Source organism: Zingiber officinale, chromosome 1B, assembly GCF_018446385.1.
Source record: "Zingiber officinale cultivar Zhangliang chromosome 1B, Zo_v1.1, whole genome shotgun sequence".
Classification (NCBI taxonomy): Eukaryota; Viridiplantae; Streptophyta; class Magnoliopsida; order Zingiberales; family Zingiberaceae; genus Zingiber; species Zingiber officinale.
Window position 1 is genome coordinate 168,352,406 of NC_055986.1, and position 70,850 is coordinate 168,423,255.

Sequence of the window (70,850 nt, forward strand, 5' to 3'; positions counted from 1 at the left end):
GGTCCCTAGGAAGATATCGCCAACTGCTCCTTTTGTCTGTTACTGGGCCGAGCGGGAGAGTCGCTCGGCCAGTTTGTCGTCTGGGTAATACAATGGTCGAGCCAAGCGCCCGCTCGGTCGATGACCTGCTACTCGGCGCCACCCTACCGCAGCGGGGGAGCCCTGTCTGCCAGGTCGAGGCGGCATCCATTGCTTAACCGAGCGGGGGGATCGCTCGGCCTTCGTTCCTCCCTGCTGAGCTTTGTGAGTGTCGGAAGCTCGATGTTTGACCGAGCTGTCAAAGTGTCAGGTCGGCTACTCTTCCTATTGATCGGGAAGGCAGTTCGCCCACTCAGACATCTGCCTAGAACATTAACCATCTTGACCTCTTGCTGAAAGGGTCCATCTTATCACCTGATCAATTACAAAGGATGAATGATCTAGAGCTTTTCACGATCAACAATTCAAAGCTTCTCGTAGAAGACGACAACAAACGATTGAGCAATGCTGAAGAAGAATTGAGTGGTTCGGAGACTCGAAGCTTTTCATGAATCATGATAGACAGCAGCCACTAAGTTTCTCACATACTAAGCATTTCAGAACTTCTCGTATGCTGATCAATAGTCAAAATGAAAATTTAACTGTGATAATATATAGATATATATATAATAATTAATAATGAATTAATAATGTGGTAACGTCCATTTCCAAGTTAGCTGGCTCTCCCTTATTGAAGCAATTAGCTGTCCCTCCACTCCTATTAATACCTCTCAACTTTTTTTTTTTCTTTAAAATATTGTAATTAAATTCGGCCTTTAGAATAAGGTAGTATTTATCCTTTATATAAAGTCTCCATCAAAGTAATCTTCTTTACCGTGACAAATTCCGCTCGAACCAACAGAACCCATTAATGACACATCCATGATATCAAAAATTCACGATCATATATAATATCGGAGAAACATTCTCAAATATCATAAAAGCTTCCCCTCAGTACTTGTACAGTGCTTGAAATAAAAGAAACTGCAACACTAGCCGTGATTTTGGAAAGGGGCAATTAAGCAGACCATTAACGTACAAAAGCCACCTTTTTTAGCATCTTTTTATTGCGATCGTTTTAAACAATCAATCTGCCCAACCAAACTTACGGATGAAGGAGACTTTTTTAAAGGCAGAGATGTTGTTGATTTTAATAACTGCGCGCGAGTTGACCGTTTGTTATAGATTGATGGTTCACTTGTCGGTTGGGTGTTTACCTGCAGTTAGCTGAAATGATTGAGAAAGCATCAGCAAGTTGCTTCTTCTTCTTCTATCCGTCGGCTAGATGTGAGATTAAAGAGAGGACAAAGAAGCAATATATTGTGGTCTTTCTTCTTCTTCTTCTTCTTCTTCTTCTACTCTCAGTCATCTCTATCCTCTTTAATTTGTCGTTGCTGACTCAATTTGCTCTGTAATAAATTTGAGAAAGGAAGGAATCAGGAGCAGTTTTGGTTCTTTGGCGGCCATGGCGATGCCTTTAGAATTCGCAGCGTACGTAGTGTGCATGGTGTGGAGTGCTGTCGGAGACTGGGTGTCGTGGTGCCTCTCGGCTGCCGACGCAATCGCCGGCGCCGCCAGGTTCGGAGATTTCAACCGCTTCGTCCTTGTTTGATTCTTTCTTCTTCTAGCTATTTATTTGTGTATGTAATGTAAGAAGATCAGAGTAAACAGAGCAGTGAATTGCCTTTTTTATTCTCATTCTCGTCTGATTAGTTCTTAGATTTTGTCATGTCATCGGATTAATTCTGAAGGTCAAAAAAATTAGGAAAAAGATATTGAAGCAACTGAAATGTATAAATGAATTAATGATCAATATGTAATTTCCTGCTGTCAATTTTCTCAAACATCAAGGATTTGCAAAGAACTATCGAAGATCAAGTGGCATATTAAACACATGAAAGTATCAATTCCTGTGCCTAAAGCCTAGTGAAATTCATCTCACCTCTTTCCATCGCATCATTATATCAGGGACATGTGACAGGTTGACAGGGACACTGAAGACGAACGTATTCATTTTTTATCATCATTACACTAGGGACATGTGTTCCACTTTCAAATTAATGTGGTTGCTTACCTCATTGCCGGAGATTCAATTGGCTACTTAAAAACATCAATTTTGATTAGTTGTAATCGAACGTGGTCCTCCATTTAATATTTGTACCATGTTTTTTATTGGAATCAGAAGGACATTTTGATTACTATCGTAGATCTACACTATTGCAAAATATTTTCTCATTTACAATTCCAATTTTGATCCTTATCATTCCTCTTTATACTTTTCTACTGCAAATTCTTCATATAGTTACTTGCTAATTAGAAGCTTTGTTATATAAGATCTCTTCTAATGCCATGCTCTTTGATTTTGCAAAATAGACGAGGACAAACTATAAATAAAATTAGATGATAAAAAAATATTGTTGACCGAGTACATTTATCTTTTTCTCTCTTCCTTCAAGTGATAAAAAGGTGATTCGTTTGTCCTAGCGCCCCCGCTAATTCCTCTATAGGTCAACACGGAAGAGGTAAATCACGGATGACTACTATCCATTAGTGCAAATGGCCAAGACATGGGGAGATTATGATCGGTCACGCCGAATTTCAACTCTAAGATCTCATGTAATAATACCTTATGTCTTAATCATCACACCGTCCCGATAAAACTTTCTCCCTTCCTCCAAGACGAAATATTGGATGGGGAAAAATTATTAATTTTATTTAAATTATGTGGCCACTTGTTGATTAAGAAAATAAAATTATTTTTTAAAAAAAAACTATTCTGGTTTTTTTGGATAGAGTGGGAGACTCATAATTAATAACTATGAATTATTCACTGTCATGTTGACTGTTTCAGATAAGGCAGAAGATATGACTCACCTAATCCAATACCTTTCTTTTTTAAAAAAAAAATATTAATAATGTGGCAAAAAGAACATCATTATCACTATCGTTTCAACAGCTAATTAGTATTAATTATCACTATTAATTTTAAAAAAAAAATATTAGAGATGAGTAGTATAAAGAAATTACTGGAAAATGTTTAATTATTGTTGTTTGATCGCCACCTGGCGCTTGTTGATTTCGTTGGCGTCGTGCCCGGTGTGGCGATGATGTCGCTATTCTATTTATATCGCCAAGTGGCACTCTGTGCGTGTCTAGAACCGACACCGATGTACGAAATCTGACACGCGGCACGGAATCCACCGCCCACGACTCCTTTTCTCAGATATCAAGGAGATCTAAAACGTCCGGGCATTTTACAAAGAAGCCCTATTAATTATAAAAAGTACCTCCTGAAATTATCTTTCTTAAAACAAAAGTATCCAGCTTATTACAGTTGATTAGAAAAGGATAGCTTTCGTCTAACATAAGAACAATCTATAATATAATAGAAAAAAATAGAATATTTATAAAAAATGAAAGAATATTACTTTTCGAGAGTAATTTTAAAAATAGAGATAAGATTTTAAGTACGAAATTAAAAAAAAAAGTGGAGTATTTGTTTTGGATGAAAAATATATTAAAATAATTTTTTGATAATTTTTTAAAAAAATATTATTTTTACGGAAATAAAAATATTACAGCTAGAAGTACGCTGGAAAAAAAATACGATGAGGGCTTTTATCAAAATACCTTTCTTTTTAAGGGTTTTTTCAGATATCAGGAAATTAAAGCTCTGTAGACTCTGAGTGCTCTGACAAAAGTTCTATAAATGCGCTCCATAGTTTGATCACCCCTCATCTTCCTCCGATCAGTGGTGGGACTTTTTCTTCCCAAAGCCAAGAGAAGGTTTGACCATGGCGACGCTCACTGTTCCCGAGCCAATTCCTTCCCCGGCTGAGGACGCCGAGAGCATCCACAAGGCCGTCCATGGTATTCACTTTCTCTCAACTTGATGTGTTTGTGGCTTTGAATCCGTCTTGGTGGATTGCTATTTTGTTCTGCGGGTGAATATATAGCAGTAGCGCACAGGTATCTGCAGATCTAATGCTTGATCATTTGTCTGTGAGTTCAAGATGACTTTTTTTTTACGCCGATCAGCAATCTGTAGCAGTAGCACACAGTTGTATGCAGATCTAATGCTTAGATCATTCCCCTATGAGTTCAAGATTACTTTTTTTTTAACACCGATCAGAAATAAATCTACATATTTCCCAGAAAATAGAGAGGTTTCATCTTTCTAAGTGATATGAACTTGTTATCTCTGATAGTTTTTGTGATCATAACACAGACCAAGGAAGAAATCTTCAAGAAATGAGTTTTTTTTTATTTAATGGATCAGGCAAATAATTGTTTTGATATCTGAAATTGTTTTCTTCTTGTCCAATTGATTTACATAGATTTTTTCTTCTAATAATAATTGATAGAAGATTGATTTTTCAAACCTTTGATAATGTGATATTCCATAATGAAACTCATAAAAGAGGAGCACAGAGATTATAGTCTTCATTTCCATGTGTTATTTATGTTTCCTAGTATTGTTATGTTCTTTGGAAATCTCCTTGTAAGAGTTTGCAAAAGTGTTCTGTTTGTCCATCCCTGAAGCCTTGTCCCTTCGAAACCAAATGTCGAGCAATGGGTTCATCAAGGGCTCATATAATGTCATTGTGCATAAGAGAGATGCAAGTTCTTCTGCAGTTTATTTCGATACCTTGCTCAGATACACTAGTTTTGAATAGCGTATATAAATTCATGAAGAAATAGTGAAGCAAAATTTGTCTAAGCTAAATAGCCTTACCGCGACATCTACATGTGTTAGGATGGGGAACTAACGAGAAGACACTGATCAACATTTTAGCACATAGAAACGCCACTCAAAGAAAGCAGATTCAGTTGGCTTACGAGGAATTGCACAACGAGAGTCTCACCAAAAAGCTCGAATCAGAACTGAAAGGAAATTTTGAGGTGGTTATTTTTCTCAACCTTTATTGTCCAATGAATGTTTTTATCTGTAGGGGCAACATCATTTGCAGAAGCTAATATTAATTATTTGAAAATTTTCTAAATGTGAAGAGATCGACATGAACTTAGATATGACTTGAACAGATACTATGAATGTAAGTACATAATTAATGGTAGATTGATAGGACTTGTGGCTTGTTATGCGTGATATGCTTATGTACACTATCACATTGTAGCGGTGTATCTGATTATGTTTGATTCTTCAGAAAGCTGTATACCGCTGGAATTTTGAGCCAGTCGAGAGAGAGGCCGTGATGGCTTGTATTGCTTTGAGGAAGAGTTTTAATTCTCATGTGATTATAGAAATTGCATGTGTCAACTCGCCAAATGAGCTTCTAGCTGTGAAAAAGGCGTACCAAGTTAAATGTCGGCGCTCTCTGGAAGAAGATGTTGCTGCTCACACTGTTGGAGATTTGCGCAAGGTATGTTGCTCTGAAAACATTACTACTATCTGCTATGAAGTTGCAAGGTTTCTGAAGTTTCACTTTTCAGCTATTGTTTGGCCTCGTAAGCACGTACCGCTATGACGGAGAGGATATTGATGTGAAGTTAGCGAAATCAGAAGCCAAAATTTTGCAAGAGCATATAAAGGATAATGAACTGAACCATGACGAAATCATAAGAATCTTGGGTACTAGAAGCAAGGCACAGATTTATGCCACTTTCAATAGCTATAGAGAAGAATATGGTACTTCAATTGAAGAGGTATCAATTGAATCTTGAACTCCAACCGTTCGAGTTCTTTGTAGCTGAAATTATTCTAGGGAACTAACCCTTTTTGATACTTTGATCAGGCTTTGGCTGGTGATTCTACAGATGAATATGCACTGGCACTCCGAGCTGCGGTTGCTTGCATCATCGATCCCCACTTGTACTTTGTTGAGGTGAACAGATGAACCCTGAGTGTTCTAACTCGGCGCAATTTACATCATTTTTCTTGTGTAACAACTTAATTGTTTTTTGAGTTTTAGGCCCTTGATGCTGCTCTCGAGAAATCAGATGAAGACACACTGACTCGCATTATCGTACTGCATGCCGAGAAAGATCTTGGGGAGATCAAAGACAAGTTTCATAAGAGGAAGAATGCTCCCCTTGAACATGCAGTGGCTAAGAAGACTTCTGGAGACTACGAGGCCTTTCTTCTCGCTTTGTTGGGTGACTGATCTACTCTTTCAGCGTTCTTGTGGGTCTAGTTTTGCTTTCAGAACTTGCTTGTGCTTGAGGCAAACTTTCTTTATCAGCATCTGTCTAGTGCTTGAAGAGCTTGGCTTGGTTTGCTAAATAATTTGGCATGTTTGCTGTTTGTCAGCTATGTTGTTGAGATGTTGCATGAACTAGCTCGATATAAGAATAAATCTTCATATATAGTCGTCTTCTTTTGCTTCTTAATGAACGAAACTTTGTTGTTTTTTATTGTACACAATTAGTCAATTACAATGTCTGAATTGTTACTGGTCCATCCATTCTGTTCTCTTTTTATGGCAGCCAAGTTCATATAGAAATGGCAGGCAATGCGAATATATATTTATTCGCAATTAGTTTGTAAGACACATTTTCTTTTCCTTTTTCTTTTACAATAATAATTCATACTGAGAACATTGATCCCATTTATATTTACAACAAACGGAAATTGTAGTTTTTCACCAAGCTAAATGTTGTGCAACATGAAGAGTTTGTTCAACACCATAGGCGGCTAATGTAACATGTATTATACAATCTATAATAAGATCAAACTAGGCATTAGCTCAATAGCTCAGCCTCATCTTCCACCATCTCCCAGTCATCATCAGAATGCTCCTTTTTATCGATGCGGTAAGCCGCCTCGTCAATTGTGGTAGTTTTCTCATTTAGCACAGAATGACGTGTGCCTCCAGACAAGATATTCTTCTCAAAAGTGGAGCATTTTGAGGTGTTGTTAGGCATGCGCCCATCAACACTATCTTGCAGAAACAATACATCCTTGAAGGCATCAAATATTTCTCCACTGTGATCAGGTTAACAGTGTGTTAGATTGTGCATTTTCTATTGTAAGATGATAGAAACAGAGAACCTAGCGTACAACAGTAGAAGAATTGGTAAACCCAAAAGGTACGCAAAGATCAAAATTGCTGACTAAAAGAACTATATATGCTATCAAAGAATAATTTATTTCCGCAATTAGACAGGACTTACTATAGGTTATCGAGAGTGCGACCACGGTCCATCAAGAAATCCCACAACTGTAGCACAGTAACAAAAGAAAAGTAAGATACTTCTAAATGAATCAGTTACAAATAAATCTCAGATTCTCTACTATGAACATTCTAAGTTTTATTGAAATATTTGATAAGCACATTTTTTATATCCAGGATATCTGCTTAACCATGCTTAAAGACATTGGTATATAACAGAATAATAAGGAATGTGATAATTAAAAACCCTCTGCATTGAAGTATATTACATTGTAACCCCCAAAAAAGGAAGAATGAATGAACCTGCAGGACAAACTATGAATCTGTTCTAGCTTAAAACTATTAACAAAATCGATTCAGATTCAAATTTGTTATATGATATCATATAATTTTAATAACTTTAATAATCAAAAAGTATAATCAGATTAGCAACCTACAATAATTAATAAAAACCATGAACTATTCAAATTAAGGAATATCAGGTTAGAGATAATATTAGCAACGCTAATAATACAAATTAGAAATAATATTCATGATTCCTTTTGAGATTCATAATTCCAAGGTATTTCTTGTATACTTAAGACAAATGAATCTTGGATGGGATACTGCAAATCTGAACATCCAAATTAAATTGGCCAAACATTGTAACTAGGTACTAACCCCGTTATTCATCTCAATCATATGTTGCTATATCATGTTGGTGTTCTCTACTTCTAGTGGATATTAAATATGCAATTAATCATTATCCTTAGTTCCTAATTACCTTGGCATTCTTCTCTGCTTCCTTCTGGATCTGGCTTGCTTCTTTTGCTAAGCTATCCATGATGCCCTCTTGCTTATTTAGAATTTTGTGAGCCAAGGTTTCCTTTGCAAGCTTCTCCTTCTCGGCCTCTGCTTGTTTTTCCTTGGCAGCCACTAACTGGGCATCTAGAGTTTGATGAATCTGTTACAGTTCGAAGCTGATATTAGAAAGAAAACTTACTAATTCTAAGGAGCATTTTACATTTTCTCTTGTATATATATCTTTTAAACTGAATCCAAATGAACAAAGGACCATTTATGTCCAGTCAACGTGCTTACTGTGAAACAGAAGGTTCTAAAGGTATCAAAAAAAAAAAAGCAAGGAAACAAGTTAGGTTACATGTTAGCACATGACAAATAGCCAGCACCATATATTAACCAAAGGGAAAAAAATAGAAGAAATGAAACAACTAATGCTTCTGTACCTGATACAAGGAACAATAGTCAGACATAATAAAGCTATTATCATTCACATATTTGCAATCATGAAGTTTGAACACATTGGAAAAAAATTCTTGTACACTTATTTTTTCAACACCATAACCCATTGTAATTCAGTGCGAAGAATATGTCTCTAAGGTTTAAAATCCCTTGAGCTGTGGATTCAGTCGTTGGTTGGAATGAAACTGGTGTGTGCCGTTTCAGTCATGCCGACAAATGGTGTTGACCTCTCCAATAGGGAGGAGGAAGAAGAGGCATACTTAGAGGAGGCATCACTGACGCTGGAGAAATGTGAGTTACAACACATTTTCGTATCTCCCTCGCTAGCGCTAGAGGAGGAAGCTTAACTAGGATTTTGGCACACAGGGGAAGTTGGCACATACCTTCTCGTGGCAAGGATTAATGATTTGTGGCTTCTCATGACAAAGGATGAATGATTCAGAACTTTTCGCAATGAACAATTCAAAGCTTCTTGTAGAAGATTACAACAAAGGATTGAACAATGCCGAAGAAAAATTGAGTGGTTCGGAGGCTCGAAGCTTCTCATGATGATAGCAGCCACTAAGTTTCTCACACACTAAGGATTTCAGAGCTTCTCGCATGCTGGTCAATAATCAAAATGAAAATTTTGTCTACACAGCTCAAATCACTGCATACCTTGGTGGGAGCTAGGCATTTCTAATGTGTGCTCTTTGTAATTTCCTGTTTACATCAGTTTTATTTCAACAAGATCACATGGATTTGCAATAGATCCGATATTGTACAAGCAGTTGCTCATGTACCTGATATCTATTTCAATAACAGGTTCAGCTTGGATCATTTCACACCACAGTTTACCAGACATCAAGGAATGGATAAATTTTGCAGCTAACTAAAAAACTGCCATTAAATTGGAAGTTATGGCAATTCTGACACCAGAGAGACCACTGTGCTAGCAAAGAAATTAATGCAGTTGCGGATTTGCCAAATAAATGGAATTCACTTTTTTTCTGTACAGCAGCATAAATTAAGATGCAATCAGAAAATAAACTACAAATGAATCATAATTAGATTTCATAATTTGATTATCATGAGATTTAGTTTTTTCTTTTCCTAGGGACTCCAGTCAGTTTATCTGATCCTACTTATTTTTATCATGTTTTTCACTATCTTTAGTATAATTAATCATTGGCAATAATAAATGAAAGAGAGAGGTGGCATTGGCATGCAAAAACAGAGTGTTAGATCAAAGTTGAAGCTCCTCTAAAATTGTAAAGAATTCCAATTGTATGATAAAGACAAGGGTAACACTAAAAATATATTGGCAAGCAAATTTTTTATGCTTATCCATGGGAAGCAATAATGGTTGGAAACTAGAAATTGATGTACAGGACAAAATATGGTATAACATAAAGTGGAATAACAATTATTTCTCACCTTGTGTACAATAGAAAGGTACTTTTCTATTTCACCTGAGATGAGATTAAGCTGAGATAGAAGCTCTGAACTTTGATATGCTAGAGAAAAAGTTTCAGCTCGGATATCTTCAGCTTTCTGCTAAAAAATGGGCAAGTATGAGAGCCTACCTTATTGTCAAACTAGAGTAAGCACAGTGCACATGGAAGACAACCTTGTCATTTGTGGCCCTTGCACATGTTATCATGTGTCTTAGCTCCTCCACCTTTTCCAAAACATCTTGAGAGGCAGTGGAGGCTTCTCTTTTAGCAAGCAAAGCTCTCTCTTTATGAAGCTTTACCTCTCTCAACATCTCATTTGCCAAATTCAGAGCAGATGCCAATGTTTTCTGCAATGGTGGTTGATCAGCAAAAGGCAACTGCTTTTATGAAATTATAAATGTATGCTTTATAAGAAATCAAAATCGTTGCTTTTCCTTTTAATCTCCAAATAAAAGTTATTGTCCTTAAATGACGCATGAATATTCCCATCCGACATTTATAATACAGATATGCTGATAACTTGGGCATTTGATTAAGCAATCTTTCATTCTTTTTTGATTGATCGCCTTCAGACAGAAGAATCAATCCCAGTTGCATGTGTGCCTTCCTTTTCAAAGATTAATGTGAACATAGTAAATTTCCTTTTGTTTCACTTGCCCTATCATTACTGACTCAAGTACCCTACAAGATTTCAAATATAGCATTATCTTTTTTTTCCCCAAGAATTCAGTACATTAACCAGGACTTAGTTTATCATATTCCACAAAAATTGTGTAAGTAAACATGTTGTTAAAACAACAGTTGAACAGCTAGTCTGTGTCATGACAAGTACACTTGGAGTAAACTGAAATTAATCCCAAAAGGAGAACATCTTACAAAAGAATAACTTGGATTCAATATTCAAACAGACTAAACTGGTCGTTCTTTTGTCTGTGTTAAAAAAAAAATTACAATTGGTGATAAAAATGATCTATGGTTCAAACACAAACTAGAAACAAAGATAATACAAAATTGATTTATGACAAAACATGTTTTTAAATAAAACAGCATAACGAGACACAGATTCGAACATCAAACCAATTAAGAGTAATGACAAAAGAAACAAAATACCACTTAGAAGGACAAATTTGTATACTCTACCTACCCATATATAAATTGCATACTTCAGACTACTTCTGGCTAATATCTGAACGATCAAATGAGAAGGTGAGAAAACTATAGCTCACTCTGGTAACAAGGCTTGAACAGTCATTTAAGACTGTCAAAAAACATGATAAACACAAAATAACTATGACTGGCTGATTCATGTTAACAAACCAAACTATGAACCATCCAGAACAGGTTCACAGGGATGAAACAAATGGTCTGGAGCAAAATAGTACATCATCAAATGGGTCCATACAAGTTAGCAGAGTAACAAAGCAAGATGGGTATTATTTTGTTTTGAATATATTTACTAAATTTAGATTCTATTAACTATGCATTCTTTCTGCATCAACAACATGCAACTTAGGACATGCAAAACTGGACTAACATACTGATCAAGTGGTGATATAATATAATAATGATACCTGAATGGTCTAAGCATGGACCAAATTGGACTTAGATTCTTGAACTTTATTTTTTTTCCTTAGATATGACCAACAATGTCAACCTCAAGTCTAGATAAAAAAATATTGAGCATTGCATTAGATTTGGGAACAATACAAACACGAACAAAATCTGAGCGTGAAAATTAACCACGCGGAGTTCCATAATAGAGTTAGATTCATGTATCTATGATAAAAATAATGTCAATACCTTGTAAACATGAATCTTGGCCATATAAAACTAATGGTGGTAGCCCAAATAGTTTGAACTCTTGGCTTCTTCTTCTTCTTGTTGATTGTGTCCTTATATTAATAATCACAGTTTGGAATGTAAATAGAGATTTTCATAGCACTTTATTAAGCATAAATGTCCACCAATATGCTCAGAAGAAATAACTAAAAGATTCATGCGAGGACATCTTTATTTCATGTTACATCACTAGCAAGATTTTTTAAAGATCAAAAGAAAAATGTAATTTGGATAAATGAGAATGAAATTAGAAGAATGATAGTGAATAAATCCAAAGAGTAGCACCATACTTTGCACGTTACCTACATTTTTGTTTTGAGCTTCAAGAACACCATTAAGGAAGTCTATGTTGAAAGTATCTTCTACTGTAGCTACCTTTTCTTGGAGCTCATCAATAGCAGATAAATTCTTATTGTCACAAGGCAACACACCAACACCATTCACACTTAGGTGCTCAGATTCGTGTACTTCAAAATCATCTGGGGACAATGGACTACATTGAACTCCTGAGATTCTACATAACAGATCTTGGGAAATTTCATGAGTTGATGGGAATTTCTTAACATTGGCAAAAGCAGCAGGCAGTGAATTATTATCTTCACAGATGGATTTATCTTTGATTTTCACCTCACAATTGTATGATCCAAATGACTGTTCTTCATAATGCATACAGCAGCTGTTTAAATCATTCTTCGTTTCTGCTTCACACTCAGTTGCATCTTGGATGTGTTGAAAGGCTCCAGATGAAACTACAGATGTGCATTCTGAAGCTCCTATAGTGTCATCCACATTTGTGTTGAAATGTCCTTGAACACTAGTAGCATCTAGAAACTGACACTTGGTCCCAGAGTTCTGCAAAAAGTTTGTTTCCAACGACTTACCTATTTGATTCAGTTCTCTGTCCAGCATTTCATCCTTGTATAGAATATGAGAAGAATTTATAGAGAATAAGTCGAGTGAGTGAACCCCTGCATGAACATTACTTTTGTGCTCATCCATTTTTGCTTCCAACACTTCATCCATTGGGAGGGTGTTAACATCAGAAGAATTACCAAAGAGCATTACATCCAAGGAGAGCATATCTGGTTGACTATTACTGCTGTGCTTAGTAACAAGATCCATTTCCAATACTACAGTATTTGGTTCAGAAAGTAGTGATGAGTGCATATCTGGGACTGGTTGAGCATTATTTTTGTGCTTAGTAACAAGATCCATTTCCAACTCAGTTTTTGGTTCAGAAAGTAGAAGATTTTTGGTTTCCGCAACAGTGTCGCTATGACAATTCACCTCGTTAGCACCTTCAACGTGTGAGTGCCCACCTACTTCTTTATAATGAAAAAAAAAAAACTTTAGAAGCAAGAAAAAGAACAACAAAAATAGAACGAGGAAGAGTCACAATGACAGCACAATGAAGATGTGCCTCTTTAAGTTCCTTCTCGCTCGTGAAATGAAAAGAGCGACACCTACGATTTGGTGGCTGCAAGACATCAAAAGCGATACAAGGATCATAAGGTGGTTCCGTTGGTTCATCTATGATTGGTAAGACATCAGTCAGAACGAACTCCACTGCACCATCAACATCTTGAAAAAATTCTACTGCAACGGCCCGAAGTATCCGAAGATCAATCTGCGGTGCAGCAAAAGATCGACTGAAAACAAAATTGCCAAGAAATACACTTCAACTAGGAAATCGTCACAAAGTAAGTACACCAGATGAGTTCCTTCAGTCACACTAAGCAGACATCAATACAATATTCCCGGGAAAGCGAAAATTTTTGGTAGCCTAAAGACCAGATATAATCATAGGTTGACCGCAAACGTCTTCTCACCTGAGGGAAGACATCTTGCAGCACACGAAGCACTGATTTGAGAGTCATGGTTTCTGCATACGAACAATTGGGCGATAAATTAATTGAAATCGACGGACCCCGATCATCACTGGTCGATCGAAAGGGGAAAACTGACCAGCGGAAATCGTTAGACCCAGAAGACAGAGAAGATCATCGAGATTGGGGATAACCTGGCGTTGAGCGACTTCTGCTTTGTATTTTCCTTTTTCTTTTTGGTAATCCTCGACGACTAATGGATTCAATTTTGTTTGTTTTGTTGTGTTTATCAAAGGAGTGGAGGTAAGAGAGAAAAAGATAAATAAATAATTTTTTATATTAAAAAGACCGTCTTTATTAGTTCCATTTATATCTATAAATACTTCATAATTGTAGGGCAAATAAAATAAATAATTTTTCTAACTTGGAGGGTATTTGACTGAGCTTATAAGCTCTCTAAAATAATTTATAAGCTGTTTTAAAACTTATAAACTCTTCAAATTTGCTTGGTAATATTTTTTCCAAATAGCTTATAAGCTATCAAAATAAATTATTTTAGAGCTTATAAGATGTTTTTAAAAAAGTATGGAAGACTCTACTTTTTAAAAAAAAATCTTATTTTAATAATTTATTTCTCTAAAATATCTTTATATAATTTCATAAATTTTCATCTTATCCTCCATAAATTTTATAAGCCTAATATCTTTTTATCTCCGCCAACTTTTCTTCCAACGTTGTGTCATCTTCTCCGCCAACGCCTCTTTCTAATTTTCTCTCCCCCGGTGCAGAAATTCGCCCAAAACCCTCTATTAATAAAAATCTCAAAACCCTCTATTAATAGTATTATACCCTTTTTGATAATTTTATTAATAAAAAGATTTTATAATACCAAACACATCAATATCTTTAAGTTGATTGTAATAAGTTCACCCAAACACTTTAACAACTTATTTTTAAAATAAGATCTACAACTTATAAGCTCCTAAAACAACTTATAAGCTCTCTAAAATAACTTATAAGCTGTTTTGGAGCTTATAAGCTTTTCAAATTTGTTTGGTAAATTTTTTTTCAAATAGCTTATAAGCTGTCAAAATAAGTTGTTTTGGAGCTTATAAGCTGTTTTTAAAAAAGTATGGAAGACCCTACTTTTTAAAAAAAGATTTTATTTTAATAATTTTTTTCTCTAAAATATCCTTATATACTTTTATAAATCCTCATCTTATCTTCCATAAATTTTTATAAACCTAATATCTTTTTATCTCCGCCGACTTTTCTTCCAACGTTGTGTCATCTTCTCGGTCAATACCTCTTTTCAATTTTCTCTCCCCCGGTACAAAAATTCGTCCAAAACCCTCTATTAATAAAAATCTCAAAATCCTCTATTAATAGTATTATACCCTTTTTGGTCATTTTATTAATAAAAAGATCTTATAATACCAAATACATCAATATATTTAAGTTGATTGTAATAAGTTCACCCAAACACTTTAACAATTTATTTTTAAAATAAGATCTAACAACTTATAAGCTCCTAAAACAACTTATAAGCTGTACGAACTTATGAGCTATTTTTAATAAGTTTAGCCAAACACCCTAACGGTCTGTTTGGAAGGAGGTGAGGGAAGGGGAAGGAAGGGGAAATAAGGGGAAGAGAAACTTTGAACCTCGTTTGAGAAGGAGTGAGGAAAGGTAAGAAAGGGTAAGTTTTAACCTTCGTTACCTATGGAAAGAGAGATTTTCTTACATCCCGAATTGGGGTGTAAGGAAGGGGAAGGGAAAACAAAAGATTTTTTATTCCAATTTTATCCCTATTCTTAATAGTTTAAGAAATATTCCAATTTCTAATTTTACTATGTCGCGCGGAGTTCAATTTCCTCGTCTTCTTCACATCTCGCTTGCTGCAGGAGGGATCCGACACGTCTTCTAACTGAATTGAAAGGAGAAACTATTTTTGTCATCAAAATTTAAGAGGATATCTACTATTTTTTAATTTTTTCATCAAAATTTAATAAATTTTTAAAGAATAGGAATTCTCGTTATCAGCGTTATCTTTCAAATTTTTTTATTTAAGATTTCTAAAATCATTATTTTCATTATTTCTTATTTAATGTAATTCATTGTTTTGTTATGAATAGTATAAAAAAGATTACTTTTTTATTAAAAAATAGCTAATTTAAATGATAATATAAATAATTAATTTTATTATTAAAAATATCTAATTTATATTTATAAAATAAATATTAGTATTATGAAAAAATTTTAATTTAAAAAGTAAGGATATTTTTATAACTTTATCTATATAACCTTCATTTCTCTTCCTTTCCACTCAAACAAAGTAATATATGTTACGTTAATGAATCTTTCCTTCCTCCCAAATAAGGAGAAATTAAATACTTTACTTCGCCTCACTTCCCCTTTCTTCCCCTCTCTTCCCCTTCCGTTAATAAATCTTCCCTCACTCCATTCAAACAAAGGGTAAGTTGTACGAGTTTATAAATTATTTTTAATAAGTTTAGTCAAACACTCTTTCAAGTTGAAAAAAAATATATAAAAAATTAAAAAAAAACTATTTTATTTTTAACAAATTCAGTGGAAATCGATAATTTCATAGACATAGATAAATGATAAATATTTCTCTTAAATTTTTATTTGAATAAATGAGATAAATTAAATATATTAAAAAGTGATTATTTTAACTCGTACTAAACTGAAAAGGGAATTATATTAAATGTTAATTTAAATTTACAAGATGTTTAATTCAATCCAAAACTACCCCAAAATCTATGCGACAAGAAAAATTTATTCCCACTTCCTAAGGACGACATTCGTATTGATGGAAATTATAATATCCATTATCGTATTAAAAAAAAAAAAAAAAAAAAAAAAAAGCATGAAATCCACATACCATATATATATATATATATATATATATATTTTATCTTGTCCGAGTGCGTCCGAATGCGAGTAGACAGACGCTGAGAAGACGAAGCACACGTTGACTAGATGTCGGCTGAAGACGATGCGAACCTCCGACGAGTTAAGCCTGCAATCACAAAGTCGTTAGTGTCGAGCCAGGGAGGGGTTCCCAGCAATGGCCCTCCGACGCTCAAGTCAAGCAACGGTGAATGAAGAATGAAGTAGAAGAAGAAGTAGCAGTGTAACTGTCACGCCCCGAGAGAGTCCCTGTCCGAAGAAATTTCGGCAGCACCTCCCCTGTACGGGTGACAATCTGCAGCATTTCTACATACACAATATACATCAGCCACATGCGGCTGGAATATATACACAACCACGCAGTTAATAATCTCATCCTACACGGCTGGACAAGTATAACAACAACCACGCAGTTATATATATTTTAAACAGCCCACTCGGCTGAAATCAAAACCAATACAGCGGAAAAACATAAAATACAAGCCCATACAAAACCAAATAAAACACTGCTAGCCGGCTAGACTTACATCACACAACCAAAACAACACTCCGAACACAAAACCGGAACACAAAGCTAAGTACACAAATACTTATACCAAAAATAACAATAAACAAAGGAAGAGACAGGTCTTCTGATGTGACGTGGGGACCAGCAAGCAGGATACTCCAAGCGACACCAAAACCAACCTGGTACCTGAAAAAAAAATAGTGTCCACGGGGGTGAGTTCAACAACTCAGCAGATACCTAGTTGACATGTATAGTAAACTATAACAAATAGTAATAACTATGGAGTACAGTCTCATGAACAAAAGAAGGTAATGCATAATAGAAAAGGCTGAAGAGTATTGTACTCACCAGGGCCACCTATCAGAATAATCAGGTCGTCAGACCGGAAGTGTAATAAATCCTGTATGCATGTCAAACATATGCATCCATCCAAATGCAGCATATAAGTGTAGCAAACACAAGCAGTAAATGCATAAATGCGTATGATGCCAATGATGCGTCCTGGTCACCCCTGACGTCAGTCAGTCATCTCACGCATAATGGTGAGACCGAGTGGGTAGGGCTATGACAACCGTGCACTCTACCATCACTACATCTGATGAGTGACTGAGTGGACGGGATGCTGTCGGAGTATTCTTGTCCTCTGACCCCAAATCATAAATGGGGGAGCTCAATGCTCTCATCTCCCGATACACGATGACGGGGAGGTATCTCTGCCGGCTACCACGCTGAGTCACCTGACCAACGGAGCCAAACAGAGTCCACCGTCTGCCGGCTATCACGCTGCTACACTAAATGCCAGCGGAGCCAAACAGAGTGGAACTGTCTGCCGGCTACCACGCTGAGTCACCTGACCAACGGAGCCAAACAGCAGAACCGCCACACACCTGCCTTATATACCACTATTCCATGAGTGGTGGTGTGTGCAGTACATGTAACTGGCGATGTGCTCAACCATAGTGGAGCCGACAATCGCGCAACATGCAACCATGATGCATGACACTAAGCATAGCAATAAACTGATCAATATAACCATATCCATATATATAAAATGAGTACCGTAATATCGATGGTTAAATACGAAGATCTAAAGTACACAGGTCAGATAGGATATCAAAAACCTAGGTCCTGAACATAACAAGCATGGTATGTCACTACCTCATTGAGCATATATATAATCATATGGGTACTAGCATAAAATGCATAACAGGTGAGCAAACAAGCATGTAACGAGTATCCGGTAGTGACGTACCGAAACAAGGACGAACATAATTATTACTAAAGACTATAACCTACTAGACATATCAACAAGACATATCAAAAAGATAAGTCAAGGTACTCGCCTCAAATATCGCGCGTGCCAAAGGAAATCCCACGTAAGGCAACTCGTCGCAAATCAGAGTCCTGTAAAACATGATATCCAGATTTAGCTAATTACATATAAATAAATTAGCTAAATCAAATCCTCGAGAAGCTAACATAAACCCAAATCTAATTATAAACCCTAATTGGATCATTTAACTCCTCAATCGATTCTAACTAATACATTCGAATTAGGACTTGCCATAAGCATAATCAACCATAGCAACTTACCCAAATTGGAATAAACCACCACTGATCCAAGGCCGGAGTTACCATGATCAACCTACCTCCAAGAATCAGTCCCGATCCATATATTCCACTCATATGAACTCCAACGGCTGCTGTCCACCAAATCCATATCCCTAAATTAGCAATCCACTCCAAATTCAATTATCCCTAATTCAATACATAACCCTAATTAATTATGTATCAAAATTTACTACAATATACCTCAATTCACAGCCGCTATTGATCCACAACTAGGGATAGTGCCGCCGAAAGGAGTAGCCGCTGCTGGAGACCAAGACTCTACAACCAGAGACCACCATTCTCAATTAGCACAGCCATTCCATCCAACATAGTGCTGCTCACAGTAGGACACGAAACAAGCACAAAATCGAAAACCAAATCCTAAACTCTCACCTTCAATCCCACTGTCAAATTACTGCCGCTTGTTGTCATCTTCTCCAGCTTCTGGTTTTCCGGCGGTCTAGGGCACCGAGTCAACCAGGGCGGCGGCGCGCAGTGCAGAGGACAAGAAGAGGGGCGGCAGAGGAGAGGAAGCTAGGGCAGATGACAGATGGTACCCTGCCGGCAAGCATCAGAGATGTTGGTCGTCGGTGACCGGGTCGTGGCAGTGGGCTTCGGCTAGGGCACGGTGTCAATGATCAGCGTCGGCGTCGGCGCTGCACAGAGTAGAGAGAAGAGAAGTGGCGTCGGTTGGTGGAGCAGTTAGGGCAAGCTTGGCGTCGGGGATGGCTCGGAGAGGAATGGTTAGGGCACGCGTGAGGGGAGGAGAGGAAACCGCCTCCTTGCGGTTAGGGCAGATCAGGGAGAAGAAGAAAAGGGGGGGGGGGGGTTTTGGGGCACGGCGACGGAAGAAGAGAAAAAGAAAACAAAAAGGGAAAAATGAAACATTTCCTCGCTAAAACGGGGTAGCCTAAACAGGCTTTTCCGGGCCCCATTTTTTATCCCCGTAAACTCGTCCATACGAGCTCCGAAAAATTCCCAAAAACTTTCTAAAAATTTCAAAAAATTCCCTTATCATTATTCGCAATTTTTCTGGTATTTTACATTCTCCCCCACTAATAAAAATTTGGTCCCCAAATTTCGTCATCTACCATCAGCAACTGCTAACAACAGGTAAATAGTACAAAATGCTGACCGGTAAATTAAATCACATACCTCAAGTGAAAAGATGGGGATATCAAGCTCGGATAGTATTCTCGAGCTCACAAGTAGCCTCCTCGTCCGAATGATGTTGTCATCCGACTTTTATGTTAGAGGTTCAGGGTCGCCAGAAGTGTTATGTTGATTGGAGACGCAGACCCTTGGAGTTCTCTATAAGCGACCATATTTTACTGCGAGTTTCACCCACGAAAGGGGTGAAGAGATTCGGCCTCATCGGTGAGCTGGCTCCGCGATACATTGGACCTTTCCAGATCTCGGAAAGGACTGGAGGCTACTTGTGAGCTCGAGAATACTATCCGAGCTTGATATCCCCATCTTTTCACTTGAGGTATGTGATTTAATTTACCGGTCAGCATTTTGTACTATTTACCTGTTGTTAGCAGTTGCTGATGGTAGATGACGAAATTTGGGGACCAAATTTTTATTAGTGAGGGAGAATGTAAAATACCGGAAAAATGGCGAATAATGATAAGGGAATTTTTAGAAATTTTTCGGGAATTTTTCGGAGCTCGTATGGACGAGTTTACGGGGATAAAAAAATGGGGCCCGGAAAAGCATGTTTAGGCTACCCCGTTTTAGCGAGGAAATGTTTCATTTTTCCCTTTTTGTTTTCTTTTTCTCCTCTTCCGTCGCTGTGCCTCAAACCCCCCCCCCTCTGTAACGGCCCGGCCCGGGCGGGCCCCACCCGAACCGAACCAGGAACGACACCAGAATTACCTATCGGTTTGATGACTAGCTCCACAGACCACAGGAGGTCCTTTCAGCGTGCTTTGTCCTCACTCGCACGCATCCTGGAAAACTTCCCAGGAGGTCACCCATCCTCAGATTTCTCCAAGCCAAGCACGCTTAACTTTGGAGTTCTTAAGTTTGGGCTTCCGAAAAGGAAGGTGCACCTTGGTGATATGGATAGTACCATCTAACCTTTTAAGTCATACTTAACCAGAATCTCAGAACCGGGGTATTACAATCACCCCCACTTAAAGACACAACGTCCTCGTTGTGTAACCACAAATCACACCACAAACAAATCCCAGAATCTCCCTCGCTAGGTGGTGCCCTGGGTGCTCCTACCACAGGCGCACTCACGGTCGCAAGGTTGCTCTGATACCATCTGTAACGCCCCGGCCCGGGCGGGCCCCACCCGAACCGAACCAGGAACGACACCAGAATTACCTATCGGTTTGATGACTAGCTCCACAGACCACCGGAGGTCCTTTCAGCGTGCTTTGTCCTCACTCGCACGCACCTTGGAAAACTTCCCAGGAGGTCACCCATCCTCAGATTTCTCCAAGCCAAGCACGCTTAACTTTGGTGTTCTTAAGTTTGGGCTTCCGAAAAGGAAGGTGCACCTTGGTGATATGGATAGAACCATCTAACCTTTTAAGTCATACTTAACCAGAATCTCAGAACCAGGGTATTACAGTAACCGTAGCTACAGTAGTGAAACGCATACCTCCGTCGAAATCTGGGGGTCCTTATATAGGGTTCCTGAGAGACGCATACACGCTTCCCGAGGCATACACGCTTCTCAAAGCATACCTGGAAATGACATATCAGAAAAGTGTCTGACGTCATACCTTAATAGCTAGAGCATATCCCTGACGTGGCAGTGGAAACTTTCACCATACAATCCTCTGTCTGACCATGTCGTCTACCATGCCACCTGTCGGTGACACTGGTCCCTAGAAAGATATTGCCAACTGCTTCCTTTGTCTGTTATTGGGCCGAGCGAGAGAGTCGCTCGGCAAGTCTGCCGTCCGGGCGATGCGACGGCCGGGCCGAGCGTCCACTCAACCGATGAGCTGCTACCGGCTACACCCCATCGGGCGAGGGAGTCCTGCTTTTCGGGTCAAGGCTGCACTGTTTGGTCGAGCAGGACGGACGTTCGGCCTTCGTGCCTCCCCTGATTGAGCTTCATGAGCGTCGGAAGCTCGATGTCTGACTGAGCTGTCGAAGTGTCGGACCGGCTACTCCCCCTGTCGAGCGGGATGGTAGTTCTCCCGCTCGGGCACCTGCCTTGGGCGTTGACTATTTTGACCTCCTGCTGGTCGGATCCTACCTTACCACCGGATCACGTGCCTCCCCCTCAAGTCTAGTCGAAGGAGGCTGCAAGTCCGACTGACTGGACAGTAGTCTGGTGACCCTAATCAGCCAATGAGCTGGTTGAATTCCGGTCGGCCCATGCAGAATTGATCTCTCTATGCCGATCTGCACGTTGAGCCTTTGTACTTGGATTTTTTTTCCTTAGCGCCCCTGGGGGCGCGAGCCGGGCGGTTAATGTTGACGCTGCCCGAATCACCTCGGAATACGCGTAAATCATCCCCATTAAGGCTGAGCACGCGCCTACGTCCATTAAATGTTGTCCTATTGGAAGACGCCACGTGTCGCCGATGCAACCACCACACGCTCGAGGTGACAGCTGCTGATGTGATGTTTGGCGGTTCGAACTCAACGGCCAGATGTGCGCTCCGAGTCCCGTGCCCTAGATCGGACAGCTCCGGTCGACCGCGCCCACCTTTATAAAGTCTCAACACCACCTTCCCTTCTACGCCTTCTTCGTGCTTCTTGACGGTTCCACTGCGTCCATTGCTCCGGTGATCTTTGTTTCTACTCCGACGATTCTTCTGTGTTCAGTGCTCCAGCAATCTTCCCCCTCTTGTAAGCTCTCCTTTTCCCTCTCCATTGTTGCTTTTCCACTGTTCCCTCCGCCACTTCCATTTTCTTGCATTTTTTCGATCATTTTTCCCGTCAAACTTTCTGCCTTTTCATTTTTCGGCGATGGTGAGCTCTTCGCAGCCGTCCGACCCCGCTCCTAGTCCCTGGTACACTACCATGGAGACTAGGTTTGATGCGGGCGACATCGCGCATCTGGTAAACACTTTTGACCTCCCGTCCAACGATGAAATAATCTTAGCCTCCCTGTCCGACCGGCCCAACGACCCGCCGACCGGCACGGTTTGTTTCTTCCGAGATCAATTTGTGGTCGGTCTTCAGTTTCCCATCCACCCCTTCATAATTGAAGTTTGCAACTACTTTCGCGTCCCGCTGGCCTAGCTCGTCTCCAATTCCTTCCGCCTGTTGTGCGGCGTAATGGTGTTGTTCCGAGTGCACAACATCCCACTAACCCCCCCAGTCTTCCACTATTTTTACTACCCCAAACAGTCTGAGTTGGGCATTTACCCGTTCCAATCCTACATCAGTCTGGTATTCTTCGACAAGATGCCCTCCTCCAACAAACACTGGAAGGAGTACTTCTTCTATTTGAGACTCCCCAAGCGGCCGAGCTTCCAGACCAAATGGCAGGTCGGGCTCCCTACTCAACCTGATCTGAAGAAGTACAAGACTCAACCTGACTACCTCCAGGCTGCTAATATGATGGTCGGGCTGAAGTTCGACATTCACAAATTGTTGCCGGAGAGTGTGATGTACGCGTTCGGGCTGAGTCTGATCCGAGCGAGATTCCCGAGCAGCATAGGTATGAAATTTCTTAGTCTTCTTCCTTTGAGTCTAATTGATTCTATTCTTCTTTTGCAGCCGACGTTATGATGCGCGCTTGGGCGGTCGGCATAATGAAGGCGAAGCAAGCCGAGATTGAAGCAGCTGCTGCCAAGGAGATGGAGTGGCTCGGCTTGACTCCTGTTGGCTCGCAGGAAGGTACAGTTGGGGAAACCCCAACTGTGGGTGAAGAGATAACCGAGGGGACGCCCAGCGTAGGAGGGATGGCTGACCCATGCCCGACCCCAGAAGTGCCAACGATCGTCCCTGCTGAGGGCTCGGGTCCTCAAGCGATGATGTGTCACTCACCCGCAAGAGACGCCGGACGGACGCGCCTTCCCGTTTCGCCACCTCGAGCATCCAAGCCTTTGTAGGGGGCACCCCGTCTCCAGCTGCTCCCATAACATTGGAGGTCACTTCCTCCGAGAGGACTCCATCCTTGGCTGAACTGTCGAAGCCGCTTGTCGTTCAGCCGATCACTGTCTTGCCACCAGCTAAGTGGAAGGTGAGACGGTTCGCTATTCTACCGGTCCCTCCTGCTCAAGCTTTCGGCTCGTCAGCCTCCGCTCAATCGGCGCCGAGCGGGCGACTATCCATCACTACTACACTCCGCCTGCCGACAGAGGACTTCCTGGCGTCTGGCGACCAGCCCAGCTCCCCCCCAGTATCAAGTTTACATTCGCGGTCGGCTCGCCCGCGTCTGGGAGGAAGCAAGGGCACGAGCGGCGGTGAAACCTCCTGAAGTGCTCGCTGACAGCCATCTAGAAATGTCCACCGGGGTTAGTATTCTTAACTTTATCAATTTATGTTTCACCTCCGATCGACTCTAATGTTTGATTGCAGTTCTGGGTGGAGAATATCGCCATGTGCCAGCGGTTGACACAAGTGGAGGACGAGCTAAAGAAGCTCAAAATTTCTGGAACCTCCTCCTCCCAGGGACCGTCGGTCGCCCGTATGAAGGCCGAGCTGGAGAAGGCACAACAACTTCTCACCGAAGAGCAGCAGAAGTCGGCCGAACAGGCCAGTAGGATGGCCCAAATCGAGGCGCAATTGAAGACACATGATCATAAACTCGAGCTGGCTACTAAAAGGAAACAACAAGCTATCGCCGACCTAGAGTGGAAAAATCAGGATGCTCGGCAGCTGGCCGAGAAGCTCAAAAACACGGAGGGTCTGTTGACTGTCGAGCGAGAGATTCGCTCAGCTATAGAGGCTGAACTTAAAGACCAAGTGAAGCGCCTCGAAGAGGAGTTGGAGGCCTCCCATACTACCCTGACTACCTATCAGGAGGTCGAGCCGGGTCGCTTCGCGGTCTTGAAGCAACAATACCTCCGCTTGGATCAATTCTTGGAGAAGGCGACCAACCGGATTGTCCACTCGTTTGAGCTGGCAATCGAAGCTACGCTCCTCCAGTTTAGGACAAACAACCACATTTCTGAAACTCTATCCGACAAGGATGTCGATCACGTCCAGTATCTCGAGTCCATTCCCGACAAAGCATTTGATTATATTGAGTGAGTGGGGCTTGTAGAGAGCATACTTTTTGTAAGCTTTGATTGTACTCCTGCCGTTCGGCAGTGCTTAATTTATCATCAATGAAATCTTTTTGTGATCTTTCCCCGTATGCTATCTTTTCGATTAAGTATTCGGTTGTATAATTCCGATCAGCTATTACGATCGTATCCTCGTTATTGAAATGTTCGCTAGGATCATGCCCCCGGGGTTTATAGTTGCCGCTCGACCCTAGGTTTTAATGTCTCCGCTAGACGATCTTCAAAGGCAAGAGTTTAAGGTCGTTGCTCGACCATCAATGGAGACATGAGTTTAACGTCGTCACTCGACGATTTAGTGAAGACTAGGGTTTAAGGTCGTCGCTCGGCCGTCGATGGAGATATGGGTTTAACGTCGCCGCTTGACGATTTGGTGAAGACCGGGGTTTAAGATCGCCGCTCGACCGTCGATGGAGACATGAGTTTAACGTCGTCACTCGACGATTTGGTGAAAACCGGGGTTTAAGATCGCCGCTCGACCGTCGATGGAGACATGAGTTTAACGTCGCCACTCGACGATTTGGTGAAAACCAGGGTTTAAGATCGCCGCTCGACCGTCGATGGAGACATGGGTTTAACGTCACCGCTCGACTATTTGGTGAAGATCGGGGTTTAAGGTCGCCGCTCGACCGTCGATGGAGACATGGGTTTAACGTCGCCGCTTGACGATTTAGTGAAGACCGGGGTTTAAGGTGCCGCTCGACCGTCGATGGAGACATGGGTTTAACGTCGTCGCTCGATGATTTGATGAAGACCGGGGTTTAAGGTCGCCACTTGACCATCGATGGAGACATGGGTTTAACGTCGTCGCTCGACGATTTGATTAAGACCGGGGTTTCAGGTCGTCGCTCGACCGTCGATGGAGACATGGGTTTAACGTGGTCGCTCGACGAGAATTCTGATAACCTTTCGTTTTTCATTCAGATCCTGCACTCAAGGGAAACAGGCAAAATGGAGAGTACATCTCAATTACATTGGTACACCTTTCATCCATCTTGGTATGGCTGGAGATGGTTCGTGCTCCAAGGGCGTTCTAATCGCCGCCTGTCTTCATCTTCTAGGTAGTAAGCGCCAGAGCGGAGTTTCTCCACGACTTTGAACGGTCCGGCCCACGGAGCTTCCAGTTTAGTGACATCGCCGACCGGCTTCACTTTCTTCCATACGAGATTGCCGACCTGGAACGACCTCGAGATCACACGTCGATTGTAATTCTGTCTCATTCTTTGTCTATAAGCCATCAGCCGAACGACTGTTTTGTCGCGTGTCTCATCCACAAAGTCCAGCTCCAGAAGCCTCCGCTCGGCATTGTCTTCGCTGCAGTGTTATATTCGATTGGATTCGACTCCGACCTCGACCGGGATGACCGCTTCACCGCCGTATACAAGGTGGAATGGGGTTACACCCGTGCCTTCCTTAGGGGGCGTGCGGATGGCCCACAACACGCCGAGGAGCTCGTCCAGCCAACTCCCTCCTATATGGCCGAGCCAAACTCGTAAAATCCGTAAAATCTCCCGATTGGCGACTTCAACCTGTTCGTTGCTTTGAGGGTACGCCACGGAGGTAAAGGTCTGTTGGAGATCATACTCCTCGCACCACTCCTTAAGTTTCCGTCCGGCAAATTATCTACCATTGTCCGAGACAAGTCGATGCGGAATGCCGAATCGACAGATGATATGTTGCCAAATGAACTTTTGGACCATCTGCTCAGTTATTTTCGCCAGCGGCTCGGCTTCAACCCACTTGGAGAAGTAGTCTACTGCAATGAGCAAAAACTTTCGTTGCCCGGTCGCCATGGGGAAGGGTCCCACAATGTCCATGGCCCATTGGTCAAACGGGCATGACATAGTGGAAGCCTTTATCTCTTCGGTCGGCCGATGGGAGAGATGATGATACTTTTGGCAAGACATGCAATTAGCTACTATCCGAGCGACATCCTCTTGTTGAGTCGGCCAGAAATACCCGGCTAACAGAATCTTCCTTGCTAGCGACCAGCCGTCCGGATGCCCTCCACGGGAGCCTTGGTGTACTTCTCGCAGTATATTGTCGGCGTCTTTCGATCCGACGCATTTAAGCAATGGCTTGGAGAAGTCCTTCTTGAAGAGCTAGCCCCCGACTAAGGTGAAGCGACCAACCCTTCTTCTTAATAAGCGAGTTTCCTCCCGATCGGAAGGCATAGCTCCCGATCGTATAAACTCTATTATAGTCGTTCTCCAATCGCTGGGGAAAGTGAGCCCCTCCATCCGATTGACGTGCGCCACCAGGGATACTTGCTCGATCGGCTGAGTAATGACGATCGGCGAGAGTGAGCTCGCCAATTTGGCCAGCTCGTCCGTTGCTTGGTTCTCCGCTCGGGTGATCTTCTGGATGATTACCTCCTGAAAACTTACCTTCAGCTTTTCGAAGGCTTCGACGTACAACTTGAGCCGCGTGTTACTAATCTCGAATGCTCCAACCAGCTGCTGAACGGCTAATTGAGAATCGGAGTGGATAAGAATTCTGCCTGTGCCGACGTGCCGAGAGGCTTTCAAGACGGCTATAAGAACCTCGTACTCGGCTTCATTGTTAGTTGCCCGGTACTCTAGCCGAACGAACAACTACACCCGCTCTTCTTGTGGGGAGATAAGCAGTATGCCGATCCCGCTACCTTGCCGGGTGGACGACCCATCCATATATATTTTCCATACTGAGTCAAGCTCAGGGTTTTGCACCTCCGTGACAAAGTCAACTAAGGCTTGTGTTTTGATGGTCGTTCGGGTATGATATTGTGTAACGACCACCCTTCTTACTACTACTACTCTCTAAGGATGACCGTTACTTAACTACTAACTCTACTTAACCGGTATGATTAAAAATCACATAGAAACCCTACCGAAAAATTTCGACAGAATCTCCCCTGTACCGGTGACCTTAAACTGACATACATAACATAATATACACAGCCACAGGCGGCTGGAACACATATCAAACACACAAAAGGAATAACATCACCACGCAGTTTAATGAAATCAAATCATGCAAGTAATGAATAGCGGAAACAAAATAAAAACATACAATTAACTAACAGCGGAAGACTAAATGACTCATCTAATACATTCTTAATAAATGACAATCTTAATAAATTCTTAAACTAAGTCCCAAGGCTTCCATAGTCCTGGCATCACACACCATCCGCGCCACCTTGTCGCCTTCCTTACTAAATCTTTTCTTTTCCTTTATCTGCAGTAAGAGGAAGTGCAATCTATAAGCAAAATTTGCTTAGTAAGCGCTATCTAACTCACAAAATCATGAATGTGCATGTATACAAAAAGAACTAGAAACTATATGCTCTAAAAAGAAATAAAGCATAAACATAACTGCTCATGTCAAACTAATAGCAAAGAAAAGCTAAGGAATCTATTCATGTAATTCTAATAGCTAATCATGCTACTCATCTAATAGGTAAACATGAAAACTACTCATCCACTAGATAAACATGGTAGAATAAAGAACTAAACTTACTGCTTTTTAGAACTATATGAAACTTATTTCATTTGTTCTAACTTAATCTTTAATACTTTATGTTTATGTAAAACTTGTTTTACTTGTTCAAAAACTTATACTTATAATACTTCAAAATAATAATCAACTTCTTCTTGGGCCCGGCAACTGTGCTTTTACTTTTGTAATGACCCGACCCATTTGGCGGCCCATTTGGCGACCCTCGGGTCGTCGACCGTCGGCCGTGCCGTTACTACTAGGTTATCTAAACCTAGGGACGACTATGGGAGCCCAACCCAAGGACAACTGAGAGTCCAGCACAGTGCCACTGATAAAAGTAAAATACTTGTTATCTTTTAATACTTCTATATAATGCCTCGGCATTTTCTTTAGCACCTTGTGTGCCAAAATCCCTAAAGTCTTGACTTTGGGATCTACTTAAGGCCTTGGCCTTTTTCTTTCTTTTCTTTATCTTTCTTATACTTGTTAATGCTTCTCATAAAAGAATGTTTCTTAAAAAAAAAGACATTGAAATGTTTAAAACAATTTCTAACATTAAAGTACTAAACTGCACAACCAAGAGATCTAAACTGCACTAAAGTTCTGCATACTTCGCTACAAAATTCTACATACTATAAGCTTTAACAAAACCTGCCTTGAAGCTTAAATAGAAATCTGCATACTACTCAATAAATTTCTGCACTTAAACTCAATAAAATGCTTAATAAAATTCTACATTATAACTTAATAAAATCTACATGCCATACTAAACTGAAGTGCCTAAAAATAACATGGTACAACACTTAAAACCTCATACCAAAACCGAAAACACATATAACAGAACTTAACTAAATGCTAAAAGAAAATCTGAAACTGTACAGCAAGCTCTAACTCAAACTAAAATCTGTTGGGATCTTCACTTCAAACCTATGTAAAGCTTGTTTTGTTTCATGGTATACTAGAACAAGAACTTAATGGATCTACTCATGTTGGTTTGTTTCTAACCAAGCATAACCTATGGGAAAACTAGCATATGGGCTATTCATATGGGGTTGTGCTGCAATTCAAAGGAAACTAGATATTTGATGCAAAAAATCTGAAATGCTAGGGAAAGGAAACAGTCGACCATGCTTGCTGAAATTTTAAACCAAAACCCACTGCATGCTTACAAATTGGGCAGTAATATATGCACAATTCAGCAAGTAAAGAGTTGCTACTGAAAACCTAGAAAAAAACATATTCCTTCTTCATGCACAGTACCACGGCAAGGAAAACCAAAGGGACCGGAATGCTACTCCTAGCCATTCATTGCAGTGACCTCTAAAATCGAAACCTATATGCTCAAACAAACTAAACCCCTTTCATGTTCATCACCTAGTAGCAACAAAATTCGAATCCTGTAAAACTCCCATGAACCGAACAAGTTTATCAAGGTAACAAGGGGTTTAATTTTAAAATACTAACTTTATAGGGTTGTTCTTTTTCATTGCAGCATGGAGAAAATAGCAAGAGTAATCTAGAATGAAGATTCATGGCAGAAAACTTCAAAAACAGCATTCTTTCAAGCATACTTTGAAAAACAAGAAGTACAAGACTCCAAGAACCGCCCCTACTGCAGGTGAGAAGCAACTTACCTATCCTTGGACTCAAAACCGGGAAGAGGAGCTGCTAGGGTTCGGAGAAAACTCAAGTTCTCCGGCTCTTCTTCGTGCTCACGGGTCCTCCTCGACGAAGAATCACGACGGTGAAGGAACCTTCGGAGAACGCCTTCGCCGGCCGCCGGAAACGAAGCTAGGGCTTCGTTTTCTTCACTCGGCAGAATCGGCGCCGTCGCAGAAGGGAAGAGGAAAAAAGGAGAGAAAGGTTCGGGGAAAAAGAAAACTTAGGGGGCGTTTGGTACGCGCGTTTTCCATTTTCATTTTCTGGAAAACGCGCGTTTTCTGAAAAGCGGTGTTTGGTTTGTATTTTTCGCGCGCGTTTTCTAAAAAATTGGCTATCGTTTTCTAGAAAAACAGAGAATGACAAAAAGTCGTTTTCTGTTTTCTAGAAAACGTGCGTTTTCCAGAAAATGAAAATGAAAACGGTGCAAACCAAACGCACCCTTAAGTTCTCTTTTCTTATAACTAGGGTTTCAATCATAACATATATATATATCTCGCACCCTACCTTTTCACAAAATACTCGCGGAAGAGTTGGTTGTCTGCGGTTTTGATCAAGTCAAGGGTCGTCGTTTCGAATCCTCAACCGAATGTTTTATTCCCCTTTTATTTAAAATGCTCCTAGCTACTGCTTATATATAATTCGCTCCACATTTGATTAACAAAACACTTGCAGACCAGTTGGTTGGTTGAGTTTGGTTAAGATCTGGTTCGGGTCCGAGGTCTTGGGTTCAAAGCTCGGCTTCAACATTTTTTTTTTTAAACTTCTTCCTCTTGGTAAAAATATCAAACGAACTCCAAAATTTGCATAAAAATACTCTAAAAATCTCTAGAATTTTTCTATAGCATTTTTAAATATTTTTGAATTATTTTTGGAGCTCAAAAGGAGGAAATTTGGGTCGTTACATATTGGATATCAAACTCGTTAAGTTTAGTTGTCCATTTGATTAGTCAGTCGGACACCTCAGGGTTAAGCAGGACTCTTCCCAAAGGGTTGTTGGTCATCACAATGATAGTGTGAGCGAGGAAGTAAGGACGGAGCCTCCGAGCGGCGAGTACCAATGCAAATGCAAGCTTCTCAAGACTGGTGTAGCGAGATTCAGCGCCCTTTAATATATGACTCAAGAAGTACACTTGTTGTTTTTCGCCGTTCTGCCGAACCAACGCAGAGCCGACAGCGTGCTCGATTGAAGACAAATAGATTTGGAACGGCTCACCAGCAGTAGGCTTAGCTAGTACAGGTAGTGAGTTCAGATATGCTTTAAGCTCCTCGAAGGCTTAGTTACACTCCTCGTCCCACTGGAACTTAGTGGCTTGCACTACAACAAAAATATTAAAAGACAACGGTTAAAAACCGTTGTCATAGGCCCTTTAAACCCGTTGTAACTGACACTGTTGTTAAATGTGCGGTAAAAGACAACGGTTTGAAACCGTCGTCTTTGACCATATTAGACAACAGTCATGCAACAGATTTAAAGTGTTGTCTTTTAATACCAAAGACAACAGTTTTGCAATAGTATAAAACCGTTGTAATTGCCAGTTTTGCAAAAATTTGATCGCAGATATGCTTTTGACAACAAATACACTGTTGTCTTTCTTCAAAATTTAGTTTAAAATCATTGTCTTTGAATACTTTTCACAACGGTTAAAAAATCATTGTCTATGTTGATTAGAAAATGCATCACGAATAGATAAAACATTATAATTCTTTTGCACACAAACTGGTACAACATATATACATTCACAAAAACTGTTTTCAACATATATACATTCAGTTGTCTTTTATACATCTTGTCTCAATCAAAAATTGGTACAACATATATGTACATTCACTTAAATTTATAAACTTCTACAATTACTACAAGCTATCCAAACATGACCACAAGTAGTTTATCAGACCATAACCACAAAAGATAAGACCATAAAATTAAGTTTATCAGACCACAACAATCTTCACGTACTGGTCCGTTTTCTGCATACAGAATTTCATAGACTTAGCTTGCAAACCCAGCTTTCTCCCTTTTCTGAAAACAAAATATAATTAAAGCCATAGAAAAAAGTATAAACATGCATGTATAAACTGATAATCATTGCAAACTGATAATTAAAACGAATAAATCTAATAAACCACTACAAACTAAATTGATAATTGAAATAAACAAGCTCCAAAAGTAGAAAACTTATCAACATGTATAAATAATTATAAACTTCTTGCAGCTTTGCATCTTTTGTACAGTAGAAACCAAATTGTGAAGTACGTACATAAATCTGGACCTTCTGTAATGTTTAAGTAAAAGAATGGCCAAATAAGCACGAGAAATGTTGCCGCTTCACATTTTCATGAGTAGTCAAGCAAGTGAGCATGAAAAAAGTTGATGAATATATAAACTTGACATTATATCTTAAACCATGTATTATGTGAAAGCAGCTACATCGAATAGCTAACAGCAGCAACAGAAAGAAGGAATCATAGAGGAAGTCATGTACCTTATGTCTCAACATTACAGCAGCAACACTCTAGTAAGATCTCAAAGCTTGAGGATGTGCAGTTTGCATAAAAACCACAAAGCAGTATACTGAGCAACTACCTTTTTCATCAGTATTTAAGTCGCATGCACCCTTTCTGAACATTGCTTTAAGTTTCTGTATGCGTTCAACATTTGAAGAATTTTTTTCAATCAATATATAAGAATTGGCAACCACTGTTATAGCCTTGCATATAGCAAAATGAATAAAGCTCAATGGAGTGAATAGCTTCATGTAGCTGAAACCAAAAAATTGGGACAAGCATAGCTTAATGGAGATGATGTAAGAATTGGCAACAAGTTAATTCCAATAAACTGACCAGTCCTGCCCCAACATGATCACGAATGAAAGTTGCATCGATGTATCGCTCTTCCTCTATAGCTCTCTGTGGCAACAAGAGTGCTTAGAATATAAATTAAATACAATAAGTGTATAAGACAAGTTTCATACATTCATAATAGTCAATGTTGCTCCAACAATATCCTTTTTGTAGCACCAGTTATGGCCAACTTCAGCTTTGCAGCTTCTCCATAATCCTCTCTTAAAATAGCCTCATTCAATTGTGACTGAAATAAGGCCATCACATAGCATGAAACTATCAGCAAAACTAAAGCCACAGTAGTATGAACAAAATTGTACACTAGAACATAATAAACTTGACTCTAACAAGAGGAAATCAAGTTTGGTATATTTAGTTAAGCTTCAACTTCTAATTTAGTGGTGTTGTTTGTGCTACTCTCTTTGGGCATAACAAGCCAGAGTGACCATGGTCCAAAACTTTGAACAAGACTGATTTTACCAGCTAGTTGATGGCCTATACTATGTGAATCATTTTCATATAACCTTTACAAACCTATAATAAGATCTGAACTAACATTAGCATAAACCAAATTGTGCTAACTATACCAATTTTATGGATCAGTATAACTGTTAGAACCAGCTGATATCATTTCAACTCGTCACAAGTGAAAATATTCGTGACCTATACCATATGTTGCTTTTGTTTTTAAAAATCGTTGTTTTAAAAATGCACATGAATACTCATTTTCATTAGATTAGGAGTCTCCAATACGGAAGCTGAAAAATGCACATATGAAAATATTCACCCTTGTTTTATCTCGTATAACAAACAGTAGAGTAGTCTTACGAGGACAAAACCGTCTCAGCATCACCTGTCATGAGGTAAACGAAAGCAACTAAGCAAAACTCAAATTAAAAGTATATGTAAAAAAGTTATTGTAAGACTCAATTTGTTCAGGGGAATACTCTGCAAGCAAGTACGTGCTGAATTCAAGAGTAAAGCCAACAAGTAGGAAATTAATGGGTAATTATGAAGAATATTTTACCATTTTTTACTAGCTATTAGCTAGGCCACAATCACTACAGCTGTTCTGGTTATGGAACTTGTTGGCTGATGCCTTCATGTATTCGTCAGTTAAATTTATATCAGAGTTCATAAATTTGAACCATAATGATGAAAAAGATGCACTTAAGGAGGAGACTTAATTTTTTTGAGACTTACTCAAGTGGGGATTTGAAAACAAAGAAGCATGCACCAATTGCTAAGTAGCACAGCAAGGGAACAAGCCCCTTTAAGTAATGTGAAGTTCCATCCTGTAAAAGTACCATTAGTTGAGTCTTGCAGGAAGAATTTTGGTTGAATCCTAGCATTTCAAAATAACTGAAAAACAACAACAGAAGTTAGTGTAACTAACAAGCATACCCCAATGAGTTACCTGTAACGTGAATGCTATTACTAGTATTGTCATGATCAATGAGCCAGTTTCTAACAGATTAAGATCAAGATCCATCTTGATTCCCGTTATCCAAGCCACCATAACACATAATGGAACCTTAAAAGTGCAAATTAGTACATTGTAAGCTATTCTTTAACATATACACAACATTTCATTTCAAAGCTACATCAAATTAAATCCTTACAACAAACATGGAGATCTGGGTTGCTGAACCAAGGGAAACACCAAGAGTAATATCCTATGTGAGTTCAACAAGAAAAAATAATTATCACCATGAGAACAATCGTGTTTGACATTTGTTTTCCTTTATTCTTTGATTTGGGTGGATAAGCTAATTCATACGAGCAATGCAAATGTAAGTAATAGAAATGCATTTAGCAGCATCACAAATATGGAAACAATTTGATATGAAATATTATGTTGTAAGAAATTTATACTGACATATTTGCCTTGTGTTGCTCAACAAGTTATGCACCTTCATGCATCAATATCAGAAACAGTATGATCTCACACATAATGCCCAAATGTTCTTGTGAGTCCAGCTATGTGTATCTATTATGAGAAAATATACAAAGACCAAGTCATTTAAAGTTTAGTGTTCCAAAAGAAATAAACACGTCGAATTAGTATAATTTAACCATTAGCAAGCTCATGATAACATGCACATCAACAACAAAAGAGTCATGAATTAGAATTGCGTACAGATTACTAAAACAATTTTATAAGATAAATTGGCTACATATTGTGATTGCTAACATAAAATGCAGATCATTTGTCTGTAAGTGTTGAAGTACCAATCACAACGCAAGCAGCAGGCAATAAGATCCATCGAACCACCAAACACAAGACGGTTAAGTGGACCAAACACAAGATGGTTAAGTGGTTACCCATAAATTGGTTTGATACTCCATGGAGAATGAGCAACAGAAACTAGAAACTGTGATGAAGACGGCGATAACTTCAGTATGTCTTTCATCTGGTAAGAAATTGCAGTCCACACAAAGGATCTGAAACCCTGCCAAAGTATATAAAAATGACGATCGAAATTACGTCTTTTATAGAGAAACAAGATCAATGAAAACTACCAAAAAGGCAGGTACAAGAATGAATCGACAAAGAAGCCCTACTCTACAAGGTCGGAAATAAGAGCTAAAGGAAGGAAACCGGAGTGAAGTAGACCAAAGTGACGAACCAAAGGAAGAAAGCTCCGAAGGAGGCCCGTATCCGCGTCGCCCAGGAAATCCACATCTCGATCTTCCGTACGGTGCTCAACTAACGCAACCCTGAAAACTGGGGGGCGAACAAATCAAGAATGCACTCGACGGCGAGATGACCGGGAAGATTTGCTCCGGAGATTTGGTTTTCCCCTTGGGGATTGGCTTCGGTTCGTCCCCTCTTCGTCCCCCTCACCCAAACTCCTCCACAATGATGACTAGTTCATGTTCGGAGATCTCAACGACAACATCCTCATCAAGAAGCAGGTAAGATGAAACCCTAATGAGTAAGCAGAGGAAAGAGGTGAAGGGAGACATTAACCTGATGACACTTCCACCGGACAAAAGAGAGAGCATCGACCGTGCCCTAGACGCAGTCAAGCTAGCAAACAAGGTTCGACGAGTTCTCGTCATTGGCGCATGTTCCGGTGAACAAACTCATCACCTTCCTCCGCCTCCTCTCCACTTAAAAATTTGTGGAGAGGGGTTCGCCGGAGAGGGGTTGAATGAAGATGCTTAGGTTTTCGGTAGCAGGAGCGTGAAGAGATCGTATGGAGAGAGGGAAATAGAAATGGATAAGAGGGGTTCAGGAAGGCTAAGGCGGAAAACACGGCGCCAAAAATTTTTCACAGAGAGGGAAAAACACCGAAAGAATAAAGTAAAAGACAACGGTTTACAAAACTGTTGTCGTATCGCCTAAAAAAGTGCTTAAAGACAACGGTTTTAGATAACCGTTGTAAAATGCGTTGTTGATTTAAAAAAATATTGCTCAACGACAACGGTTTTCACAAAACCGTTGTCTTTTGTATTTTATGGGAGCTCAAAGACAACGGTTTTATCTAAAACCGTTGTCTTTTACCAAATTTACAACAGTTTCTTCTAAAACCGTTGTCTTTGTAGTGTTGTCGTTTAACATTTTTGTTGTAGTGTTGGCACAGGATTTTGAAGAAAGGAAGACTTCGATCGGAAGACTTAGAGATGAATCGCGACAATGTTGTTATCCGGCCAGTAAGGCATTATGCTTCTTTCAGGTTTCTTGGTGGTGGCATGTCTTGGAGTGCTTTCACCTTGCTGGGGTTTGTCTCAATACTCCGTTCAGTGACGATATACCCCAGGAAACACCCACTTTTAGCACCGAACAGACACTTCTGGGGATTCAACTTGATCCCGTATGCCCGTAGGGTCTAGCAGGTCTCCTCGATATCTGCACAGAGATCGGCGGCTCGGAGGGATTTAATTAATATATCATCGACATATATCTCCATGTTGCGGTCGATCTGCCATCGAAAGACTCTGTTCATTAGCCTTTGGTAGGTGGCTCCTGCGTTCTTCAAGTCGAACGGCATTACATTGTAGCAGTATGTACCGTCGGTGGTGATGAAGTTGACTTTCTCTTGATCTTCACGGGCGAGCGGCACTTGATGATACCCCTGATATGCGTCCAGCATGCATATCAGCTTGCACCCGGCCGTGGAGTCTACCATCTGATCTATCCGGGGCAAGGGATAGAAGTCCTTCAGGCATGCCTTGTTGAGATCCCGGAAGTCGATGCAAACCCTCCATTTAATGCCCGGTTTGGAGACTAGCACCACATTGGCGAGCCAGCTCGGGAACTGAACTTCTCGTATGTGGCCGACCTCCAGCAGCTTCTCAATCTCCGCCCGGATGATTAGATTGTGCTCAATGCTGAAGTCTCTCTTCCTCTGCTTTACCGGCCGAGCGTCTGGTCGGACATCCGGGCAGCTCATGTGTTGACCATGCGAAGACATCATGGTTCTGCTGAAGACAACTGATTAGCTCGGCCTTCTGCTCGGCTTCTAGGTCAGACCCTATGAAGGTTGTTGTCTCCGCTCGGCCCGGAGGTATCTGCACCTCTTCTTTCTCTTCATAAATCAAAGTAGGAAGCTTCTCGATTATGGTGCTTACCTCCATCCGGGGTGCCTTCCAAGCGGTCTTGGCCTCGGTCTTGACCATCTCGACATAACATCTCCGAGCAGCCAACTGATCCCCCTTTACTTCTCCAACTCGATCTTCTACCGGGAACTTAATCTTCTAGCAGAAGGTTGAAATGACCACTCGGAATTCATTGAGGGTCGGACAGGCCAAGATGACATTGTAGGCTGAGGGGGCATCTACTACGATGAAGTTGGTGGCCCTTGTCCTCCGGAGTGGTTCCTCCCCGAGCGAGATGACCATCTTGATTTGGTCGATCGGCAAGACTTCATTGTCGGTGAACCTGTATAGAGGGGTCGTCATTGGCAACAGTTCGCCTCTGTCAATTTAGAGTTGGTCGAACGTCTCCTTGAAAATGATATTGACCGAGTTGCCTGTGTCAACGAATATATAATAAATAGTGTAATTGGCGATTACCGCTCGAATGATGAGTGTGTCATCGTGCGACACTTCAACTCCCTCGAGATCACGGGGACCGAAGCTGATCTCGGGTCCGCTGGCCTGCTCCCGACTACAGCCCACTGCATGAATTTCTAACCGCCGGCGCGTGTGACTTCCGGGACTGGTTGGAATCCCCGCTGGTCGGCCCGCCGACTATGATGTTGATCTCGCCTCGAGCGGTGTTGCTCCGGTTTTCCTCCTCCCGAGCGGACGGCCTGCTCTGCTCGCGCCCGGCTCTCGTCGGCTCCGTGCTTCTCCGATGAGGGCGCCTTGGTGATCGCCTTGCTTCTTCTCGTCGATCGGCCCGATGCTGCTCGTGTCGTCGATCGAGAGAAGGGGATTGGCGCCGATAACTCTTAAGCGTCGGTTGGACGACCGGAATGAACTCGTGGCATCCCCACATTTATTTTTTGGGTACTTGCTAAGGCAAAATAAAAAAAAATTGAAAAAAGACACTAATTTAAATATAGAATTTAAATTTCATAATTTATTCTAAAGTCACACCACTCAACTAAATAAAAAAAACACAGACAAATAGATTTGTAAAACCCCAAGCATTCTCATAACTAGGGGTGTAATCGAGCCGAGTCGAGCCGAACTCTTGAATGTTTAAGCTTGGTTCGTTTATAATCGAGCCGAGCTCGAGCTTTATTTAACGAATATACTCATGGCTCACGAGTTTATTCGAACTTTTATCGAGCCTAAACGAACTTAATAAATATAAATCATAAATTTAAATATTCATTAAAAACTAAATTATATATTTAGAGAAAATTATAATAATATTATTAAAATTTATAATTTTATTCTAATAAATAAATTTAATATATTTGTGTATATTTTCCATAAGTAGAGTGTAAAATCTATAAATTCAATATAAAAACTATTATTAGTTTTATTTAAAAGTTCCTTAATGAGCTTAACAAACGTGTTCACGAGCTAACGAGCCGAATATTGCGAAGCTTGAGCTTGGTTTGTTTATCTTAACGAGCCTCATTAAACAAGCTCAAACGAGCTTTTATCGAATCGAGCTTCGAATGGCTCGCGTGCGGCTTGGTTCATTTACATCCCTACTCATAATATGGATTTGGCCTTAACTCATAAAAATTATAATCACCTTCTTGTGGCTTAGAATTGGCAATAGAGAGTGTTCAAGAAAAGCTGACTATGTTAAGCCACTAGCACCACGATGAATTGATAATATATAATGATAAACCACACATTATGAGCGTTGAACTCGCGAAACCCTAGCAGAGTCATTGTCGTCCGGTGAAACCTACTTCCACATTCAAAGGCATTCGAAGGCTTCGCGAAGAACCCTAGTGGTGTTTCACTCGCGAAGGCGTAGCTTTCCCGACTCGCGATTGGGAAGAACCCTAGCGGCATTCTTCACACGTATATATTTGATTAACAGCAAGATTTTGGGATTCTTTTTGTCTGGTTGGTCGTCATGGAAACTGGCCTTGACCTGCTTTTTTTTCCATGAAATTAAGACCGTGTTTTTAAGCTGAGTATTTCTCTTTGTTTTCTTCATTGGATATCTCCGATGAATTTGCATCAAGAGATTGTTTGTTTTAGCATTGTCTTGATTCGCTTTTGCCCTTTTGTTTTAGGTTATGTTTAGTTCTTGCTGTTTTAGTTCTTGCTAATTTGGCATTTTCCTACCAACTATCTCTTAATTCAGGGATACTGCCAAATCTTGCAACTTGTAATTCAGTTCCAAGTTCAGAAAGTGCTAATTCTATTCATGTGTTTTCTTATTTCAGCAACCCTTGGTTAGATGCCTTTATACTAGCCTCCTTAGCAGTAATATGGATTTCTACACCAAGAATTCAATAGATAAAAGATCAAACTGAATCCTACAGAAACCAGAAAATCCTTCTTTAAGTTTCTCTTAGTTTTTTTTATTGTTAACTAATCACTCTGATCTTCTTCTTTTTTTTTCAATCTAGAGATTTATGAACCAACTCTCTTGTTTGCAGATACTATTTTTTTCCAACAACCATGGATTTTAATCATTTTGTTGTACTCAGTTTCAGTTTGAGAGATCTGGAGTGCAATGGATTTTAATCGTTTTGTTAATGCATCATTACAAATTTACCCGAATCGCATGTGAACTTGTGTAAATTCATCACACGGTGACTGCCTGTGAAGAATATATGAAGTTTTGTGAAACAATTATAATAGTATACCTTAGTTTATGTAAATTTAATGTTTCCTGATAATATAAGATAATAAGAATTATATGAAGTTTTCAAATCTAAAAATGCTACATGTCTTCATTTACTTTGGTTGGTATGCAGACACGAAATGCATTAGCTAGCACTTATTCAGCGCCTCAGAGATCTGCCAGCTCAGCTGCTCTTTTAATTGGAGATCCTACAGTTTTTCGGGGCAAAGCTGGAAACTTTGTTCTTCCACGAGCGAATGTAATGAAGCTGAGAGATCGTCTCAGAAATGAAGAAGTTGCTGCAAGTTTATTCCTTTGTGGAACCAAAAATGGCCTAACATACTGCACATAACTAGCAAATGTCTTACAAAGCGTATAAAGAGTATTGTCGTATGAATCATATTTTGGATTTTTTTGCCAACCATTTTGACTTACTGTTGGGAAATTCTTGTTGCTAGTTCTGAGCAAGGTATTGAGGCTGGACAAGTTGGTCTCAGATTGGTTAGCAAGGGCGATAGGTTGACAACTGTTGCCAGAGAATGGAATATAGGTTCTGTCTGCTTCACGGATGGACAACACGGTTTGGAATCTCAAATTTAATATTAATATAAAATAACGATAAATTAGAGAAAAATCTTCAATCATAATGTTAATTTTGCATGCAATCTCCATGTCCAAAAAACTTTATTTCCACTCCCTACATGTAAAGTATTTCTTGTTTAATTCCTTCATGCAAATATTGTTACCTAAATTATCCCTCAAATTTTTTAGGTACAAAAAATCCAAAATTGAATACAAAAAGTCCAAAAACGAGTATAATTCTTCTTAAAGTCGGAATTTTATATTAGAATCGAGTATATTTTCTATCAAAATTGTCCCTCTTATTTTTTAGGTATAAAAAGTCTAAAAACAAGTATAAATCCGGTTAAATTCAACACTTTACACTAGAATTCAGCACTCTATACTAGGATCGAGTATATTTTCTATCGAAATTAACCCTCATATTTTTCGATATAAATAGTCTAAAAATGAGTATAGTTCATATTAAATTCAGCACATTAAACTAAAATCGAGTATATTTTGAGATGAAAAAAAAATCATATTCAATTGATAGAAAATATACTATATTCTAATTTAATATACTGAATTTAAGAGGATTTATACTGATTTTTAGATTTTTTGTACTTAAAAATATCATGAATAATTAGATAAATATATTTAATTAGGAAGTGAAAATAAAGATTTTCATAAATTAAAACTACATATAAAAATTTATTTACCAATAGAGACTACATCCTTCAATACTGGTTGTAATTTTAGTTGTTGGTTATTTGTTTTATTAGCCTACAGTCAAATACATGGTCATGATGCAAACTTGTAATTTTATACAGGTGGCATATTGTGAGTGTTACTTTAGATGCTGAGTTAGGTGAGGCTACCTCCTATGTTGATGGAGATTATGATGGATGTTAAAATGGCTTACCACTCCATGGGACTAATTGCATAGGGGAGGAAGGAACCGGGTGTTTGGGCCGGCTGAAATTAGGCCACCGGTAGCTTTGGATGCTTACCAAGTGCCAATTCAAATACTGGATGCCTACCAGTTGGACAGGGGATCTATATATTTTTATACGTTTTCTTATTCCTTCATTATTCAGAAATATAAAAGTTCACATCTTTTGACTGATGGAAAAAGGATGGAGTTAGATTGTCGATGTGAGCTTGGTCTCTCATTTTTACATCATGTATTCTAGGCATTATGTTACTGTTATTGGTTTTTTAAAAAATATTAATCATCAACCAATGGAAAAGATTTTTTTTAATAAATTATTGTTGTCTCTAGTGAAGGAAAGATGTTGATTGTGTGACGTTTAATAAGAGGGCGTTTGGTTGGAGGGTCTAGGAATGGAGGAATGGAATAATAGAAATACATGGTGTTTGGTTAATGGGTATGAGAATAAAAATTTAGGAATCATTCCTAAATAATTAGGAATGAACAAAACCCAATTAAGTAGGCGGATTTAGAATTCATTCCCGTTTGGATGACTTTTTGTTCTCGAGAAAATAATTTTTGTTTTTTTTCCCTTTCGTTATTTTTTTTTTACCCTAACCTGACTTCGTGCGCCATCCTCGCGACCTCGTGCGACAACAGAACCCCGCAACAACAGCGCCCCCTACTCCGTGCGACAACATCGTCCTCTCCGGCGTAACTCATCGTAGGCTCTTCGAGTGCCTCCGCCGCCACCTCCTCTTCGACTCCAACTTCATCTTCCTCCCTTGCCTCCGCACGCCACAGCAAGCAGGTAATCTTTAACCCTAATCGCTTGCTGTTTGTTTCGCTAGTTTTTTCCTTTCAGTTTTTTTTGCCCTAACCTGAGTTCTGCGACAACTCCATCCCCGACCTCGTGCGACAACTGAACCCCGCGACAACAGCGCCCCTGACTTCGTGCGACAAGAGCGTCCTCTCCGGCGTAACTCATTGTAGGCTCTTCGACTGTGTCCGCCGCCACCTCCTCTTCGACTCAAACATCATCTTCCTCCCTTGCCGCCGCACTCCACAGCAAGCAGGTAACCATTGGAACCCTAAACCCTCTGATGAATCGCTTGCTGCTTGTTTTGCTATATTTTTAATTCTTGATTCTTTATACCTATCTACTGTAGGTTGATAGCAGTAAGTTCTTGTTATCTAACAAGAAAGAAACGTTGTAATAATAAATGCAATGGAATAATACTTCCGCTTAGGCATGTGTTTCTTCTCACTTCTCACAATAGATGTGATCATGACAAAATAAAACTATATCATTCTTCTTGGCTATATGATTTTGAGATTTTCTTCGCACAATGATTTTATAATGCATGGTGATTGGCCATTTGCATGGGCATCCAAAGTCCAAACCAGACTAATTGGTTCATTTTGAAAGTCTATATTCTTAGAAGGCTGCATTATCTGACTCTTTGGCCTACTGGTCTAGCATATCCTCTTCAACTGTGGGTATGTGTGCATGAGTCAGCTTTTAAGAAATGAGAAGTCAACTTGGGTAAAAAGGGTTGGGATCCTTGTGTTATTTCTCATGCATCTCTTGGTCCCATCATGACAACATTTGTATTGTTTATCAAGAATTTTGTTGGATCCTTCTATTTGAACAAAAATAGAGAAGTAACAAAGAAATTGGATTGGATTGGATTTGGTTAATTATGGCCCTAGGAATGATATTGCATTTGATTGATATCACTAATTTTGCAAAAACATATCTTCATGTGGTCTGAAGAAGTCTGTTTGCCATTGACTTGATTTGTGACAGATGCACATTTTGAATGAACCAACACCTTGGGTTCTATCAATTGTAACTGTATTGTTATCATAAGTGTCATCATAGGCAAGGCCATGAAGGAGGTCTGTTATCTACTTATCCTTCTTTTTTTTTTGGAAAAATATCCATAAGTTTCTTTCTAGAGGATGGGAATCAATGGATTTTTCTGTCCTTGGATTAGATCATGTCCTTGGATTTAAGCATTGGTTTTAACCAACCTTGATCATGGATTTAAGCATTGGTTTTAACCAACCTTGATCTGTCCTTGCATAAGTGGATTAGATCATGTCCTTGGATTTAAGCATTAGTTTTTCTTAGGGCTTAAATCTTCCCAAAAAGTGTCCTTGGATTTTTTTTTGAATTCTTGATTGATTACCTATGATTCGTTACTCAAGATGAGTGAGATTAGAATTAAGTAAGTTTTCTTATTTTGTATGTAACTATTAATTTCTCTTTATTGCTATGTAGAAGATAATGACTCGTATTCCTACTGCTAGTAGAAGACGCAAAATCATTCGAAATATTCGGATTATAGCATCAATGGTGAACGTGTTCAGTGTTGTGTATGTTATGTGGTACCGATTGTTGTTGCTACATTTGTATATTATGAGGCCTCCACTTAAAACCAAAAAAGAGAAAACACTTGAGAGAATGAATTGGGTGTTTAGACTCATTCAAGACTCTGATACTGCTTGTATTAGCGAGCTTCGAATGGATAGACGCACTTTTGGAATATTATGTGACATGGTAAGAGATATTGGAGATTTAAAAGACACCAAAAATATGTCTCTACAAGAAGTAGTTGCTATTTTTGTGTATGTTTTGGCTCACCACAAAAAAAATAGGACAATGAGTCTATTATTTTTACGAAGTGGAGAAACTATCAGTCGTCATTTTAATAGTTACCTTCTAGCAATCTTGAAATTGCATTCCATTTTGCTTAAAAAACCAGTTCCTATTACTGAAGATTGTCAAGAGGATCGTTGGCGGTGTTTCAAGGTACTTTGTATTTGTATTTATTAAAATTATAACTTATTGGAAATAAAAAACCATCTTATTTATTACTTTTTCTAAATATTTAAATGACAGGGTTGTTTAGGTGCTTTGGATGGTACATTAATCAAAGTTACACCTCCTTCTGATCAAAAACCTCGATATCGCACTAGAAAAGCAAATATAGCTTCAAATGTATTGGGTGTTTGCTGTCCAAACATGCAATTTATATATGTTTTACCTGGATGGGAGGGTTCTGCACATGATGGTCGTATGCTTAGAGATGATATGATTAGGTCTAACGGTCTTAAAGTTCCTCAAGGTACAATTGGTATTGCACTAGTTAGTTAGCTTTTCAATATAAAACTTCATTCAAACTCATAATTAATGTGAAATATTTTTTTATGTCCTTGAAGGTTGTTATTATTTGGTGGATTCTGGATATTGTAATGCAGATGGATTTTTAGCTCCTTTTCGAGGGCAACGATACCATCTAAATGAGTTTCATGGTCACCGACCACATACAGCCGAAGAGTATTTTAATATGAAACATTCAAAGGCCAGAAATATGATTGAGAGATGTTTTGGGTTGCTTAAAGGGCGATGGAAAATATTAGCTTCCCCATCATTTTTTCCAATTGAAACTCAAGTGCGCATTATTTTAGCGTGTTGCCTTTTACACAATCTGATTCGAAAGTACATGAGTTTTGATCCACAAGAGTTGGAACCATTTGAAGAAGATGACATGGAAGATTAACACTTCGAAGATGATGAATATGTGACAAGTATCACCCCAACTGAAGAATGGACCAACTTTAGAAATTCATTGGCACTTGAAATGTTTAATCATTGGAGTGAAAGATTGCATCCTTGACCTTTTATGGGCAAGGGGATATGTTAAAGATTTTGTTATTGTATTTTCATGAATGTTTCAACATGATTGTCATGTTTAAGAAGGTGTCTGTTCTGTAGACGTAACTGTTATTTATTTAATCCAGTAATTATTTTATTTTGGTTTATATATTATTTATCATCGAATACATTTGGTTTCCTGATAAATTTTGTATAACATGTTTTAGTTTCTTATAACCATTATCTTTTTTACTCATGACTTTTAATGATTTTACTTGCAAATTTGGTATAACATTATTATATGTTAGGATGGAGCAAGATCAAATAGTTCGAGGACGTGGGAGAAATAAATGTTTCTGGACAGAAAATGAGGTCCAAGTATTAATTGCAACTCTTCAAGATATGGCTTGTGATCCTTCATGGAAGACAGATGGTGGTTTTAAAAGTAATTACATGACTGAAGTGCATAAGAGAATGCTAAGCAAGATCCCTACTTTTACAAAACAAGTTACACCTCATCTTGAATCCAAAATCAAGTGGTTAAAAACAAGATTTCATATTATTAATGACATGTGTAGGCAAAGTGGATGTCAATGGAATGATGTGGAGAGAAAAATAGCATGTGAAAAGCAATGGTTTGATAGCTACTGTCAGGTAATTTTATATATTAGTGTCCGAAATTTTTTACTCTCTCAAATCTTTCATTTCATATTTCCTTAAACTTTTTTTAATCATATGTATTTTATATTTTGCAGACTCACAAAGAGGCAAAAGGAATGTGGGATTTCAAATTTCCATATTTGAATCAACTTGAATTAGTTTATGGAAGAGATAGAGCTATTGGTGCTGTTGTTCAAGGATATGTAGATGCTATTTACAATTTGGAAGTTGATCAAAATGATGAAAGTGGAGGTGAAAATCTGGGTGCATTCTATCCTTTTTCAAATGAGTATGAAGAAGACAATAATGCGTATTTTGAATCAGAATCAACCCCCACTGATATACAAAACACTGATGTGACAAAGTCAGCGACAAAACGAAAACAACCATTAACAACTCAAGATAAAGTTGCAAGAAAAAAAAAACCAACATCACACTTGGATATTGCGACACAACTACAAGATATGAACAATGAATTTCGCACTTTTGTGGATGGTTTTAATGCAAATTTTGCGACCATTGCAAATGTCATGGTAGAAGAAAATTTGCGAGAAAAAATGGCTTCAGAAAGAATGAAAGATGTGATTGCTGAGCTAATGAACCTTAGTCTTCCTAGTGGTGATATATTCAAAGCAGCTAATATATTCACTGCAGATAAGGACAAGATTGATGTGTTATTCAATCTCCCTTCAGAGTTGCGAAGGAATTATGTAGTTAGCCTGCTCATTCCCTCCCCAAGTATGTAGATAATGATGCTGAATTTTGTGGCAACTACTTGAGTTCCATGACTGTTATGCTGAGTTTTGTGATAACATTGCTGAATTTTGTGGAAACTACTTGGGTTCCATGACTGATATGTTGAGTTTTATGATAACATTGCTCAGTTTTGTGATAACATTGCTGGATTTTGTGGAAACAAATTTTTTTTTGAGTGTTTTGGAGACAATTGATCATTTTTGTTCCCTACTAAATATATGAATATCAAATTGTGTGGGATTAAACAAGTGGATGCTACTGTAAGACAATTATTTTTCTTGATTGTTCAGTTAAAGTTATTCTATTTCTTGATATGGGTGAGTTGTAGTAGCAAGATTGGAAAGTTTATATGTGAGTTATGGTAGAATTCTTCCATAAATTCTGTGATAACATTTGTAAACATAATTGCTCCTCATTCTTTTATTTAGTTGTTAATATAATTTCATTTCATTACTTATTTCTCACATTATTTTTTTCCTTCGTTTACTTGCCAATGCGACATGGAATACAAAGACAACTTGAAATGGATAGCAAGTAGTAAATGACGATACCGACTGGTTATGATCCTGATCGTCCTGTGTTGTTCCCTGCTCAATGGGTTAACTTCACATCACAATTATCTTTTTGTATCACAATTATCTTTTTGTATGCCTTGTATAGCCGATTGAGATTGTTGTTGGTTGTGACAAAAAATATAATGGATCTATCGCTGCCACAGTCAATGACTTCACCTCAAGACAATCATAGCAAATTTTGCAATCATTGAAAAAATAAAAAATTCCACAATTGGCCCAATCTGTTTGATCAAAATTCCCAACAACGCAAGCTTCTGGGAATACAGTTGTAAAAGATAAAGCATGTCTAAAAACAAATCGAAGTCCTTCATACTCTGCGTGCACAATAAACATTTGTGCACAAACGTTATATCCGCCAGTGCGCACACAAGAAAGTAGGGACTAAGCCAAATCACTACCGATCAAAGTGAAATCTAGCACCTGAGAAACTCAAACTGATGAATTCAAAGTAAATTTTTTTTTAAAAAAAGGTTCGTTGAATCCGTAAATGATCAACAAAAAAAAACTAGGAAATTTCCACCATGAATACCAAAACACGCACAACGGAAGTCTAGTATTTGCTTCCAAATTATCTCGTTTATATATAGTTCCTATTTATTTTTTTTTTTCTAATTCTATTTTAATAATATTTTCCATGGCATGATGACAACTAATGACCCTATAATTAATATTTTAAAATTTTATTAGGAATACTATATTTATTTTAAAGGTAAATATTATATTTATTATATTTGCATTCCCAAACCTTTGACAAACCAAACAGCAGTATTGGTAATCATACCTAATCAAAATTTATAAACCAAACAGCAGTATTGGAATGGCTAAACTCATTCTCATTCCAGTCTACTATCATACCCATTCCCATTCCTATTCCTACGTTTAAACCAAACGCCCCCTAAGTTCCATATTCCATTGTGTGATTTTAAAATTTATAAATCAATTATATTTATTTATTAAATATATCAGCAACCTATTATTAATATTAATATTAATATTTTATTTAAAAAATAATAATCAAATATTAAATTAATTTAGTTGTTAAAATGCCAAATGGATAATAAAATAAATGTTAAATTAGATTATACACTAAAATATTTAAATAAATAAATTTTTATTATATTACCTAGAATTGAATCAAACGATAAAAATTATATTTTATTTTTCATAATCTTGATTTATAGAGATCTTAAAATCAAGATAATAAGTTGACATTACTGTTAAAAAATAGCATATTCATCTATTTTATATCTTCTTTGATTATCCCAGGATGACGATCTTCCCATTCATTAAGGTGATACATATGTCTACAATAAGTTGTCAGAAATTCATATGAGTTGCAATATTAAGCATCGACTAGATAATAACAGCCTAAACCCAGGACAATAGTTAAATTAATAAACCAAGGGCAATAGTTAAATTAACAAATGCAAGTATTCTAGAAATTTAAAACTTTGTCATAATTCCAACTTCAAAGTAAAAAGTATTTGTTATTTACCTTAAGGAACTTTAAGACCAAATTGTCTACTCATGGCATCATGGAGTACTCGATCATTATGGGTAGAACCTTTCTACCCAGGAAATACATATATAAATTGTACTTGTGGGCAATACACTCCCAACACATTTGTTGCAATATCCTCTTTTCTTGTGCGATAATGTTGTTTTTCTTCATTAGGGGATGTCACTTGGATAAAAGTATCATCTAAAGCACCTAAACAACCTAATAATAATTTTTATGATGTTAAAAAAATACAATTAAACTAAATAATTATATATTGAAATAAAAATGTAATTAAACTAAATAATTATAGGTGATATTAAAATTTTTATAACGGTTTCCATCTATCTTCTTCACATTCATTACGGACCGGTTTGGGTTTTTTAAGCAATATATTGTGTAGTTGTAAAATTACTCAAAGACAGATTTAAATGACGACTCATTGTCTCACGACTTCATTTAAAAAGGAGGCTCATCGTTTGATTTTTTTATGATGTGTCAACATGTAGATAAATAAAGCCATAATTTCATCAATAGTGATATTTTTGTGACTTTTAAAACCCCACGTCTTGTATTATATTATACAATATCTTGAATGTTCTCCTATTTATTCAAAGTTCACTAATCCTTATTTCATCACTCTCTTTTATAAGGTTGAACATCCATTCCACACGCTCAATCAGTTTGTCCTCCCTACTTTTTATTTGATGAATCATACTTCAACGATATAAAAGTATTGCAATTTGATAAAGTACGACAACTAAACAAACCATGAGCATTCCATACATATTCCATAAAGTGCACATTAAGTTATGTCTTTTATGGCTAAATGGTGATCATGTCATGTTTATCTACGCCACATAACAACTGATGATAAATTAAACACAATTTCGAAATAAGAAGTCATTCACTTAGGAAAAATTATAATTCCAAAAAACCATTTGGATAAAAAGATTTACTTACATATTGTAGTTTCTTTCAATGGCAGCAACTTCGATTGGGAGGAGGAAGAGAACGAGAAGGGGGAGAAGAAAGGGAGGAGGAGGAGGAGGAAGGGGGAGAAGCAACTTCAATGGCAGCAACTTCGATTGGGAGGAGGAAGCTTCGATGGAAGCAGCTTTGATTAGGAGGAGGAAGCTTCGATTTGGAGCAACTTCGGTTAGGAGGAAAAAGAGAAGGGGAAGGGGGGAGAAGAAAGGGAGGAGGAGGAAGGGAGAGAAATAGCTTTGATGGTAGCAGCTCGGATGACCAAGCAGGGAGGAGGAGGAGAAATATGTGCTAAGAAGAAGGGGGGAGAAGAAAAGGGGTGTGGTTGAGAGGAAGAGGAGGAGAAGAATGGAGTGGATAGGGAAGAAGATGGGGGGTGGAGAAGAGGCTCGAATGGCTTGAGGCTGGGATGTCCGAAAAAAATAGAGGAAGGAATGGAGAGGAATAGGTTTAGTGATAACCTAGGAGGAAAGAGTTATAAATCAGGGGTATCAAATCCTTATTTTAATTCTGATTCTCATCTATCAAGCACCTCTAAGTTAATGAACTTTGTTGTGGATGAGTTTTGTCCCCGGGACTATGGTGCCGCAATAGGACATCCAGATTGTCACCCAGACATCTGTAGTTCAACCACTAACTATGGCATATTTACAAGAATTTTTCCTCCAAATGGGGTGCTCAACCAAAGGATGCTAGGCTTCTGGACTGACTACCGTGCGCACTTCCCGATTTATCCAGGTGACCGGTGGAAAAATTCGGTGGGGTCGAACTGGTCACCTCTAGAGCTAGTCAATGAGATTAACCGGGTTTATTATTTTTTCCCTCCAAATGGGGCACACATCCAAAGGACGTTGGGCTTCTTGGCTACCCATCGCGAACGCTTCCTGATTTATCCTGATGGATGGTCCGTGGGAAAATTTCATGGGGTCGGATCGGTCACCCCAGGGCTAGTCAATGAGGCTAATTGGGTTTATCTTTTAGTCCTTGGGGCTTTGGTGCCACGGTAGGATATCCAGGTTGTCACCTAGGCATCAACGGTTTGATCCCCACCTATGACATATTTGTAGGAATTTTTCCTCCAAACGGCGGGCGCAACCAACGGATGTTGGGCTTCTGGGATGCCTGCTACGTACGCTTCCCTATTTATCCTGGTGGCTAGTGGAAAAATTTTGGGGGGTCGGGATGGTCACCCTAGGGCTAGTCAACCACTACAACAAAATCGCTCATAGACATCAGTGGAACAACATCGATTTTAGGCTAAAACCGAAGTCTTTGAGTATTTTACACCGGTTTTTCTAAAAACCGATGTCTATGAGCGCAGATTTTAGCTCATAGACATCGGTTTTTTAGGCGATGTCTATGAGAGCCCTTTTTTTGGTTAATAGACACCGATTTTAACATCGGTTTTTAAAATCCGATGTTAATAAACTCCTTCTTAAATAATTTAATTTTTTCACCGGCTAAAATTTACAAGACTTCACAAAATTCCCTCCAAACCTAAACCAATATCGTGCCCCTTCTCTCAACATAAACCTAAACCTAAACCTAAACCTCAGTCTCATCTCCCTCTTCCCCTTCCGCCGTCTCGCCCTCGGAGATCTCGCCGTCGCCGTCCCCTTCGTCTGCAAGTCCTGGTACCGCGCCTCCCTCGACCCTAGCTGCTGGCGCCGCCTCAACTTCCGCTCCCTCGATTTCTCGCCGTCGCCGTCGCCGTCCCCTTTGGACAGTGGGTTCATTTCCTCGTCACATCTCCCTGCCCGATTCCGCCGACCCTTCTCTTCTTTCTATTTTTCCCGAGTCGACAGAGCCACTCGTCGCACCATTTCGCTGCCTAGCTGAGCTTCGCAGGCGGCGCCACAGCTGACGGGGCACAACGCGAGGACGAGTGGAGGCGAGACGAAGAAGAAAGAGGCAAGTGTATCTACCTGTGATAACTCGAAATCCATGAGGTATAGTGGGGTGGAAAACCTATAGAAAGTGAGGATTTGGTATGGATTTCGACTGGTTTTCTTCTGGTAAAGGCTTTGATTGTTCTTCCTGGAGATGTTTTGATTTACTTCTTTTGTAGACGCGTTTGATATGTTTTCCTCTTCTGTGGATGTGTTTGATTGGTTTTTCTTTGTATACGATTCAGGTTGGATTTTTCTCGGTGGGATGTGTTCTTGTTGGAGATTTCGGTTGAAGGTTACTACTTGGTTTGCGTATGTTACCCAAAATTGTGTGACAGTGATTTCTGATGTGTTCACAGTAGGTTTTCCTAGAGATTTTGGCTGGTGTTCGATGATTTGAGGTTGAGTTGTGTTGTGTTTTCCATGATGAACAAGTTGTAGAGAGTTGCACGTTACCTGTTTGTTAGAATGGGTCACAGAGAGGTCAGAAGTGATTCGAGCTTTCCTTGAAGTTTTGGTTCCTAATTGGAGGGTTTCAGAATGATTTAGAGTCGAATTTGTGTCTTCGTGAGAAGTTGATTTGAAATCTTTGGGTAATTTCCACTCAATGAATTTTCCCCTGCAGCATCGTTTACGGATTTCTTTTGATTTGGTTTCTGGTTTAGCTCACTTAGAATGTGATAGCAGATCAGGAAAATTAATGATGCATTGTCAGGACTGGTGGGTGGAAGACCTTTCTGTGCTAAAAATTGATCTTTATCAACGAGTTATCGCTGCAATGAGGAGAGCTGGTGACTACGTATATTCTTGATGTTTATTTGTTCCCATTCTATAACCTTGATCCTATGTTTGTTGCACCTATATTTCAGCTGTTCTCTCTCCCTATCTGAACCTGTTCAATGAAAGTATGTGATAGGTTAATTGTTTACTGAGAGTACAACTCAAGTTGCATTTCTTGTCACCTTCTTTTCTTGATATTCACTATTGTGGAAAATGGATTTTCAATTTTGTGCAGTATGCATCTGACTTACTAAAAAAAACAATGACAATGATAATGTTTATTGTCGATACTTTTAACTCCATCAGGCAGTAGTTGTGAGCATTGACCCTCGGAGAGTCTTTGTCGGGAGCCCTGATGATGTTGAATTTAAGACCATTAAGGTTTCTTCCCCAGGTACTATATAATTATAATTTAGCCTTTCTTGCTTCTTTTAGCTCCACAAATTATTGCTTTTCTCATTATATGTTTCTTTCCACTTCTCTATGATTACATTTCTTCTTCCATGATAACTTCAGGCCCCTCAGGTGAAGAGTAGGCATGGTATCAGTGCACAGTAAGCTTTTCATTATTTATGCACATTATTTTCCCTAGTCATGTATTTTGTCACTAATTTCTTCAAACTAGTCTGGATGCTTCAACCCAAACTCGTAACTATAAATTGGATTACTTTGTGTTAACCTCAGATGAACAAACAAGGTCTTCAAATCTTTCTCTTGTCTGATTTGACCTTTTCTTGTGCAGGTCAATGGTGGACGTGAGGTTCGGCCTATTGGAGCTTTTGAACTTGCAAAAGCTGTCCAAGAACTTGGAGCTGGAGAAATACTATTAAACTGCATAGACTGTGATGGTAATTTTTCTTGGAGTTTGCAAAAGTGTTCTGTTTGTCCATCCCTGAAGCCTTGTCCCTTTGAAGCCTAATGTCTAGCAATGGGTTCATCAAGGCCTCATATAATGTCATTGTGCATAAGAGAGATGCAAGTTCTTCTACAGTGTATTTCGATACCTTGCTCAGATACACTAGTTTTGAATAGCATATATAAATTTATGAAGAAATAGTGAAGCAAAATTTGTATAAGCTAAATAGCCTTACCGCGACATCTACATGTGTCAGGATGGGGAACTAATGAGAAGACACTGATCAACATTTTAGCGCATAGAAATGCCACCCAAAGAAAGCAGATTCAGTTGGCTTACGAGGAATTGTACAACGAGAGTCTCACCAAAAAGCTCGAATCAGAACTGAAAGGAAACTTTGAGGTGGTTATTTTTCTCAACCTTTATTGTCCAATGAATGTTTTTATCTGTAGGGGCAACATCATTTGCAGAAGCTAATATTAATTATTTGAAAAATTTATAAATGTGAAGAGATCGACATGAACTTAGATATGACTTGAACCAATACTATGAATGTAAGTACATAATTAATGGTAGATTGATAGGACTTGTGGCTTGTTATGCGTGATATGCTTATGTACACTATCACATTGTAGCGGTGTATTTGATTATGTTTGATTCTTCAGAAAGCTGTATACCGCTGGAAACATCCACACTTCCAATCAAAACTTGACACTCTTAATTTGATAGCATGTAAACGTTTACAAAAAGCATTAGATGTTTTGTTTCACAAGAGTGAAAACTAGTTGCTTCTACTTAATATGTACATGGTTTATGCATATGGCTTAGGTGAAAAGGAGAAAAGAACCCACACAAATTGGGACGAATTTAGCTCTGACATAGCATGTACAGTAGCTTAGGGATGACCTTAAGCAATTCACACAACATAAAACACATGAATTAAACAACCCATATTAATTGACCTACATCCATTAAAGAAAATTTATATGTTGACTTAAGCAATCCTTATGCAACCATTAATGAGTGTAGCATTCTCTCATTTCATAAGCTTATATGGTTGCTTTATTTGCCTAAAATAAGTTACAAACCAGATGCTATGCTTTTGTTACAAACCAGATACTAGTTGGAGACTAAATGATTGCCTAAGAAGAAAGGAATTAGAGATTAGGAGCTGCAGTGAGTAGAGTGGCTGGATAAGCTATCTTAAATGGTAACCTTAGGATTAAAGTATTGATTACATTTTTAACCTGCTCAACTTCCTCTAAATATCTAACACATTGATACTCGAATTTAACCTAACCTATTAAGATAAATGGGTAATCAAACTTAAAGGGCACCCATTACCATATTTAGCTATACCAATGAATTTCAAGTTCAACTAGAAGTAAGAGTGAGTGTCAATATGCCTGTGGGTACCTCAAGAATAGGGAACTCTTTGTTTTTATGATTTAACCCCTCTTCATTATTTTACTCACCTCTTTTGTTTTTACCTATATTCATATTTTTCATTAATCAGATAGAGACCCCTAACTACATTATTTAGGCTACAAGCTCGACCTCTACCACATGGCTATAGGGAGGAAATGATCATGTTGATCCCTAATCTTATCCCTAGCCGATCATTAAACATTAAATGTGTGGGAATTTACTAGAATCTACTCCTACATGAAGCAAATGAATAAAAACTACAAGTAAAGTTTACCTACCCTGTTATGACTTCAGAAGAATATGCTGAATTTTCCATGTATGCTGGCCTTTAATATAGAGGGCTACAAGAGGAGTATATCTTAGGTCAAGACACTCCAAATCCATCATAAACCAAAGGGAAAATAGTTTCTACTTACTAGAGGATTGAATGGACCCAAAAGGAAGCTCTAACTTGTTGTTTTGGGTGCTGAACTAAGGAGGCAGCTGCCTTCTTGCCGCATTCCTTGCTGCTGTGGTTGGTAGCAGAAATCACAGAAAATAGGGGGCTTAGTGCAGGATATTCAGGATACCAAGATGGCATCAGAGGTAGTACAATAAATAGTATATCTCTTCATCAGAGGTAGCTTTGTTCTTCTATGCTTCACTAGATTTGTTGTGTAGTCATATTTCTTTGTTCAACCATTATCATGCCTAGTAAGTTGTTGTATGATGCTGTCGGTTCTTATCAATCTGTACACTTGAATTAGAAGGAGCAAATTATCTATGTTATATTCTAAGCAGCATATACTAAGTGTCATATATGAAAGTTTTAGATTCTATGTTATATTCGTTATCTTGCACAGCAGCCTTTAAAAACTCAGTATTCTATTTTATTTGATACATGTACACATTTGTTTTAGTTATTTGACATATGGTGGATTTATGTGTTTTTACAGTTTACAAATCTCAAGTACTCCAGAGTTGAAATTGATGAAGTGCGGTTCGAGTGGGCTGAATGCATGCTAGATTACATTTGAAGTGCGGTTCTACCTTGATGTGTTAAAAGAATGTTCTACCTTGATTTTGATATTTATTAGCTAGCTTTTGATGTAAAAAGAATGTTTGGGTATTTTATGGATATTGTTGTAAGAAGATTATTTATATAATTTGTGAATATTTGTGTATTTTATGGATATTATTGAATGAAGAATATTTGTACAATTTGTGAATATTTGTGTATTTTTTTTTGTTATTGTCGGTTTTAAAATCAAATCTGTGTTGTTAGAAAAAATACATATTACATCGGTTTTCTACCGATGTAAAACCGGTGTTATAAAGTAATATTACATCGGTCATTTACCGCTGCCAAAACTGGTGTTATTAACATACAATATTACATCGGTTTTACACCGTGTATGAAACGGTGTCGTTAAGTGATACTACACCGGTTAATAACCGATTCGAAAACCGGTGTAGTTAAGTGATACTACACCGGTTTTAACCCGATGTCTAAAATGGCAAACTTTTAACATCGGCTTCATAGACATCGGTCGAAAATCAAATAGACACCGGTGGAAAACCGATGTCTATGAGCGATTTTGTTGTAGTGAACGGAGTTAATTGGGTTTATCATTAGCCTACGGGACTATGGTGCAGCGGCAGGGCATGTAGGTTGTCACTTAGGCAACCGCGATTCGATCCCTAGTTACGGCGAATTTGCAAAAAAATTTCTTCTAAATGGGGCGCGTAACCAAAGGATACTGGACTTCTTGGTCACCCGCCATGAGCGCTTTCCAATTTACTTTAGTGACTGGTGGGAAAATTTCGTGGCTAGGCCGGTCACCGAGGGCTAGTCAATGTAGCTAATTGAGTTTATCATTAGCCCTTGGGGTTATGGTGCAGCGGTAGAATATCTAGGTTATTACCCAGACACTCGTAGTTTGATCCCAGCTATGGTGAATTTGTAGAATTTTTCTTCCAAATGGAGTGAATGCACAATCAAAGGATGTTGAATTTCTTGGCCGCCTGCCATGAGCGCTTCCCGATTTATTCTGGTGGTCAATAGGAAAATTTCGTGGGACAAGGCTGGTCATCCCAGGGCTAGTCAATGAGGCTAACTCGGTTTATGATTTTTTTTCCCTCCAAATGAGGCATGTAATCAATAGATGCTGGGTTTCTGGACTGGCCATCGTACGCGCTTCCGAATTTATCCTGGTGGCGCTCGATGGAAAAATTCTATGGGGTTGAGCCGATTATCCCAAGGTAAGTCAATAAGACTAATTAGATTTATTATTTTTTTTATCTCCGGAATTATGATATAAAAGTAGAATATCTAAATTGTCATCCACTTATAAAGATTCAATCCTCAGCTATGATAAATTTATAGATTTTTTTTTTCTTATAATCAAAAGAAAAGATGCTGATAAAAAAATTGATGAGACTGGACCGATCACCTGAGTTAGCTAGGCTTATCATTGTTTTTTCTCGTGGGGACGAGTTTACTTTTAATTCTACCTAGGGAGGTTTGTAAATAGAATAATACAGCACTTTAAAGCTAAAACTTTCTTGGTTGACTTCAGGTTGCTTTACTTGTTTCTTTTATTTTGTTTGATTTACCATATAATCTAAATAATAAACCTATAACAACACTTGTACGATTGTTTTATTTATCACAATTGATCATGTCCGAACACTGAATCAATAGACGCTGGGCACATGATGTTCTCCTAATTACTGACGTAGATCTTTGACCGGTCGTACGGAGCTCCGGCGAACCTGCAAAGAAGTCGGGCCTGGAGGGGGTTCCCGGCGACGATCCTCCGACGCTCAAGTCAGGTAAGTGGACAGCGATGAAGTGGCTCCGAATATCAGAAAAAAAAATACGTACCTCCGGCAAAGTGTGAGGTTCCTTATATAGAGCTGGGAAGGGGCTTACGCACACATACCGAGGCGAATACGTGTCCTCAGCCCATACCCCAGTATGGGCTTGTCAGAAAAGCTTACCTAACACCATACTGCTACAGTCCGAGCACGTCTCTGATGGGACAGCGGAACCCTCTGTCATAAGATCTTGCGTATGGCCTGCTTGTCGAACACACCCGCTGTCAGAAGATGTTTCTTTGTCCTTTTGTCTTTTCTTACTCCATGCCGAGCGTCCGACCGGTCGGCAGTTCCCTGGCGTCCGGCCGGTTGTATGTGCTGGTCCGCTCGAGAGATTCCTGGTCGTGTGCTCTGTGAACTGTTCGCAGTGTTGCTACTTTATGCCTTCGGCCGAACGGGCTATCCGCTCGGCCATATGATCCTGTTCAACATGAGCGTCGGAACCCTGACTCCCCGCCGGGTGCCCTTGCTTCCGTTTAGACCCTGGTCGGCCGGTCGATCCACCCTTGTCCGGTCGGCCATTTAACCTTTTGACTTCCACATGACGTTGACTTCCCAAAACGGGAGTCCCCTATTCTTACCGCTAGATCAACAACCATTTAACTTAAATCTATATTATAACCAGGTGTTCATGCAATTAGTCTCCATTGCGGTAGGGTGCAAACCACTTTTTAAACTGGCCAAAAATATTTAATTCGAATTTAAAATTATTGATAAATTTTTTAACCGAATTGAAACTCATTGTTTTATTTGATTGTTCACAAGTTACTGGAATTTGAAATGAATTTTATTTGTTTATTTATAATTCTAGTGTATATATAAGTTAAAATTAGAATTTGATCCTGTCCGAGTGCTGAGTCGACAGACGCTGGAGACGTGGCGCTCTCATTGACGGCGTACGATCCTCCGACTAGTGTGAGCCTCTGGTGGAAACCTGTAAGCACAAAATCGGACCGAGAAGGGGTTCCCGGCGACGACCCTCCGACGCTCAAGTCAGGCAACGGCGAGATGAAGTAGAAGCAGAGTAATGATACTGTAGCTATAGTGAAGAATCGCGCATACCTCCGTCGAAGTCTGGGGGTCCTTATATAGGATCCCGGGGGGCGTGTACGCTTCCCGAGACATGCACGCTCCTCAAACCATACTTCAGAATGGTCGTGTCAGAAAAGTGTACCTGACGTCATACCGCAACCGTCCGAGCATACTTCTGATATAACAATGGAAGCTTCCACCGTACGATTCTCTGTCTAGCCTGTCCGTCGACCATGCCGTTGGTCGACGGTGCTTGTCTCGAGAAGGATATCGCCAGCTGTCCTTTTTGTTCTCCTTTTGCCCGTTACTAGACCGAGCGGGAGAGCCACTCGGTTGTATGCTCGGACGGGCACACACCCTTAGTTGTTTGGTAGCTTGGCCGAGCAGACATGCCGCTCGGCTCGTCGGTTCTTTTACACGAGAACCCCTAAGCCTCGGAAGCCCGACATGCGATCGGGTTGTCTTTGCATTGGCCTGGGCACTATCACGGTTGATCGGCGAGATGACACCCCTGCTCGGCATGATCCTTGGGTTGACCATCTTGACTTTGACTTTCGCGTATCATTAACTACTGTACGACTGGACTCCCTCCTTTACCACCGGATCAGAATTCAAAGAATTAAAACTAAATTCGAATTTAAATCATTGAATTATAATTCAATTCTACTTGATTTTCATGCTATATTCCCACTGGCATCCCTTTATTAGTAGATACATGATATTAGTAATATATTAAAAAATATATATTGGGATGGATATGCACATTTATACAAAAGGTCGGAAAAAAAAAAATTATGATTATGATATTTGAGGAGTACTTTTTGAATATCCCACTCTTTTTATTTTATTAAAAAATTGAAACAAAACCCTAGACCCATATTCGTGGAAGAAGCTACAAACCCTAAACCCGCACCGGCCGAATTAGGGTTTCTGAGATCAAATCTATCCGTCGAATAGGAGCCGCGGGAGAACAAGAACCCTTCATTTGAGCACGGCTCGCCTCTTCGATCCTATAAATACGTTATATCTCGTCCCTCTTCCATCGCAAAGGCGCCGATTTGGGCGATGTCCGTCGCCCTTTCCGTTTCTTCTTCCCCATCGATCCATCGTTCGCTATGTCGTTTTGATTTCTCATTCAGTTGCCATACCGGGAGGCGGGAGCTGTGGCTTCTCTTTGAAGCTGCCGTAGCCCTAATGTAAAGCCGGCCGACGTTGCCAGGTGATTTCTCCGTCGATCGTTTTAGGCTTTTATCTTCCATTGTTTCGACTGTTTGTTCCCTCTATTTGTTCTACGTGTTACCTTCTATCTGTTGATCGATTTCTTCATCGCATCGAAATGGATTTTGCTGCCCTTTCAGTACTTTGGATCGCACGCGACTTTGAGACCTAGTTCGTCGACGACGATGATGAGTCTACAGACCTGTAATGATTTTTGCGGATATGATCGCACTATCAAAGAACATCTAAGGGACTGAGTCGTCGTCACCAAATTCGTTCTACACGAATCTATACTTGTTGAATTTACTGTCTAATGTCATTTGCTTCACTATCTGGTCATTGAGGATCATTTCCATTCCCAATGTACTCGTTCCCTTGAAGCTAGATTTTGCGTTGTCATGATCATCATTTTACTCGCCGACCCAATAAACTTCTTGGCGAGTTAATGATCATCACATAAATTTTAACAAGTATTTCGTGCGCAACTGTTTTCATGGCAGATGAGGATTTGTTGATTTTAATGGGTAATTTGCATCTGAAACTTGTGATGTTACCTATCATATCACCTTGGAGATCTGATGCCTAAAGTTTTTCTTTCGCTTTTATTTTGCGTTTCGTGATTTTAAGACTCGGGGATGAGAGATGATGATGAATTATTTAGTTTACCTATTGGTTTCACAGCCGATATGATGGTTACAATTGTATTAGCTCTATCTGAACTCTTTATGCCTCTTTGCTCTTTATTTTGCCTCTGTAAAAAATTATCTACGGTGAAATTTTTTCATCTATTACTTCATATAAAAAAAGATAATTATTTTTTCTATGGACAAATGAATTTTTTAAAATCATTTTCTCCCTCTTGGTGGAGCAGTATAATCTATTTTCTCTCAATTTGTGATTGGACACGCGGACCGTGTGGTGTCCCGGCGCGGTGGCGGACCGGGGGCTTGCGGCATCGCGGACCGCTGGCTTTTGGACCGCGGACCCGCGCCATCTCGGACGGCCGGCACGTGCGCGATCTCAGACCGTGGGCCCGCCCGATCGTGGACTCACCCTGTGCGATCTCGGGCCGTATACGCGCGATCGCTATCCCATGCGTGATTGCGGATGGCGACCCCGCGTGGGCGTGAACGCCGAACTATCGCACGAAGGATTTTTTTGGCCAATTTGCCTTTTTCATAAAGCCTTTTGATGGATGTTACTGGCTGTTTTATTTCATAATTTTACATTGATGTGTTAATATATCATTTGCCCGTGAAACACTAGCGTTTCTTGAACACTACAACCATTTCTTCAATAAATGAGGTTATTCTACAAAACATTGGATTGATTCAATGCAACCTTGCATACGAAGCTACATTAAGGAAATTTTGATACATTATTTGGTTGCTCTTATTTTTAAATCCTATTCAATTAATTCTAAAATAATCAAATAAATAACTTAATGTAGCACATGGCTATCACCACATGGCTGTCACTGACCGATTCGAATCTAGCTGAGATCGGTGTTAAACTCGATTAGTTGACTTCAGTCTTTCTTGGCTGTTATCTTTACTTGTCAGCCGGAATTATTGTGCCCACGTAGCCCAAGCCCAAGATAATGAATGTAATAGACTGAGGGAAAATGTAAACGAAGTAGGCATCATTGCCGAATTTTAAGTCGTAGCATGCACAAACCATTAGGTATAAGCCAATCGAAATTTCCAAGAAACTAAATCTGTAAATGAAAAAGAAAACGCTGAATTAGTATAGAAAAAATGTATTTTCAATCGTAAGAGAATCAATTTATCATAACATCGGAGGAAAGAGAATTTGGGCAAATTAATATACCTGTCTTTGAGCCTAAGTTTGAATTTTTTGGTGGGCAAGGAATTGGGTTTGGCCTTCAACATGTCGCCTAATTTCTCAGTGACTATCCACTCGTTGACGCTGCTGCCTGCTTCGAATAAACCGATGAGGACCGCTTTGCAACGATGGAGCGACATGACATTCTCGAATAGCACCCAGAAGATTACCAAATGAAACGAACTGCAGCATTATTATGCATATAATAACGAGTCATTGACGAGCTTAGAATTGACACCTTTAGTGCACCTCAACCATGAGTCGTCTAACTATAGGCCCATACAAACGGGATGATTTATGCCTGATTCCATTAATATTAAGAAATTCAGATATTTTAGAATGCAAACCTTGGAGTTCCAATTGAATTGATGAGAGTAATTGCGGTGGGGACATAAATGACTCCCCAATCGGGGACGTCAACTTCCGGGAAGAACACTGAGGTAGGGATGACCACGCAATAGAAAAGGAACGTCACAAAGTGGGACATGATCCTTCTCGCAATGAAGAAGTTGTAGATGACATATAATTTCATCCTAATGGAAACTTCCTGCGTTTTTTTTGAGAAGAGAGTGAAAAAAAGTATCATGATCTGACCATTCCAAGCTCGATGATACCAATCTTTTTCTTGAGAGAATCAAGAATATAGCGCACTGACCTTGGACGTTAAAACACTCCAGAATAATTTCCGGAATAGATTCGCCGGTCCACACGACCAGCGATGCTGTTGATATCGATACGCTTTGAAGGTGCTTGGTAGTTCACTGTTGACCTAACAAATAAGATTAGAAAAAACATATAATTAACAACTCAAACCACCCTAATTTTACTTCCTTCTTAAACATTCCTTACTCTTAACAACAAACGCTATTACTTAGTCTAATAGAGCTGAATCTTTCATGTTGAATTCCAGCAGAAGAAAAATGAAACCTTTTGTAGTCCAAGAGAAAATTAGGTATTAAAACTTTAGATAATGATAGAAGAAGTAATCAATTGCACACCTGGACATCGCCAAGGTATACAAATTTCCACCCTGCTAGACCTGCCCTCACTGCTAAATCCATATCTTCTACTGTGGTTCGATCTTGCCAACCTCCTGCATCCTCGATCGCTTTAATTCTCCAAACACCAGCGGTTCCTGTTCATCCAACAACCATCAGTTTACAGAAAGGAAGAAGAAGAAAAAAAAGAAATTTAATGATAATCTCATTAATCTACCATTGTATCCGAAGAATGCGCAAGCCGTGGAGCCGGACTCCTGCTCCACCTTGAAGTGAAAATCCATGGACATCTCCTGCGTTCTCGTCATCAAGCACTCGGAAGCATTCACTGCATTTCGTCGATCGACGCTGAATCTCATCAAAGGGAACTTAATGTTCGGAAAATTGACCGTGTAGATGTTTATCGAAGAGAAATCAGTACCAAATTTCCACCGAGATTGGACGAGGGCAATCTTAGGGTTGTGGACGAGGAAGGGGACGGTGCGGTGGAGGAAGTCGGGGCCGGGCTGGAAGTCGGCGTCGAACATGGCGATGAACTCGCAGGTGGCGACGTAGCCGTAGGTCATCCCCACCTTCAGCGCGCCGGCTTTGTACCCGTTCCGGTTCGCCCTCGTCTCGTACTGGATGTTCTTCCCCTTCTTCGCCCACATCTCGCACTCCTTCCTCACCAACTCCTGTAAATTATCAAAATAATTTTTAGAAATTTTATCCAAAATTTATTTATTTTTAAAATTATAATAATCTGGAGGGCAAATCAGAGTGCGACCCCGCCTGGGGCCTGCCAGCCGTCAACCACATAACACGATGACAATTGAACAAATTCCGAGTCCATTTGTCTGAATAGACCTCCATGATAGTTGCCTTCCATGGATCCGACCGTTTAATTTACGGGAAAAAAAAGGCAATTATTGTTGTCTCCGCCGATTTGTCATCCGATTTATTTATTTAAAATAGCAATAAACAAATAAATAAAAATGGTTAGTTAACCTTGATGGTCGGATCAGTGGAATCGTCGAGCACCTGGATGATTATCCGATCCTCCGGCCACAGCAGGTTGCACGCCGCCCCGATCGACAGCTGATACACCTGCACTAAAGCCAAAAAACCATTACGTGTCCAAATCTCCATGATTGATCTCAATTTCAACAAAACCATCAAAGCGCAGCATGTTTTGGATGATTTAGCAAAGGAAACCCTACCAATATATTCCCATAATAGTCGATTATGTTCCTGTCACATTCAGGAATTTGCGGGTAACAATAAGGCGAATACAAAGGGCAAACAATAGGCCAAGGGAGTGCAGATGAGAAATATCATTTGTGACATGTGACTGAAGTTTGCACATGGTTGCACTTTTGCGTGGAAGCAATGTGCCAGTGCTCAGACCCGGTTTTTTCAAAGAGGACAGCTTAATTACCAGTGTCAGACTAACTGTTGAGGACCAGCTGTCAAGCTTGGTTGTGGTCTGTTTGGATCGGAAGAAATTGTTGTGTTTGAGAAAGAAGAGTCCAGTAGCAGTATGCTGTTTGATAAGCTTGATTGGTGTGTTTGAAACCGACATGGACTGCTATCTCAGGCGTGTGCCAAATTGATATGTGCTGGTTTTTGTGGATTGCTTGTTTCATCTCTAATTCAAGTGAATCTCAGGGTTCAAGTCGATCGAGAGGATTTGTAATTGGAATGTGAGTAAAACATCTCGATGAAAGGGGGAAAATGATTTCAATAAAGGGGTTAATGCGCTGACCTCTTTTTCGTTGTACATCGGGATCTGGACCAGGACCATGGGGAAGGCGCCGGAGCCGGTCTCCTCGTCGGCGACCAAGGGGTCGCACTTGTAGATCTGGGCAGGGCGGCGGCCGAAGAGCTTGGCATACGAGGTGACGAGCGCCATCGACACCTTCTCGACCAGCACCGCCAGCGACATCATCAGGCAGATCGACACTGCCGCTCTCAGCAGCGGCACCACCACCCACCCCCGCAACACCCCCCACGCCGCCGCCTCCGCCGCCCACGCCCACTCCCACGCCCCGGAGGCCGACTCGAACACCCTCAGCAGCGGCACTGCGAGCCGATCCGCCGCAGAAATCAGCGGAGGAAAGAAAAATGCGCGGATTGAGTGAGAAATGGAGGGGGAATCGATTCGATTGGTATACCTCGTTCCAGTTCCATGGCGGAGCTCGAGCTCCAGCTCTCTCCCTCCTCCTCTCTGGCTGCGCTGGACTGCTGGAGGTGCTGCGGTGAGTGTACCAACACAGCTGGATTTATAAAACATCGTGGTTAAAAGAAATAAAAAAAACAAATTATTCGATAATAAAAAAGAATAAAAAAAAACTGAAATAAAATATTATTTTACTTTTGTAATTACAGAGCGGACATCGAATTAGCTGTTTATTTTGTTATTACATTAATAAAAATGACTTTATAAATAATTAAGAAACGGAAGGGAGAATGACGGATCCAGATCCAGCGCGAATGGGAGGGTCGTCAAGCACGTCTGGCGCAGCAGTTAGGAACGGACTATACAAATCTCCACGCGTTCTGCGATTACTAATTTATTATAATTTTATTATATATATATATATATATATCGTCAATATAATGCCGATTAAAATTGGAATTTTACGAGAAGCTCCCTTAAAATTTGATATTTAGAAAAAAAGGTCCAAAAAAATCTAAATTCATTCGTTAGGTTCCACGAGTAATGTGAATTCAATAATTGATGGGTCCAACGGTAAGCATTTATTTTCGCCAACGACGTAAGTAGATCTCACCTTCATAATTTATTAATTATTATTATTTTTTTATTTTGCATATGAAGTAAACAAAAAATAATAATAACATTTTTGTCCTCTAGAATGTAAATTATTTGGCCTCCCTGTAAAGCTGTGAAATGTGGACATGTTTGTATCTTGCTTTTTGTTCATCGAAAAATAACGTGGCGAAATAGGAACGGTATGAACAAGAGATTTTAATAATTTACTTTATCTAAAAGTTATTTGATTTTTTATATTAAAATAATAAATTGATGGGATGTCTTTTTTAAAGATAGGCACTTTAAAATTGATATCTGAATACATTTATTTTGCTCTGTACTCTTTTATAGTTATTAAAAACGCACCTAGTGCGCCGATGACTCAAAATCGTGACGTATGATTATTTTGCCCAATTTTAATTTAAATAAATACATGTTTTAGAGCCTATTTACATTTTTAAAATGATCAAAAAACTTTTTAAATTAAAAATGTTAAATTAAACCGGCCAAAAAACTTTCAAATTAGCCAAAAAACTTTTTAAAATGATAGCTACGTGGCCATGTAAATAAATTTTAGCTAATTTGAAAGTTTTTTGATATTTTTAAATTTTAAAAATTAACGTTGCAAATTTATTTGTTTATATGCATAAGTTAAATTAAACCGGTTGAATGATGAAGTATTTATAATAAAACATTCAATAATAATAATTATTACTCGTTGGCATGACTCACGTGTTAATTTTTGGATCGTATGAAATGATGCAGCGAGAGTCAATAAAGACAATTTAATCGAGCAATTCTTGTCCATAATTGACAGCTGAGCACGTGAGACACTCTCGACTCGATGTGTAAAATGATTATTTATTAAAATGATTATTTATTATCATCTCGTATAAAAAAGAATTTAAGGTCTTAGAAAAATAAAATAAAAAACTCATGATGCACTTTCTGCTTCATTAGTCATTGTCTGAGCCCTGGAACGAGAAAACGATGCAGGGGCCCAAAATTAAATGTGACAATTTCTTTGAAATTAAATTTTAAATTCATTAAGAATTTGTATTTTGATTTTTTACAGTCGTCGATTAATGTTTTTAATTTTAAAATTTTTAAGGATAAGGGTGTAACTCTATCCTCATACCATACCACGTGGCATTCTCTTAAAAACTGGGAAGTTACATCGGTGCTTGTACTATCAATACATTCTGTATTTGGCAAAGCCACATTTATATCTTTTGTTTGATTGAAAGCGCCTACTATAAATATGCATTATTAATGTGCGAATATATATATTTCTATTTTCCATGAATTCCTATATAAATATTTGTTGTGTGTGTGATTTTCTATCTCCATTCATCTATTCTAAAATAATTGTTTTTATAAATCTCTTCAAGAAAAAAACACAGACAAATAGCCCTTTAGTTCTTGCAAATGCTGATCTCTTTTCATTCTATGCTAAATCAACAATGTCAATCCCTATAGTGAAACCTTTGCCCCAACTATTTGATAGGGGACATACTGTAAAGTATCAACTACAACAAATTGCTTGGTTTGTCTCTTGGAGCTTTTGCCACAAGCACAGCATCTGCCTTGGCTGCTGGTAATGAGCTACAACATATCCGTTGGCACACCCGTCGCTGTCGATCCTCCGATCGTCGACGTAGGCAATGCTCATCCCTCCCTTCTTCATGTCTTCTATCCAAATGCCCATTGCAACATCTTCCAACTTGAACATCTGTGCACCAACATCACTAGAATTAAAAGCCAACAAATTAAGAACAAAAAGTACAAATTAACAAGGATGAATCAAGTCGTTGATCTGGATCACCTTCAAATGCCCTTCCCTGTACTGCTTATATACAGCTTTTGCGATGTCACACGATACTATGTAACCGGGTCCATGAGCCCAAGTTGGATAGTTCTCCTCAGGCCATTCCTTCAAGAAAGTAGAATGCTTACTAATAGCATTAGTTGTGGTTTTGAAACAATGTAGATGAATTTGGATGCAAAATCGTTACCTCGGGGCTTATGTACCACTTGCTGTCCTCATTTCGATGAGGTTGAGAATCATTGTTGATACGGCCATACAATAGCCCTCTCGTCGCCTTCTCTTCCTCTAGCTCGGTTAGTAATTCATCGACACGAACAAAAGAGTCATCATCTGTTTTCATTACATACTTTGCGGATATAATGTTTGTCTGTTAAAACAGGGGTTAAAGTTAAAACACAATTGGGAACATCTTAGGCTTTTTGTGTGATTACTGAACTACATTACCCCATAGATACAAATCGATATTGTCTTCCATGTTATTAGAGTATAGTAATCGATGAACGGCATCAGTTGGATATCTCCATAGGTGTGAGCTTCGATCCAAAGTTGCTCATTTACCATTTTGTTTTTGTGCTATTTGAGAATCAAACAGTAAGAAATGTAACATGGAAGATGTGAATGTGCCAAACTTAGAACAATGAGGAAATAGTATTGACAATTGAAATGAAGCTTAAATCGAAGTGCATATGGATTTGAATGCTTACCAGACCTACGAAAAATTGCACGGCGACAGATCCAGATCGAATGGCTTCGTACTGTTTCCATGTTCTTCGAATTGCCATTCTGTGTCTGAAATTGTTTGCCGTCGAGAACACACCGATGAAAAGCTTCACCGGTTTGTGAAGTGGTATTGGTTGTGACTTTATTATGTCTAAATCTTTAACATGCTTGAAGTCCTCTAAAGTTGGCAAACCACTTGAGAGAACAGAAATCAGTTTAATGTCTCCTGTTATTCTCACTTCACTCACAAGCCATGGCTCCATGCTCTGAAAGAACAAAAGGCACAACTTAAGGACACAAACCGATGAATCGAAAAAGAAGAGTAGGTAATAGTACTTCTCGGTAGGCGAATGAAGTTATGTGCTTGCCATCGACTGTCATTTGGATTCCCTCCAATCCCATCCTAATGGTAGCAATGGCAAGATTTCCTTGCCTAAAGGGAAAGTATTTTCTTTGTTCTACGACATCCATTAGGCCCATGGACCTCCTTGGAAAATTGTATAAGTTAGACTTGTAGTCCTTGTCTTTGCCGATCATGTCAAGGCATTGCTCTAAATCATCAACTGCAAGGAATCAAAGGATATGGACAATAAGTTTAAAACAAGATCTTAAATGAACTTGAGCAGCCAATTTCCAAACAAGATGAACTTTCTGACTGAGTGTATACTTTGCTACTTTTTCTTCTCTTGTATCTAGTAGATTGCAAAACTCTTTAACCAAAAATGGATGGCGAAAAAATCGACCATGTCAGTACCTCTCAAATTGTTTTGAACATCTTCAGAAGGACATCTCTCCTCTTTGCCCCAATCAGTAGCTGCACTCCATGAATTCTGGACGATCACTGGATCCTCAGTCATTTCATCACCGTGAAGCCGGACATTGTAACGCAAGATGATCGGAGGAGGATCTAGCTCCGACGGAAGGCCTGCCCCGATTAGTTCAATCTGAAAGTTACCGAGCAATCCACTCGGAGTGCCAATCGTTGTGATTGAGGAACCATGGGTCAGTCCACAGGGAATCACCAACTTGAAGCCATCATCAACAAACTCTGAAGCATTCATTCTTCGAATCGAATACGGGCACAATTTCTCCTTTTCCTTCAGTTTTGCAGTTCCATTTCCAGAGCCATTCGACTTTTCCTCTTCGACCGAGTCCATGAGACTTTGCCATGCAACTACAGCTCCTCGGCTGGCCTCAATGGCATTCGGTAAGGCCTGAGAGGAGTTCAATAAGCTGTCCAAGTAATACCAAGTCTGAAGGCACTGTGTCTCTGAACTTGAGAGATTTCGAGGAGAGAAAAGGCTGGAGAGCAGCATGTCATCAGGCAGGATTTGTGTGTCATTTCGCAGATCGATCGACACAGATGCTGAGCTCCGAGGATAAGACCAGGAAAGATGAACAGATGAATCAACAGAGACAGGAATTTGAAGAGGCCTTCCAATTAAGGGGTTCTTCAATACCACCCTGAGCCTTAGGTGAAATGACAAGAGTAAGAACAATAAAACTAGCCCTGCAACCCAGTTTTTCAGGACCATCCTTGAAGATATTATTCTCTAAACTGAAACCTTCAGACCTGATAGAGATACAAACAATGACAAGTCAACTAGCAAGCTAATTACTGGAGATCAAAGAACAAAAGGCAAAGACCAATAAGCAAGCTAAATGTCGAAGCTAACTACTCTTTCAGCAAGAGGAACAGCAATTCTAAGAACCCTAAAAGCTCCTTTTTCAGTGCAATTCACCAAAGTCAACGCTATGCACTGCCTCAAAGAGAAGAGCAAAAAATAAACTAAAAAATAAAACCAAAGATGTGGCGACCCATAAACATCGTTGACTTGTGAAATCATCACAGTTTGTGTTCTGCAATGACTTGAACTAAGGGGAAAAAAACAATAGAATTGCACATGCCCTGAACTGTTCATTGTGATGGCTTACCATACAAGACAAAAGATATTTTGTCAAGGAGGAAGAAGACAAGCAGACACTTTGCTTGTACTTTTATGTAAATTGAAAATACATCAACAGCTGATGAGGTTTAAAATATATCAAAAACTATAGGGGTGTTCCATTAAAATCAAATTGAAAGAATGGAACAGAATTAATTGCATCAAATCGAATTATTATTTTTCTTTGAACAAACTAACTAATTAATTTTTTTAAAAAAAATTGAAAAATCGAACCGTTAAAATATCGGTTAGCTCGGCCGAAAATTAAGTTAACCATTTTTTTTAAATCAGTTTTTTTAAAATAAAATTTGATATTTTCATTTATTTAAAATTTTTATTAATTCAGTATATTCAATTTAATCAAATAAGTAATTTTAAAATCGTAATTAAACTGATTTAACTGTATTAATTAATTTTTTTGAAAAAATTAAATGTTTAAATAAATTGAATCGAATTTAAAATTTGATGTATTTTTATTACTTGTCTGGTGGCATGTTGTACAATGAAATTAAAAACTGTGTGATTGAAAAAAAAATCATGTCTATAAAAAATCATAGAAATCATGTTTACTTCACATGTTTACCGTCTCTATGATTTTTTGTTTCCATGGTCTAAATTATATATATATATATATTTTAATACTTTACTTTTGAGTTTTTATAGGGTTCCTTATGAAATTAAATAAAGAAAGTACATAGAAATAAAAAATTTATCAGAAATTTATACGAATTCAAGTTACACCATTAGTTTGAAATTAATATTACCTCTTGATACATCAAATCTGGCTATGTATTTGGAGAATTTGGTCAATCTCAACACAATTAATACTTTTGCATCTCTAGCAGTATTCACATGAGTATAGTCGTCACCCGTCTCCCGAGTACAATTAGAGAATCACGATATATATCATCTACAGTGCTAACTACCATATATATATATAAATTTAGATAAAATCCTAATTTTTAAGGTTATCTTATCAGATAAGACATATTTGCCACCATCAAGTCTTATCTAATAAGACTTTAAAAAACGTGTCCAAGTTTTATCTAATAGAACTCAAATAAAACATGCCCAAGTCTTACCTAATAAGATTTTATCTAATAATGTGGTCAAATCTTATC

The 70,850-nt window shown here is 39.1% G+C and overlaps 4 protein-coding genes, 5 long non-coding RNA genes and 3 other non-coding genes across 13 annotated transcripts; 6 read left to right on the top strand and 6 right to left on the bottom strand.

Moving 5' to 3' along the window:
* Positions 1–3,731: 3,731 nt before the first annotated feature.
* LOC121990694 (annexin-like protein RJ4) lies at positions 3,732–6,340 on the top strand. The gene is made up of 6 exons (XM_042544786.1): positions 3,732–3,888; positions 4,775–4,920; positions 5,184–5,399; positions 5,470–5,682; positions 5,772–5,861; positions 5,949–6,340. The coding sequence occupies exons 1-6, from the start codon at positions 3,813–3,815 to the stop codon at positions 6,138–6,140; spliced, it is 933 nt and encodes a 310-aa protein (XP_042400720.1). The 5' UTR covers positions 3,732–3,812; the 3' UTR covers positions 6,141–6,340.
* A 176-nt stretch (positions 6,341–6,516) lies between these two features.
* Positions 6,517–13,776, bottom strand: LOC121990681. The gene is made up of 9 exons (XM_042544777.1): positions 13,631–13,776; positions 13,495–13,547; positions 13,133–13,292; positions 11,972–12,990; positions 10,000–10,173; positions 9,807–9,923; positions 7,912–8,091; positions 7,150–7,196; positions 6,517–6,961 (listed from the first exon to the last, which is right to left on the bottom strand). Exons 2-9 carry the CDS (start codon positions 13,540–13,542, stop codon positions 6,718–6,720), a joined length of 1,989 nt encoding a protein of 662 aa, XP_042400711.1. The 5' UTR covers positions 13,543–13,547; positions 13,631–13,776; the 3' UTR covers positions 6,517–6,717.
* Positions 13,777–18,157: 4,381 nt separating this feature from the next.
* Positions 18,158–19,354, bottom strand: LOC121990705. The gene is made up of 4 exons (XR_006114672.1): positions 18,938–19,354; positions 18,746–18,823; positions 18,527–18,657; positions 18,158–18,337 (listed from the first exon to the last, which is right to left on the bottom strand). It is a non-coding gene; the product is annotated as an uncharacterized LOC121990705 (long non-coding RNA).
* Positions 19,355–31,635: 12,281 nt separating this feature from the next.
* LOC121990719 lies at positions 31,636–33,660 on the bottom strand. Its single transcript, XR_006114678.1, has 5 exons — positions 33,518–33,660; positions 32,862–32,977; positions 32,731–32,796; positions 32,373–32,649; positions 31,636–31,909 (listed from the first exon to the last, which is right to left on the bottom strand). It is a non-coding gene; the product is annotated as an uncharacterized LOC121990719 (long non-coding RNA).
* Positions 33,661–33,982: 322 nt separating this feature from the next.
* LOC121990713 lies at positions 33,983–35,126 on the bottom strand. The gene is made up of 5 exons (XR_006114676.1): positions 35,056–35,126; positions 34,610–34,720; positions 34,353–34,406; positions 34,148–34,264; positions 33,983–34,025 (listed from the first exon to the last, which is right to left on the bottom strand). It is a non-coding gene; the product is annotated as an uncharacterized LOC121990713 (long non-coding RNA).
* A 17,419-nt stretch (positions 35,127–52,545) lies between these two features.
* Positions 52,546–53,091, top strand: LOC121990725. The gene is made up of 3 exons (XR_006114680.1): positions 52,546–52,641; positions 52,764–52,801; positions 52,990–53,091. It is a non-coding gene; the product is annotated as an uncharacterized LOC121990725 (long non-coding RNA).
* A 6,260-nt stretch (positions 53,092–59,351) lies between these two features.
* On the top strand, positions 59,352–60,230 carry LOC121990746. Its single transcript, XR_006114681.1, has 2 exons — positions 59,352–59,641; positions 59,781–60,230. It is a non-coding gene; the product is annotated as an uncharacterized LOC121990746 (long non-coding RNA).
* LOC121993292 lies at positions 59,819–59,903 on the top strand. The gene has a single exon (XR_006115160.1). It is a non-coding gene; the product is annotated as a small nucleolar RNA SNORD25 (small nucleolar RNA).
* LOC121995072 lies at positions 60,132–60,227 on the top strand. Its single transcript, XR_006115837.1, has one exon. It is a non-coding gene; the product is annotated as a small nucleolar RNA Z101 (small nucleolar RNA).
* Positions 60,231–60,277: 47 nt separating the features above from the next.
* LOC121995078 lies at positions 60,278–60,364 on the top strand. Its single transcript, XR_006115838.1, has one exon. It is a non-coding gene; the product is annotated as a small nucleolar RNA Z102/R77 (small nucleolar RNA).
* A 602-nt stretch (positions 60,365–60,966) lies between these two features.
* Positions 60,967–64,770, bottom strand: LOC121990732 (glucomannan 4-beta-mannosyltransferase 1-like). Of its 2 annotated transcripts, XM_042544819.1 has the most exons (10): positions 64,637–64,722; positions 64,228–64,544; positions 63,471–63,569; positions 62,905–63,157; positions 62,701–62,811; positions 62,484–62,620; positions 62,141–62,254; positions 61,833–62,032; positions 61,471–61,668; positions 60,967–61,357 (listed from the first exon to the last, which is right to left on the bottom strand). In XM_042544819.1, exons 1-10 carry the CDS (start codon positions 64,650–64,652, stop codon positions 61,192–61,194), a joined length of 1,611 nt encoding a protein of 536 aa, XP_042400753.1. In that variant the 5' UTR covers positions 64,653–64,722; the 3' UTR covers positions 60,967–61,191. The 2 variants fall into 2 exon arrangements, with proteins under 2 accessions (XP_042400753.1, XP_042400746.1); XM_042544812.1 differs by having other exon boundaries at positions 64,228–64,770.
* Positions 64,771–66,760: 1,990 nt separating this feature from the next.
* Positions 66,761–69,318, bottom strand: LOC122044916 (beta-1,3-galactosyltransferase GALT1-like). Its single transcript, XM_042604965.1, has 7 exons — positions 68,538–69,318; positions 68,120–68,346; positions 67,768–68,049; positions 67,508–67,636; positions 67,251–67,430; positions 67,061–67,168; positions 66,761–66,967 (listed from the first exon to the last, which is right to left on the bottom strand). Exons 1-7 carry the CDS (start codon positions 69,316–69,318, stop codon positions 66,761–66,763), a joined length of 1,914 nt encoding a protein of 637 aa, XP_042460899.1.
* Between the last annotated feature and the right edge of the window lie 1,532 nt (positions 69,319–70,850).

Coding starts and splice junctions, on each gene's coding strand:
- LOC122044916 (XM_042604965.1), bottom strand. CDS start 69,318: ATGGTCCTGAAAAACTGGGTTGCAGGGCTAGTTTTATTGTTCTTACTC. Junction 67,431..67,507: donor TATCGATTTGTATCTATGGG/GTAATGTAGTTC, acceptor CTGTTTTAACAG/ACAAACATTATATCCGCAAA. Junction 67,169..67,250: donor AGTGGTACATAAGCCCCGAG/GTAACGATTTTG, acceptor ACTTTCTTGAAG/GAATGGCCTGAGGAGAACTA.
- LOC121990732 (XM_042544812.1), bottom strand. CDS start 64,755: ATGTTTTATAAATCCAGCTGTGTTGGTACACTCACCGCAGCACCTCCA. Junction 62,621..62,700: donor CGCATTCTTCGGATACAATG/GTAGATTAATGA, acceptor TTGGATGAACAG/GAACCGCTGGTGTTTGGAGA. Junction 61,358..61,470: donor AAACTTAGGCTCAAAGACAG/GTATATTAATTT, acceptor TTTCATTTACAG/ATTTAGTTTCTTGGAAATTT.
- LOC121990694 (XM_042544786.1), top strand. CDS start 3,813: ATGGCGACGCTCACTGTTCCCGAGCCAATTCCTTCCCCGGCTGAGGAC. Junction 5,683..5,771: donor ATGGTACTTCAATTGAAGAG/GTATCAATTGAA, acceptor TACTTTGATCAG/GCTTTGGCTGGTGATTCTAC. Junction 5,862..5,948: donor CCCACTTGTACTTTGTTGAG/GTGAACAGATGA, acceptor TTTGAGTTTTAG/GCCCTTGATGCTGCTCTCGA.
- LOC121990681 (XM_042544777.1), bottom strand. CDS start 13,542: ATGACTCTCAAATCAGTGCTTCGTGTGCTGCAAGATGTCTTCCCTCAG. Junction 10,174..11,971: donor TTGAAGCTCAAAACAAAAAT/GTAGGTAACGTG, acceptor CCACCATTGCAG/AAAACATTGGCATCTGCTCT. Junction 6,962..7,149: donor CGCACTCTCGATAACCTATA/GTAAGTCCTGTC, acceptor ACCTGATCACAG/TGGAGAAATATTTGATGCCT.